General features: G+C 40.8%; 1 protein-coding gene across 1 annotated transcript; it reads left to right on the forward strand.

Moving 5' to 3' along the window:
• The first annotated feature begins 18,535 nt into the window (after positions 1-18,535).
• LOC134225012 (uncharacterized) lies at positions 18,536-19,385 on the forward strand. The gene is made up of 2 exons (XM_062704746.1): positions 18,536-19,026; positions 19,096-19,385. The coding sequence occupies exons 1-2, from the start codon at positions 18,545-18,547 to the stop codon at positions 19,256-19,258; spliced, it is 645 nt and encodes a 214-aa protein (XP_062560730.1). The 5' UTR covers positions 18,536-18,544; the 3' UTR covers positions 19,259-19,385.
• Positions 19,386-72,089: the final 52,704 nt, after the last annotated feature.

Consider the following 72,089-nt stretch of genomic DNA (forward strand, 5'->3'; position numbering starts at 1 on the left):
TATTCGGCCATATGTCGTATTCGACAAAATGACCCTTTCGACCTAATGACCCTTTCGGCCAAATGACCATTTCGGCTATATGACTCTTTCGGCCAAACAACCCTTTCGGCCAAATGACCCGTTCGGCCAAATGACTTTTTCGGCTAAATGACCCATTTGGCCTAATGGTTTGTTCGGTTAAATGGTATATTCGACCAAACAACTTTCGGCCTAGTGGCATTCGGCCAAATGGCTTGCGGCCGAATGGGTTTCGGCCAAACGACCCTTCCCCTTCTGAACCACATGACAGATTTCAACCAAATTGAGTACACATTTTCTCTATTCCCAGGAGAAGATAACAAAGGGGGTGGGAGGGTCATAGGAAAAAAGAGGAGGGGCAAGGGAGGGGTTTTGTTCAGAGAACAAACAATTCAGTGTAGCTTTCAACCCCCTGGATCGATTTTAACCAAATTTTTCACACATCAAATATGATGAGATGATTATATTGAAGGAAAATTTTGGACAGGGGGAGGGTGTGGAGGCAGGGGTATTGTTTAGAAAATTAAAAATTCAGTATAACTGCTGAATCTCTGGGCCGGTTCCAGCCAACTTTGGTTCACACATTCTCTATTCTGATGGGAAGATTAGAGGGGGTTCGAAAGCCATCAAGAAAAAGGGAGGGGTTCTGTTCTGAAAATGAACAATTAGGTGTAGCTTCCGACCTTGTGGAACGATTTCAATCAAACTTGGTGCACATATTCTTTATCCTGGAAAAGAGGAAGTAAGAGGGAAGTGGGAGAATGAAGATGAAAAAACGAAGAGGAAGAAGGAAGAAAAGAACAAGAATAAACAAGATCAATGAAGGAGAAGGATGTAGGTAAGAGGATATAAGAATATGCTTAGAGGAAGATGGGAGAAGGAAGAAATCTAAAAAAAGAAGTTAAAAAGGAGGTAGAAGATAGATATAAAGAAGAAATGACAGAGGGATGAAGAGGAAGCCTATGTAATATTCAACCCGAGAATTGCGTTTTCAACCTATTGTAGTATTGAGTCAAACGACATTCGGCCAAATGGCCAAACACTAAATAGGACACAAAGACAAACCGGTACAACCTGTTGAAAAACAGCTTACACATCGATTTGCATCTATGTATCGATTCATCTTTCTGTCAGGGCTGCAATTCATCTGCTTACAGTGCTGCAATTAGACATTTGAATTGCATAATTTACTTTTCCATCCCGAGCAAAGCCGGGTACTAACATTAGTGCAACATAATAATTTTGTTCATACTTAACTGTATTTCGTTTCCTTAAAATCCTTAAACTTTTACTCATTGCTTTCGCCAAGTTATCCCGCTTTACACACCTCAGATGTTTTAGCACAGATAGGAAAGAACAAGAGGCGTTTCTGGAGGCAATCGTTCTATTAGACTTGACCGTACATGTACCCGTCATGATTAATTATTAAATTAATTTACTCATCTATTTATTTATTGACTTTGATTGTATCTTACAGACTCAAATTATGCTACATTGTTAATCCTAGTTTTAAAACAATGCTTACAAATATTGGAATCAAACATATCTCACACAGCGGTAAAATCTCTCAAGCAAGAACTTAAAGCGCAGTTACATCCATAATTTGTCGAATGCATGGGGACAGCGATGAGAGAAGCATGCCGCAGCATGCAACTAGGAGCGATGCGTTGGGTTTCCGGGAAAAGATCCGAGCAATCGATGCATCCTTTAAGGACAACAATTCAAGATTTTCGGTAGGTTCCGAAGCGCAAAACGGGGGAATGATTATTTTTTTACACGGGGGATGCATTGGCATTAGCATTAGCATTTAGCAGTTCGCACAAATTCGTAGGTGGTACAAGCCAGGACTATTGTATTTATGAGAGTAGCATCACTTTCATCCGTTACCAAAGATATTGATTTGGGACTAACCACTAACTCTTAGATGGATAGGGATTGTGTGGAATGTTATAACAGTAGGAATCGTTTTGGTATAACGTGAAACACAGAAAAACTAAGGTAGAAATACAAAATAGAAAAGGGACGAGCCTGGAATTGAACCCACGACCTCTTGTTTATAACACGGGGGATGCGTTCCGTGTAAAAAAAGTTTTCAGTTCAAAATCTGAAAATCCGTGTAAAAAAAGTTTTATGATTTCTCGTTACAGTGCTGTAGTTGCGGGGGGTCGGGGTTAGTCGGCGACTAACAAGCTTTATATTTTGCTTCGAGTTAATTTTTATTTTCAAAATTATAATTTAAATTTTCTTAAAATGCTAGAGCAGTGTAACATGTATATTGTAACATTAGCTTACTTAATTTATGCAAGACGATGTGAAGCACTTTTCGTTGCCGGATATGATGTGATCCACAAAGAGGAATATTAAAATTATAGATGATTCCAAATGAACGAATTGTTTACATTCAGAATTTGATGAAAAAATCATATTTGAATACCAATCTGCGCATCAAAAAAGCGTTCATAGTGCACATTTGAGCTCGAACATAACCTGTCGAGGCGTTTATACAAGTATTTATCAATCAGCACGAAGGCGCCTGCAGTGAAAATATGAGCACAAACGTGACCTGTTGAGGCGTTCATAGTGGATCAAGTAATTATCAAACAGCATAGAGGCGCCTGCAGTGAACATTTGAGTCCAAACTTGACCTGTCGAGGCATACATATTGGATCAAGTACTTATCAAACATGCGTCTGATGCGTCTGAAGTGCAAATTGGAGTCCAAACGTGACCAGCATGGAGGCGCCTGCAGTAAAAAATTGAGTTCAAACATGACCTGACGCGATGAGAAAAAATCTTTGAATCTCCGACGCAGCGTCTGATAAGGCAAGTTGAAGTTGAAGATTGTTGATACCCTAATAAATAACCGCTGTAATCCTTCAATACGACCGTTCATACTGTAGTTAGTCCGACGAAATGGCCTTCTTAGCATAGTGTTATTTGGAAGTGCCCTCGGCTGTACATTGATATATTTTGCTCCAAAATATCGCTACAACTATTCGGCCTTGCGAAACAACTGTAACCAGTACGGCCCAAGCAATGTTACGGCGATTCCTTAGCAGCTCCAGATCGATAAGCCGATAGCAGATATTATAACTTGACTGGCGTAATGGACCTCTCCACGGTAGTCTACGCAGAGCAAATCGTAGGAAACATCGTTGCACGGACTCAATTTGTTCTGTACCGTTCATTGGGATTCCGAACGGGGCGCAGCAATAGTCCAGTATAGTCCGCACCAGTGAGCAAAACAGATGCTTCAGACAGTAAAAGTCAGAAAATTCTTTGGCCAAAGAAAGATAAAGCCCATGGTTTTGGAAGCCTTGCCCACAACGTACGAGATGGGCAACTTGTACGTTAGTTGGAAATCCAAAGTTACGCCCAAGTCTTTGACATGAGTTAGTCGTTCTATTCTAGTATTCGGGTGCATGTAGGCCAAAATGGTGGCTCCAGGGCCTTATGGAGATCACCCGTCTCAAGGCAGGAATCATTGCGAACATCTATGCAGAGATGTCTCCATGACTGTAGTAGTTTTCCCGATAAATGGAAAAGGCAGAAGTTGGTTCTGTTACCGAAAGCCGGGAAACCGTCTATTTAACATGACGGGCAAGTTGCTGGAGAGGATCACCCTCAAAAGGCTGACCCCGTACTCAGAGGGTACGGGCGGCCTCGCAAGCAATCAGTTCGGGTTTCGTAAGGATAAGTCCACGTTTGACGTTGACAGCGTGGTAAAGGCCGCTGAGATAGCGATCCAATGTAAAAGGCGAGGTATTCTATATATTCTAAGCTATTTCCAGAACCGTATACTATTATACGACTCCGATGCTAGTCAGTGAAGTGTTCCAATTAATGCAGTAGTACCGCAAGGCTCATTATTGGACCCGGTATTATTGAATATTATGTACGGCGGACTTCTGAAACTAAAGTTCCCTTCTGATGTCAAGATCGTCGGCTTCGCCTATGACCTTAGAAGTCTACGGGGATTCAATTCTTGTGGCAGCATACGCGATCATCACACTGGCGGATTGGAAACTTTTCTAGTATTTTGTTCCCATCCAAAAGCTCAGATTGGTCCTTGGCCACCGGAGATGTTCCGGGTTTTCCGAGGGTATGTTAATGCATTTTTTCTTCTGCTTGTCATTTTAAGTGACGTTTACTTCCATCATGTTTCATCCTTTCCCCAGAAACTAGAACTAGTATGATGACCAATGCTGGCTGATCGAAAATCCGTAAGGTATACGCAGAAATATGGCCATTTCCAAACGGTCTGGGATTGGCCCTGAACAGATGTAACTTTCGCAGATCACCCAGAAACTATTACAAATGAGGCCAATGAGTCTTAGGGCCGATTTCTTCCCCTCCGCTTAGTGCTTAAACCAGGTTTAAGCGTATGGGTAAGCACCGTTGATCTAGGCAATCACGACACCCTCAGCGGAAGAGAGTACCACCTCTTGGACTAGATACCGTCCCGTTGTGCAAATAGCCGCTATCCTAGACCTGTTCGTCACCTAATAGACTACAGGAGCGTTGTACGGGTCGAACAGGAGGACGACTGCCACAGCAGCTGCTAAACAGATGTACAGTGGTTAAAATTCAATTGTGGTACTAGCACGGCTTCTTCTTGTTTGTCTCTCTGATAAGACATGAAGGTCCACACAAAACGTGGTTACAGGCTTGCTTTTTGTTGGCGCAGATGAGGAACTTTGGTGCCTTATCCCATTCCTGCGCCTTGTGCTCTTCCTCACCACAACGCACGATGACACAGGTTACTACGGTCTGGGTCCATACAGTCGTAGGACTTGTGCCCCGACTCTAAGCACGAATAGCACTTGTTCACTGATGGCGGCTGGAGTTTGCTTACTGGGCATACTGACTAGCTGATCTTCAACTTCCATTCTCTATGATTTTTTTTGGCTTCCGTGACTGATCTAAGGTCGGCTACATGCGTGCCGAAGGTGCCGCCTCTTAGGCGTACAGAGGTCTTCTCAACATCTGTGCCGCACTGCTCTCAGATGGCAGAGACGACATCATCCGCGTTCGTAACCTCGTCCAGTTGCTTGAACTGGAGGGTCACTCAACGACCACATTGACGTCGTCACCCAAGATCTCTTGGGCCAACTTCCTATAGTCCGTCCCATTAGCTTGGGCTCCGCGTTTCAGAATCAAGATCATTTCACCGGTCTTGGTGCGTCTGACGCTTCGCACGTCCTGACCTAGCACCGAAAGCTTTTCTGCCGCCCGCATCGATTTAAGGACTTCGGTGTAATTTTCCTTATCTGTTTTCACCAACAAGGCCTCGTCTTTATTCTTCGCTTTCTTGCAGGTCGAGATACGCTCGACTTTCGCTTTGCCCTACTGACCAGCTGCCATGGATTTTCGGTCTCTTGTGCCGATGGCACCGGCCGGCTGGTACCCTCTTCTGGCCCGATGACTTGCGTCTGGTAGGCGCTTTTCGCCTTTTTGGGCCGAGAAGTCGCCTTCTTGGGTCGATGCCCTATGTATCCCAATCTGTTCCGTCCAGACAACGTTTTGCCTTTATGGTCGCACGTCGTTTGGCTTTGCTCTGAGCGCCTTCGCCGGATTGCTGCCCTTGCTGTTTCGGGCTGGCCAATGAGGCCGTCATGGCGAAATCAATCGCCTTTTGGGCCATAATCGCTCTTCCTAGGAAGCAGAAAGCATCAGTTTGGTCACCTTTGTCGGCCTTCTCTCTTCCCACCACCCTGATAAACGCGTCCTGTTCTTGTCTTGCAACTCGGGCGAAGCATCCGAAGGTTCTGTTGCAGTTCCTTACTGATGTTCTGCCTTGCACTCGCGAACTCGATGATATTATCGAGATGCTCGGCGACCACCCGCATCCCGTAGGAGTATGGCAACTACAAAACATCCCCAACCCACCCTCTGATGTATTGCTCAATCTTTCAGTACCTGGGTCTTTATTTATGATTTGTGGTTGTAGATTTCATTTTGGTCATGGAAGGCGCTTTATGACGTTCTCACTTTCTGCGGAGTCCGAAAACCATTTTCAATTTTTCCTGTATTGGAGTTATTTTTTAGTGTGCGCCCCCTTTATTGCCTATGTGTGGTAACGCCCCTAATTTTTGCCGACTAACTAGCTTTTAGTTCACAACTGTCTCGACAAATCATGTCAAAGTCAAAATCTATGGCCTCTGGATAGCGTACAGTTTGAGCAGGTACGAAACAGCTAACATGTATTTGTATTAGCGCTGGCGGTGATGATCGTCTTTTGATAGCAGAGGCAAGGCTGGCCGAGAAACTTCCACGATATCCGACGACTTCGTGAATACAAGATTAAGCACTCTACTATTTCGATTAGATATGGAATTGATTTGCACCATACCACCGGCGGAGATTGATTCGGTTAGAGAAATTTCTTGCTTGCTGGGCGCATTTACAGGATGATGTAGTTGGCTCTAGCCTGTGAACCCAAGAAATTTTCCATACACTTTTTCCTTACCTCCTCAGGAACGACCTACCTTAATGCGGCTGCGTGAGGCCCTTGTGTCTACAACTGCTTAATGTTCGCCATAAAGTTGGGTCTTGTCGTCCATCACGATGTGCCTCGTTTTTTTTCAGTCACTCTCCGTATAACATACTGGCGTGGACTTAGCCACCACCGTGTTCTGTTTGTCTCGTTTGTACTCTCTTGTTTAGTAAGTACAATCAGGGTTGGTTTGCTCAAATGAGTATTCAAGAGATTGTGTTAAGCTGTGCAGGAAAACACTTTCTCTTTGTATGAAAGAATATAGTGATGATGATGATGATGAGGATGATACTAACACACTACCATCTATTGTAGCATGGCACCTGCCTTAGCATTGGCCATATTTGACAAATGACTTGATCCTGTTTTTAAATTATCGGTTGTATTTCATCTAACTCCTGTATGAAGGGCCAAAAATGGATGCGGTGGTTCCATACCCAAGCAGCACGCGCAACATCTTTCAAATAGGTGTTTGTTCCTAATAAATTGCATTGAAGACACTGGCAATACTTCGAGTCACATTAAAACCACTTCCCAGTTTCACAAAATCACAATGTATCATTTCCGTTTAAGTGGCGTTGCAATATTCTACCCATCTGACTTCTTGGGTGGTTTAAAAATTCGATGTTTTTCATATCAGAAACAAAACAGATAAGTTGCAGAATTAATAACACTTCGGTTCATTGCTGTTACAACAATGTTTCTGATATGTTGCAAAACACTTTGAGTTCAGCTGAGCAGTATTTTATTTTTGACAGTCCCCTGCATGTTCCGTATAAGGTACAATGAAGTTACAAATGACTTTGTTGTTTATGTAGTACACTTGTAGCAGAATCTCCAAATAGAATTGTTGGTGTGATGGTAATAGTAGAAGGTTGCAGATCTCAAGGTCCATGGTTCGATTCCCGGTTGGTTTTTGTGTTTTTATTTTCATTGTAGCCGCAAGATGTTGCAAATGGGCTCCACCTCTTGCGCTTTTTGTGTCACAAAGGAGTTCCAAATACGCCGCGTTGTGCATAAGTCAGACCTTTAGTAAGTCACACCACAGTTGTTGTTACTCACTGAGAAACAAGAGGTGTTGCTTGGGTAATTAAAAACGCTTATGCGAAGTCAACGGGACGAAAAGAAAATCTTCTTTCAGAAGAAAGTTTATTCAAACAATAATATAATCAAGCCTTTATTTTCCAGATTGACATAAGAGATGGGGAGAAGAGCTCGCCCTTTATCTACGAAATGTTAATAATAGGAAGTTGGCAATCCCAGTCTTCCTATGCAAATCGCTTCATTCCTTCACAATTCCCTTTTTAGACAGTATTTTAGTGTATGAAAGAATATAGTAGTAGTAAACTTAAATTTTAATCAAATATTTTTTAAATTTCTACAATAATTCTACCAATCAAGTGTTGGGTCGACTTGGCGCTTCAACTTGAGTTTTGTGTAATAAACAAATTTTTAGGTTATTTATTTATTTTAATTATTTTAAATTTTAGTTTTATTAAGCAATATGTCCTTGAATATCCGTAGGCTTTTATTTAAATTTACTAACTAACTACTATTTTATTTACACTACAGTATTTACAATTAACAAAAAAAAAAAGATGATAAAAGTATACAGCTGAGAAACAAATCGCGGATTGCCTGCTTTTTTTTTTTCAACCCTCCGGAGCTTGAGGTGATGAGTTTTTGTGCCGCAATCCCAGAACGGCATGTCGTGTTCGTGCAAGCTTATTTTCAGGCGGAGGTTGAGCAACCCGAGGGTACTGTCCTGAGGGACGCCTGTAATAATGTCGTGCGCATCAGAACTCACTCTGCTGATTGAGACCCGGAATGTCCTGACCGACAAATAGTTGCTGATGATTTTCACCAGATAGCTGGAAAGATTGTAGCGTTGTAGTTTGTACATCATGTCAAATATTGTTGAACGCTTTAGCGGCATCGAGTAAGGCCATGGCAGGTTTTTGAAACAAGCTTGTTCTGTCTGAGAACGTTGGTAACTGGAGTAAGTTGGTGCACGGTTGATCGACCGCGCCTGAAATCAAACTGTTCCTCGAGGAAGATGTTGTAGGTTTCGGCAGACTCAAGTAGCCGTCGGTGAATTGCCTTCCATACAGCTTAGATAATCCTGAGAGAAGGCTGATGAGACGAAAACTTTTGGGAGAGGAGGATCCTTCCTAGGCTTCTGGATGGGGATGGCTTTGACTGACTTCTAGGATGATGGGAAGTAGCTTAGACGTACAGGGGATGGACAAAATAATTAGGATAGGCAAATTTTGGGTAAAATTAGATGTGTTGTAACTACCTTAGTTATCATCCGATTTTGACAATTCAGGCATGCCTGAACTAGAAAATTAATGCAGTTTGACAGTATGTCCATGGAACCGACTATGGCCACCGGATTCCGGAGATATTCCGGGGTTTTCGGAGGTAGGTTCAAAGCCTTAAATTTGAGGTGGATATTAGGAAAAGTTGTGGTTAAAAATTGAATAATATTAGTAACCACAAATAAAGTAGGGCTCTTGCTGATTGGAACCATATATTGATATTTGGAATCGGACCAGAATCAAGTGAGATATGGCCATTTCTTTATAATCGGTTCCGATCGATACTTATCAAAGGGGTCAGGCCACAACTTCATTTGAATCTCGCTTTTTGATAGATCGTCCACTATGGTTTTATTCTAGAAGGCCTCTAATGTGTCAAGAATGAAAAACCAATTGAATAAACGGAATCTGGAGTCGCTGGGATGTCCCCGGGGAACCTGTGAATGGGGACATTTAAGTTTTAGCACCAAAACCAGTCGTTCGACGGCTCTTTTTTCATGGTTTTCGATCAGGAAGCGAAGTATGAATATAAAATGGTCCATTGACGGCTCTGACCGCTTCCAGGATCTACGGATTGGCCCCGGGGAACCTGTGGAAGGGGACATTTAAGTTTTAGCACCAAAACCAGTCATTCGACGGCTCTTTTTTCATGGTTTCCGATCAGGAAGCGAAGTATGAATATAAAATGGTCCATTGACGGCTCTGACCGCTTCCAGGATCTACGGATTGGCCCCGGGGAACCTGTGGAAGGGGACATTTAAGTTTTAGCACCAAAACCAGTCATTCGACGGCTCTTTTTTCATGGTTTCCGATCAGGAAGCGAAGTATGAATATAAAATGGTCCATTGACGGCTCTGACCGCTTCCAGGATCTACAGATTGGCCCCGGGGAACCTGTGGAAGGGGACATTTTAGTTTTACCAAAAAAATCAGTCATTCGACGGCTCTTTTTTCATGGTTTTCGATCAGGAAGCGAAGTATGAATATAAAATGGTCAATTGACGGTTCTGACCGCTTCCAGGATCTACGGATTGGCCCGGGGGAACCTGTGGAAGGGGACATTTAAGTTTTAGCACCAAAACCAGTCGTTCGACGGCTCTTTTTTCATGGTATCCGATCAGGAAGCGAAGTATGAATATAAAATGGTCCATTGACGGCTCTGACCGCTTCCAGGATCTACGGATTGGCCCCGGGGAACCTGTGGAAGGGGACATTTTAGTTTTACCAAAAAAATCAGTAGTTCGACGGCTCTTTTTTCATGGTTTTCGATCAGGAAGCGAAGTATGAATATAAAATGGTCAATTGACGATTCTGACCGCTTCCATGACCTACGGATTGGTCCGAGGGAACCTGTGGAAGGGGACATTTAAGTTTTAACACCAAAACCAGTAATTTGAAGGCTCTTTTTTCATGGTTTCCGATCATGAAGCGAAGTATGAATATAAAATGATCCATTGACGGCTCTGACCGATTCCAGAATCTACGGATTGGCCCCGGGGAACCTGTGGAAGGGGACATTTTAGTTATACCACCAAAACCAGTCGTTCGACGGCTCTTTTTTCATGGTTTTCGATCAGGAAGCAAAGTATGAATATAAAATGGTCAATTGACGGTTCTGACCGCTTCCATGACCTACGGATTGGCCCGGGGGAACCTGTGGAAGGGGACATTTAAGTTTTAGCACCAAAACCAGTCATTCGAAGGCTCTTTTTTCATGGTTTCCGATCAGGAAGCGAAGTATGAATATAAAATGGTCCATTGGCGGCTCTGACCGCTTCCAGGATCTACGGATTGTTCCCGGGGGAACCTGTGGAAGGTGACATTTTAGGTTTAGCACCAAAACCAGTCATTCGAAGGCTTTTTTTTAAAGGTTTTTGATCAGGAAGCGAAGCATGAATATAAAATAATCCATTGACGGCTCTGACCGCTTTCAAGACCTACGGATTGGCCCCGGGGAACCTGTGGAAAGGGACATTTTAGTTTTACCACCAAAGCCAGTGATTCGACGGCTCTTTTTTGATGATTTTCGATCAGGAAGCGAAGTATGAATATAATATGGTCCATTGGCGGCTCTGATTGCTTCCAGAATCTATTGGTTGCCTCCGAGGAACCTGTGGAAGAGAACATTTTATTTTTAGCACCAAAACCAGTCATCTGACGGGTCTTTTTTCATGGTTTTCGATCAGGAAGCAAAGTATGAATATAGAATGGTCCATTGTCGGCTCTGACCTTTTCCAGGGTCTATGGATTGGTCCCGGGGAACCTGTGGAAGGGGTCAATTTAGTTTTAGCACCAAACCCAGTCGTTCGAAGGCTCTGTTTTCATGGATTTCAACCAGGAAGCGAAATATGAATTGAAAATGACCATTGACGGCTCTGACCGCTTCCAGGACCTACCCCCGTGGAACCTGTGAATGAGGACATTTTAGTTTTAGCACTAAAACCAGTCATTCGATTTTCGATCAGGAAGCGAAGTATGAATATAAAATGGTCAATTGACAACTCTGACCGCTTCCAAGACCCACGGATTGCTCCTGGAGAATTCGTGTAAGGGGACATTTTATTGTATGCATCATAACCAGTCATTCGACGGCTCTTTTCTAGTGGTTTCGATTAGGAATCGAGAAATGAATATAAAAGGGACCATTGAGGGCTCTGACCGCTTTCTGGACCTACAGATTGGCCCAGGAAACCTGTGCAAGGGGACATTTTAGTTTTAGCACCAAATCTAGTCATACAACGGCTCTTTTATCATGGCTTTGGGACAGGAAGCGAAGTATGAAGTAGGCAGCTTCCCCGTGAGAAATCCGTAGGTCCACAAAACGGTCAAAGCCGTCAATGGTCCATTTCTTGTTCATACTTCACATTCTGATTGAAATCCATGAAAAAAGAGCCGTCCAATGATTGGTTTTTGTGCTAAAACTAAAATGTCACCTTCCACAATTCCACGGGGGCAATCCGTAAGTCCTGGAAGCGGTCAGATCCATTAATGGTCCAATTTATACTAATACTTCGCTTTCTGATAAAAAATCACGAAAAAAAGCCGTCGAGTTATTGGTTTTGGTGCTGCAACTTAAATGTTTCTTTCCACTGGTTTTCCGGGGGGAATCTGTAGGTCCTGAGAGCGGTCAGAGTCATCAATGGTTAATTTTATATTCATACGTTGCTTATATTAAAGAAGAGCTGTCGAATGATTGATTTTGGTGTAAAAACTAAAATGTCCCCTTCCAGAGGTTCCTCGGGGGTAACCAAAAGGTCCTGGAAGCGGTCAAAGCTGTCAATGGTCCTTTTATATTTATACTTTGCTTCCTGATCGAAAACCTATAAAAAAGAGCCTTCGAATAACTGATTTTAGTGATAAAACTTATATGTTCCTTTCCACAGATTCCTCGGGGCCAATCCGTAGATCCTGGAATCGGTCAGAGCCGTCAATGGACCATTTTATATTCATACTTCGCTTCCTGATCGCAAACCATGAAAGAAGAGCCTTCGAATGACTGGTTTTGGTGCTAAAACTTAAATGTCCCCTTCCACAGGTTCCCCCGGGCCAATCCGTAGGTCCTGGAAGCGGTCAGAACCGTCAATTGACCATTTTATATTCATACTTCGCTTCCTGATCGAAAACCATGAAAAAAGAGCCGTCGAACGACTGGTTTTGGTGCTAAAACTTAAATGTCCCCTTCCACAGGTTCCCTGGGGCCAATCCGTAGATCCTGGAAGCGGTCAGAGCCGTCAATGGACCATTTTATATTCATACTTTGCTTCCTGATCGAAAACCATGAAAAAAGAGCCGTCGAACGACTGGTTTTGGTGGTAAAACTAAAATGTCCCCTTCCACAGGTTCCCCCGGGGCTAATCCGTAGGTCTTGGAAGCGATCAGAACCGTAAATTGACCATTTTTTATTCATACTTCGCTTCCTGATCGAAAACCATGAAAAAAGAGCCGTCGAATGACTGATTTTGGTGCTAAAACCTAAATGTCCCCATTCACAGGTTCCCCGGGGACATCCCAGCGACTCCAGGATCCGTTTATTCAATTGGTTTTTCATTCTTGACACATTAGAGGCCTTCTAGAATAAAATCATAGTGGACGATCTATCAAAAAGCGAGATTCAAATGAAGTTGTGGCCTGACACCTTTGATAAGTATAGATCGGAACCGATTATAAAGAAATGGCCATATCTCACTTGATTCTGGTCCGATTCCAAATCTCAATATATGGTTCCAATCAGCAAGAGCCCTACTTTATTTGTGGTTACTAATATTATTCAATTTTTAACCACAACTTCTCCTAATATCCACCTCAAATTTACGGTTTGAACCTACCTCCGAAAACCCCGGAATATCTCCGGAATCCGGTGGCCATAGTCGGTTCCATGGACATACCGTCAAACTGCATTAATTTTCTAGTTCAGGCATGCCTGAATTGTCAAAATCGGATGATAACTAAGGTAGTTACAACACATCTAATTTTACCCAAAATTTGCCTATCCTAATTATTTTGTCCATCCCCTGTAGATATTCAATAAAGAACCGCGAGAAATGCTCGAACAATGGAGAGCTTATGTGTTTGTTTTAAGTTCAGGATACCGTCGAAGCCTGGGGCCTTCATGCTTTTCGATGATTTGATATAGGCCGTCAATTCGTCATCTGAAATTATCCGAGAAGTCGTTATGATGTTCTGTCTAAGATGGTGTGAGCTGCCGAAGTGACGACCTATTTCGGTGACCTTCTCTGCAGGAGATATCAAGCGATCTTTAGAGCCATTGTTGTCTACTGGGATCAACGATGGAATGGGCAAGGGGTTGGATTTTAGAACTTTGGTGAATTCCCAGAACGGCATAACATAGTTTGAAAGAGCTTGACGAATCAAATCTTTGGTGATTGCACAGCAAATAGTTTTGAAAATTCAACGACGTGTAAAATTGCAGCTATCTCATCAAACGAAGTAGCATTCGATATTTAGTTTAATTTAGCTGAATTTTACAAGCAAGCACAGTTTAAATTTATTTCGATTTGAGAGAACAGTGAGATCGATTGAATGTTACGTTTATTTGCATGCTTCAAATAGGTGCATGAAAAGACATTTGAAATCACAAACATGTTTTGCCTGTTCCTTGTTGATATTGCAATTGACAATCAGTTTGTTCGGTGGCTGAACGTGAGTCACTTGCGTCTCAAATGTAGGCATATGAGTTGTTCTAAGATCTCCAAATTGCCCTTGAGTTTGAATCAAATGTTCCACCGAAACAACCAAGTCTTCCACGATGTTTCCAGCCACGGTAACCACCCAATTATGTCCTCCAAGTATTTTTTTTTCACTTGCGTCTCAAATCCAGACATATGAGATGTAGTAAGATCTCCAAATCTCCAATTCGGAGATCTTAGAGCATCTCATATACCTGTATTTGAGACGTTAGTAAAAGACCAATGCTCAGAAGACAAAATTGGGTTGACACCGCGGCTGGGGACATCGTAAAAGCCTTGTTTGATTCGGCAGAACATTTGATTCAAACTCCAGAACAATTTGGAGATCTTAAAACATATCATATGCCTGTATTTGAGACGTAAGTGAAAGACAAATAATCGGAGGACATAATTGGGTTGATACCGCGGCTTTGGGCACCATGGAAGCCTTGGTTGATTCATTATACCATTTGATTCAAACTCCAGGACAATTTGGAGATATTACAACACCTTATATGTCTTGTTTTGGGACGCAAGTGAAAGACAAATACTCAGAGAACATTATTTAGTTGATACCACGGCCTAGGACATCATGAAGGCTTTGGTTGATTCGATAGACCATTTGATTTAAACTCCAGGACATTTTGGAGATCTTACAATATCGAATATGCCTGTATTTGAGACGTTAGAAAAAGACCAATACTCAGAAGACAAAATTGGGTTGACACCGAGGCTGAGGACATCGTGGAGGCTTTGGTTGATTCTGTAGACCATTTGATTCAAACTCCAGGACAATTTGGAGATCTTATAACATCTCCTGGATTTGGAGAGATCTAACAATACCTCATGTAAGACGTAAGTGAATGTATTTGAAAGTATCCTCACATTCAATAAATTAAGTGAATTTAGAAATTTTAGCAAAAATTCTTGTTACGGTTACATTCGGTTTACATCCCCCCAATAAGTGACGTCTTTTTACGGGTTGAGTGTATTCTTGTCTCATAGAATGTACATCGAATCTATTTTTAGATTACACATCTACATCATCGCCCGTTCGTTCGTCCATATCATGAGTCCATGATGATGAATTATTCTGTTTTGACGATTGACGAGAGTTTAATGGGGGAGCTGGGAATAGAGCCCATGATTGGAGGAACTTCTTTAGGAATTTCTAGATGAACTTCTGAAGAAGGCCTAAAGGAATTTCTAAAAGAAAGCTCCAATTAGTTTCCAGAGGAAAACCCGGTGGAACTACCGGAGGAACTCCCTGAGGAATTCTCGAAGGAACACCCGGAGGAATTTCTGGACGAACTTTACGAGAATCTAAGGGAAGAACTCCCGGATGAATTCCTGGCGGGACTCGCGGAAGATTTTCCGAACGAATTTCCGCAGGAATTCTCGAAGGAATTTTCTGAACAACTCCTGGAGAAGTTTTAGGAGGAACTTTCAAAAGAAATTCCTGAAAGAATTCTCGCGGGAACTCAAGGAACAAATCTCGCTGGAAGTCCTGGAGGATTTCTCTGATTAATTCTTGAAGGAATTCCTATAGGATATCCCTGATGTATTCCTAAAGGAATTTCCGGATGCATTCTTGAAGGAATGGCCTGGAAGATATCATGGAGGTGTTTACAAACGAATTCCCGAATGAAATACTGAACGAATTCTTGAATGACGTCATGGAGAAACTCCAGGAGGATTTCCCGGAATATATCTGGAGGAGTTTTCATCTGAAGGATTTTCCCAAGGAAATCCTGAAGGATTTCCTGACCAAATTCCTAGACAAATACATGGAAAAATTCCAGGAAAACTACCTGGAGAAATTCCTTGAAATATCCATAAGCAATTTTCGGAGGAAATCTGGGTTTGGAGGAAGTGCCAAAATATTTCCAGAACGAAACCCTGAAGGAATTCCCTAACGAATTTCTAGAGGAATTTTTCGAAATCCCAGAAGAAATTTCTGGAAAAATACCTGGATGAATTCCCCGAGAAATTCCTGTCAGATATCCCTCAGGAGCTCCCGGACGAGTTCCTGGAGGAATTATTGGAAAAACTCCTGAAGGAGTTATCGGAGAAACTCCCAGAAAAATTTCCTGAGGAATTCCCATAAGGAAGTTCTGAAGAAATTCTTGGAGAAGTACGTGAAGGATTTCCCGCAAAAATACCTGGAAGAAGGCGAATTCCTGGAGGAATTGCTAAAGAAATTCCTGAAGGAATTTTTGAAGATTATTCTTTAGGAATTGCAAAAATAATTCTACCATGAAATCCAGGAAGAATTCGCTTTTGAAAGAATTTCGGAGGAATTCCAGGAACAGTTGCTGGCGGAATTCCTGGAGAATTTTCTGGAATAGTTTCCTAAAGAATTACTTATTGATTTCCAAGTGAAATCCCAATAAAAATGTGATTTTTAAATTTCTTGGCGATCACCAATAAAGTCTTAAGACAACCACTTGACATTGGATTATAAATTATGAATGGATCAGACTTAAAACTAAATAAAATTTTCAAAATAACACGTCAACGCGCAACGCGCTATTGTGATCCAGCCTTAAGGCGACCGAGAAAAATCTCTCTCTTCATCGATCATGTTCCTCCCGAGTCCCGGCTTGATTTACACGCGTATTACCCGTTGCTGAATGTAATGGATGTCATTTGTAATTAAATGTCTGTGTATTAAGGAAAGAAGGACCATTTATGAAGCACCTTTCGCCGTCTGAAACGTTTATAATTTTTCCGCATTCCAACCAAATGACTCGATTGTTTACATACCAATTTGAAGCTATGGTATATCTAAACCATGTGCTAAAAAACAAAAAACTCGATTGAAATGCGTCAAAATAATAAACGCTGCGGATGGGAATAGAGGTTTCTGCTCAAATGGTCCTGTTCTTACTAACCACTTTGATATTTCGTTCTTTTCAAAATCTCAGTATTAACTGACCATTTGTTTAAGTTTTCGATGGACGGTTTCTGTTCAGGTTTTATTAGCAAGACGGCGGCCAATTTCTTCCCGGCCTTTTCAGGCAACTGGACTGCTTGTATGTTGAGCAGGACAACACGCTGGACGATGTTAACGCCAGCAAGCAGCTTGCTCAACTTCTTATACAGGTGGTGGCTTCTCCAACGATCTCGAGCCTTTCCTCTAACAGGTACTCCATCACGGCTGCCAGATAGATCGTGGAACGAGCGTCCACGTGTTCAGCGTAATAATCCCTCAAGAGCAGACGGTAGAGGCTCACTCACTCTAAGTTCGGCTAACGATTGTAAAATCACTCTCAACGGCACAACAGAGTAGGATGGGTCGACGAGGCCGAAAATCTTGACAAACAGTTGACATAACAGTGACAGATTCAATTGGCAAATGACAAATGGTATATTTAGGCATATTTGTTGCTCTTAGCCGTTTGGTAATCACAATGTGTACCTGCAAAGAATCAAAGCTATAAGCTAATTTTTGCCTAACGTACCTAATGGATGTTTCCTTATCAGACTTGAACATAAACGTTTTGATTTGAATTTTGCAGAGCGACTAATTATCCATTTGCCTTCGCTTATTCCTTACAGCATTTACAAATCGGGACCACTTCATGATTTGGGCGCACATGATTTTGCAAACAAAACATTGGAAAGCAAAATCCGGCTAAAGCAAGTATTTTCTGTAGAAACGAAGGAATATATCCAACAAATCAAGCTTTCTTCCATCAAATACGGGATCTAGTTTTGGAAAACAATGCTTGCATTCGACGGAATCGATCAAACAAAATTTGCTTACAATAAAATGTACGCCCATATCCCGAAATGCAATCGTCTAAGGTATTTTTGCACTGTCATCTGCTAAAGAACCGATATAAATGGTAAAACAAAGAGGCGTCTATTCCGGGAGATATCAATTAGCACAAGGTAGAGAAAGAGAACGATTATACCTTTGAAGTTCATAATAGGCTCATGCCTAATACGAACTTCAAATGTATAAACTTTCTGATTACCAAGATGACAGTTCAAATTTATCAGTTAATTGAGTTCGCGAAATGAGACCAACAAACACAGACGAAATAAATATAGTCAATTCCATCATAAAGCGTACACCATTGATAAGGCGTCTTTGAATGCTTTTCTGGTTTTCTCCTGTATTCGTTTTGTCAAAATTATTTTATGAATGAAAATTACAACTAATTTCACAAAATTTTACAGGAACCACTTTTGACGAGTTTCAACTAAAGTAAGTTTTGTACGAGATTCAGTGTTTTGATAATGTGAACCAAGAAAAACGTGGGATGAAGTTTGTATCAACATTCGATTGATGTTATTTTCACCCTATTATTCATTCAGTTCATCTATTGGATAGATGGTTTCGTTCAATAATGGAATTGACTGTATCTCATGTCAAATACATGCACTATTTGCAAGAGCGCGTGAAAAATCTGAAGGAACTGAAGTGTGACATGACGTTAACTGAATACATATATCAGCTGGCCTCCCTTCGAAATCACTCTGCTTCTGAACGTTGACAAATAAAATACCCACGGAATGTGCTTCTCATCGCAAATCATCCCCGTACTCTTGGTCGTGGCGTTTCTTGTCTCGACATGTAGTGCGGACTGTAACGAACCGGATTCACCACTGATGCAATGTGATTCCATTTCGCGCCAAAAGCGATTTCTGTCCTTCCCCGTCAGTGGAGGTCTATTGAAAACGATTGTCGGTGTGGCCATTCCGGTCGCGTTCAATCACAAACTGAAGAGGGGTTTGAACGGAGGCGTGAATCTTCAGGCCAACTATCGACTGCTGCAAGATATCATTTGGCCGGTCCCGGAGGACTATTTTAAGGTTCGCTTGAACAACGACTTCGAGGACAATAGCCGACCGCAGTTGTATCGCGTATTGGAAAATCTCTTGGACTCGCAAGGAAAAAACGGGCGAAAATGTATAATGAGGACAATTTGTGATCTGGCTGATGCACCGTTGGCGCATAATGGATTGCTTGGGGAACTGATAGATTTGGTTTTCACGTAAGTAGTAAAGCAACTGTGAATCGAATTGAATAATTGAGTGCCTAAAATGTGTTTGTTAAATTGTAGACCAAGCGAAGAAGATAAACTTGACGAGGAGTACCATATGGCTCGGAAGTATGGAGCGAATGGAGTAAGTTGCTCTGCAATGTACAAAGAATGTCCACATGGCCATGGTCTGCTTGATACACTTAGTTCTATTGTAACTCCTTTAACAGAAATTGATTTTTGATTGGACTGGTTGAATAGAATGATTCTTCGAGTAAACAATTGTATGCCAGAGCTTTTTCTATACGCATAACCAAATGTATGAAACATTGACCCGAATAAACCAAACCGTCGAACATTATGAAATTTAATAAAGCGTTATTTCCTATTGAAAAGATTTAAGGTATAAACTTGATTTATTGACTGTTGATGTTTTCAACGACTGTTCAGTTTCAGGTCATCCAAGAATTCCCTGAAGTATGGGTCTTACGGTCTACACGCGTAGCAAAAAAAAGGTTTTCTTGTTTTACAAATAGTTTATGCCCTTTTTGATTCAAAGAGTCATCCAAGAATTCCCTGGAGAACATGACTTAAGTTCTACACACATAGCCAGAAGTCTCTAATATCTTAAAAAAAATGACTGATACCCTTATGATCCATACAAAAAATGGATACACCAACAACTATTGTTGCATCCCAGTTCAACCAAAGATTACCTGAAGTATAGGCTTTCAGCTCCTTGGGAGCTTTTAGCCTTTTTCGATTGCGATCCATAGAATTCAATCGGATGAGCGTTCAACAATTGTTCTTTTACAGTTTATTCAAAAATCCCCTGGGGTTAAGGCCTTGATGTTGTCACGCATACCCAAACGGCTATTATCTTTTTTGTTTATGATCCATGCCTTTTGTAATCCATTGAACCAAATTGAATAAACATTAAACAAGAACAATTAATCGCATGTTATTCGGCAACTCGGCCGTAAGAAAATATGTTTTTGTTAAATATCTTGGCTGTGCATATGCACAGCACATGTTTCGAAATGGACAAATTTATATGAAATTTGCGAAAAAGAATCCACGCAAAGGTGACGTAGGACTACGTAGCTATTCAAAATTGATTATATTTGCCATAATAATTTGTGTCGTTTTATTAACATTGAGCAAACTGCTCGGAGGTCAACTGAATCAAGAAGTTGAATAGTTGTTAAAACTGTCCGACCGCCACTTGATGATTTTTCGCTAAGCCTCCAAAATTTTGAATAAATTTTCCGCATTGCCACTGCCACCCACGCCACGCTACTGTGTCCGCTTCGCTGCATCGAATGTCGAACCGCTCTTTGTGGAATCTCGATCAAAATGGCTAGTGCACGCCGAACAGCAGCTTTATTGTATTTAATAAATTAAGCCCGTTAGCCCCGCCCCTTTGTGATCTGTATGGATGTAAATGCAACAAAAATAAATAAAAGATTTTAAAAAATTGGGTCACCCATCTCATTCCAGTTCGAGACAGCAACACGTACGGACATGTTTTTTGCTCGCGCATTTTTTCGAAGTGTTTTTTCTCGTTCTTTCGCTGTTGACGTTTTCGCTTGTCGCGTTGGCGTTATTTTCTCCCGGACCCGTCATGGGAGACTCGGTGGCCGATTCGGTCGCTGGAAAAGTGCCTAAGCGCACTGCTCTTGGAGGCGCGGGTAACCCCTCCAAGCAGCTTTTGCAGAGCAACGTGTTCTCGCCGTTGCCGCTTGATGACGCCGGCAATCCGCCGAAAAAGAGGAAGAAGTAGCAATCGCAGCTGCCGCAGGTGCAACCGGAGCGGAAGGAGAAGTGCCCGCCCGTGTTTGTGAAGGGCGATCCGCCGGATTTACGCCCAAAAATTCGCCAGCTGATCGCTAAGAGGCTGAAATGTACTTTTCGGCTCTGCAGCGAGGGCGTGAAAGTGATGCCGGCCAACAGGGACCATCATCAATCCGTCGTGGAGTTCCTCGAGGTCCACAAGTATGAGTACTACACTCATGACCACCCCGGCACGAAGCCGCTCAAGGCTTTGCTGCGAGGACTTCACGACATGAAGGAGGAAGAGCTCCAAGCAGAGCTTGAAAGTTGCGGACTGAAGCCAGTAGCCGTCCACAAGATCGCTCGTCACGACAAGGCGAGGAAATATCGCGACCAGCTTTACCTGATCCATCTGGAGCACGGCTCCACTACCTGGAAGGACCTGAAGCTGGTTGGCGTTATAAATTACACCGTCGTTGACTGGGAGCGATATCGGCCAGTGCACCGCGATGTCACGCAATGCACCAACTGCTTCAATTTCGGGCACGGCACCAGGAACTGCCGCATGAAGCCGCGCTGCAACAAGTGTGGCGAACCCCATCCGACTGACGAGTGCGACAAAATGGAGGTGGCCGATCCCAAGTGCGCCAACTGTGGCGACAAACATCGGGCCACCACAAAGGGCTGCCCAAAGCGAGCCGAGTTCCTGGAAATCCGGAAGAAGGCTTCCACCAGGACCATTCCGAAGAAGAACCGTGTTCCTGTAATCAACGAGGTGAACTTTCCAGCTATCCCGGCTCCCCGTCGTGTGATTCCAATACTCCCACCGCTACAGCCGCACAAGCGACTGGCAGCGGCAGCTGCATCGGTCCAAGCTCCAGCATCGTCGGCACCATCCACCAGCGAATGGCCCCCGCTTCCTCCTCCTGGGTTCCGTCGGCAGTCGGAGAACGAAGCCGTCCCACCGGAAGAATCTGCCCCGCTGTACACTCCGGAGCAACTGATGCCGATCTTCGCGCAGCTCGCTACTCGACTGCGCGGCTGCAAAACCCGATTCGACCAGGTCTTCACACTTGGCATGTTCATCATTGAAAATGGCTGCTAGGGTGGGCCTGGTCAACTGGAACGCTTGCTCGCTAAAGAGCAAAACAATCGAGCTGAAGGATTTCCTTGAGGAGAAGGAAATAGACGTGGCGTTCATCACCGAAACGCACCTTAAACCGGAGGTGAACATCAACATCCCGGACTTCCGCATCGTGCGACTCGACCGGCCGACCAGGGGAGGTGGTGTGGCCATCGCTCTTCGCTACAACATCAACTGTCGTCTGCTTCCAAGCTTCCAGCTCAGTGTCATCGAGGCCATCGGTGTCGAAATCACCACTTCGGTCGGCACAATCGCGCTCATCGCGGCGTACTGTCCAACGCAAGCCAAAGCCGGCGATGGATCATCGGCTGCCCTTCGGAGGACATCGTCAAGCTGACGCGGAGGCAAGGCCAGTATATCATTGCCGGCGACTTGAATGCCAAACATCAAGCCTGGGGCAACAGTCGCGGCAATCGAAACGGCACCATCTGGAGCAACGACATGGAGGAAGGCCACTACACGATCCTGAGCCCGGATTCCCCACTCGGCTGAGTCGGTCCGGTGCCCACGCAACGCTCGACCTCTACGTAACAAACCTGAGTGACCACGTCTCGCAGCCGGTTGTATACCAGGAGCTCAGTTCGGATCACTATCCGGTGGTGGCGGAACTGGGCTCCTCGGTCAATCGGCACCAGCAGTTACGGCGAAACTACCACCGAGTGAACTGGCAGCGTTTCCAGCAGTGCGTCGATAACACCGTCGACTACGAGGTGCGTCCGGAGACGCCGGAAAGTATCGACCGCCAGCTGTGCGCTATCGAGGAGGCGATCACGGCGGCCCGAGAGCAACACGTACCGACGGCTCGGCAGGTAAGCAACTCCTTAAACATCGATACACTCACCAAAGATTTGATTCGATTGCGGAATGTCACTCGCAGGCAGTTTCAGCGTACTGGACTGCCTGAGCTTAAGGCACGCTGCAATCGAATCACAAAAATTATCTAGGCCAGAATGGTGGACCTCAAAAATAACGACTTCTCGAATAAGATCCGCACTCTCCCAGATTATGCTAAGCCGTTCTGGAAAATGACCAAAATTCTAAAATCCAAGCCTCGGCCCATTCCACCTTTGATCCCACTAGACAATAATGGCTCTAAGGATCGCTTGATAACTCCTGCAGAGAAGGTCGCTGAAATAGGTCGTCACTTCGTCAGCTCACACAATCTTGGGCAGAACATCGTCAGTCCACACGAAGCAGCTGTCAACGAGCATGCTAACAACATCCATTTGATTCCCAACGACTTCTCGGAGGAGTTGGAGATCTCAGCTGACGAATTGACGGCCTATATCAAATCGTCGAAGAACATGAAGGCCCCAGGCTTCGACAGCATCCTGAATCTCGAGCTCAAACACATGAGTGCTCCGTTCTTTGAGCACCTCTCGCTGATCTTTAATCAGTGTCTCCGGCTTAGCTACTTCCCATCGTCCTGGAAGTCAGCGAAAGTCATCCCCATCCGGAAGCCTGGGAAGGATCCTTCCTCCCCGAAAAGTTATCGACCCATCAGCCTTCTCTCAGGGTTATCCAAGCTATTCGAAAAAGCTATTCATCATCGGTTACTTGAGTCTGCCGAAAATCTCAACATCTTGCTCGAGGAACAGTTTGGTTTCCGACGCGGTCGGTCAACTGTACACCAACTGACCTGAGTTACCAACGTCCTCAGACGGAACAAGTTTGTCTCGAAAACATCCGCCATGGCCTTACTCGATGTCGAGAAGGCATTTGACAATGTATGGCATGATGGCCTGGTGTACAAACTACAACGCTACAATCTTCCCAGCTACCTGGTGAAAATCATCAACAATTACCTGTCGGCAAGGACATTCCGGGTCTCAATCAGCGGAGCGAGTTCCAATGCGCACAACATCGTCGCAGGCGTTCCCCAGGGCAGTATCCTCAGGCCCCTGCTTTTCAATCTGTTCACCTCCGACATGCCAGAACCTCCAGAAGGCGGCATTCTGTCTCTGTTCGCAGATGACACATCCATCGTCTACAACGGTAGAGTGATCAGAGCGCTAGTGGCAAAACTCCAACGAGGCCTGGATGCCCTGACAGAGTACCTCACCAGCTGGAAGATCTGTATCAACGCGGCGAAGACCCAGGTCATCATTTTCCCCACTCCAAATCCCTAAACTTGTTCCGCCTGGGGACTGTAAAATCATCCTCAATGGCACGACTGTAGAATGGGCCAATGAGGCCGGCTACCTTGGCTTGACCCTCGACAGCAAGCTTATTTTCAGGCAACAGGTTGACAAAACGGTGATAAAGTGTAACGTCTTGTTGAAACTACTGTACCCTTTGATCAACCGCCGATCGTCATTGTCCCTGAAAAATAAGCTTGCTGTCTACAAGCAAATCATCCTCCCTGTGATCGAATATGGCATGCCGGTCTGGGAGAGCTGCGCTAAAACCCACCACCTTAAACTTCAACGGGTCCAAAACAAATTCCTGAGGATGATCCTCAACACCCCCCCCCCCAGGACAAGAACATCCGAGGTCCACCGTCTGGCCGGAATAAAAACCTTACATGAACGCTTTGGTGAGTGTAAAGAAAAGTTTAGGGTCCGTTGCTTGCATTCGGATCAGGCTCCAATTAGGGCGCTAGTTCCAATCTAGGTTATCAAATTTTGTATTGTAAATATTAGTATACATAGTAGTTAGGTTATCAAATTTTAAAAAACACACCAGCGCCTCCTAAAGGCCGTCATGATATATTATATTAACACTTAAATAACAATATAAACATGAAAATTTAAAATTGAAGTTGGAGGGCCAAGCCGGCCGAGCACTGTACATGTAGAAAAATAATAATTGTAGAACAGAAAATGATTAAATAAAGAAGAATTTTACTACTACTACTAAAAAATTGGGTTTTACGTAAAACAAATCAAAACAAGGCACGTTACATTTTTTAGCGAAGAGTCCTAGTTGGAAAAAAAATGTTAAACCGCTCTTTGCAGAATCCCGATCAAAATGGGTCGCGCGCCGGAAAGCAGCTTTCTTGTATTCAATAAATTAAGCCAGCAAATTTGAATGGATGGAATCACTAACAGAAACCAAGCCAAACGCCGATGCCACCGAAACAGTCCATTTCCGCAATTAAACGTTTCTGATTAGAAAAAGCTAGTCCTGAGAAGAACCAATTTGCTTTCCCCAATATGCTTTCCCAATATGTAGTGTAATAAAAGCATCGCCACTGGTGGCACGGGATCGCAACAGTGCTATTTTTATAGTCAACCCTTTCTTCATATAAAATGCTGGTTCGATGAGGTTGAATAATCTGCAGCAACACACCGAGGACCACCACCAATGCGATAGATTTCCGTTGAAAATGTTACCAGCGCGTTGAAAATGTTACCAGCGTGATGATGTGTCCGCTCCGCTGTGATCGCTTTGGTGCGTCCGCTTTGCGTGAAATCTTGTTCAAACTGAGGATTAGATCCAAACCCGCAAGTGATTGATTTTTGATGTCTGTGCTAGTGAAGCATATACGTGATTGGTTGACTTACCTATTTCTAAATTGTTTATCAATATTCGATAATAAATAATCAAAAATCAGTATTTTCATGTAAATACAAATAAGTGTTGACTCATCCTTGATCAAATGGTCCAAAGAAATTGAAAATCCATCGAGAAACGGCTGACATGTTAAAGATTAAAGTCTATCATATTTTCGTGACGGTCACTGATTTTTGCAATCGTAAAGTGTACCCCAATATAGAAAAGACAAACGTAGTCCTATGTCAAAAAGTTTTGGATAATTGTGTCACTAAACTAATGAAAATAGTGAATTTAATATGAATGCCAAAATAATGTGATTGTTACACGTTCATCTTCTTCTTCTTCTTCTTATTGGCATTACATCCCCACACTGGGACAGAGCCGCCTCGCAGCTTAGTGTTCATTAAGCACTTCCACAGTTATTAACTGCGCGGTTTCTTAGCCAGGCTACCATTTTTGCATTCGTATATCATGAGGCTACACGATGATACTTTTATGCCCAGGGAAGTCGAGACAATTTCCAATCCGAAAATTGCCTAGACCGGCACCGGGAATCGAACCCAGCCACCCTCAGCATGGTCTTGCTTTGTAGCCGCGCGTCTTCACGTTCATCTAATATGCGAAAATAAGTAAGTCCATTTCAAATACTACTTTATTGTGCAAATGAAACATCTCTTGCACTGCCTGCCTACTTGAGTGATTGTTAACAATCCGAGTCAAAGCAATTTTTCACACAGGTTGCGTTTATCAGTTGATATTGCGTTTATCAGTTGAAGCATAGCATAAATCTTGCGTTGAATAAATAAAGTCGGCTTGATACACTTTTTCAAAGAAGCATTGACAAATATCTCTTTGCAAACGATGTATTTTTGTTGAATTATTGATTAATTTGCATGATGAGCCAACGTTGCATCCAGGCCTAACATTACATCCCGTTACCCTATTTAATTCATGTGCGAATATTAAAAGCACTCCAAACTGCAAAGCGTCAATGTTTCAATATTAGAAACGCGAGCCAAATGATTCGAATAAAATCGATTTGAGTTTTGACGTAGGACTACGTCTGTCTTTTCTATATTGGGGACACTTTACGATTGCGAAAATCGGGGACCGTACCGTCAACGCTTCTTAGTATTCATATGAAAATACTGATTTTTTAATTATTTTTTTATCGATAATTGATAAAAAGTAGAAGGTTGTATCCGAGACACGACCGCCAATTGGACCTAGGATTATTTTTTATTTTAAAATTCTGAAAATGTTCCTTGGTGCTGATTCACGAAGATGAGGCTGTAAATTTAATCTGGGTTGGAATATCCTCGGCATGTCGCATATCCTGGAAATAAATGGGCGAAAACCCGATTGGAACTATAAACTCATTTCGGTTTATAACTATAAGCAGAGTATTAAAGAAATAGAAGATCGGTAAACAACAGCCTTAACAACAACTTTCTCCATGAATATTTGGTGGCCTTGAAAAGGGCCGTTTGTTTATGTTGGATTGAAGCCTTTTGAAGTGATGTACGCCGTGGTCCCGTTGGGCTGATTCTGTAGAAAACGAAGAAAAAAACAAAACGGAAAGAATGTTTCATATTAAATACATTATGATCTAAATGTAAATTACTCAAGCTACATTTTCAGGAGCAATTATCTATTTTTGCTACGGACTGTACGGCTGATGTCAAAGATTGGTCATTCAACGTTTCGGCAGATGAACTAGCGGAACAACGACGATCAGTGACTTTAATTCACTTCACTGGGATGGCATCGGTTCTAGAATAAAATAACATAACTGATGAAGAGAACTATGTTTAATTCTAAATCATTAGTTTTACCTCGAGACACCGCAAGAATCGACAAAGTAGGCCGGTGGTAGGAGAAGTACGTGCAGTATCTCCTGCATTCCACACTTACGTTCCGGGTTAACGTTAGATCGAGACATGTGCCACCCAGAGTAGTCGCTATAGTTGGATCCGAAGCACAATCCAGATAGAGAAACTGCTTCATGAACCAGATGAAATCTCTGTTCTCCTCTTTCGTCACATCAATGTTAAAGTCTACCACGGGCATGGCAACATGGGTGTACTTTATGAGGTTGCGTACTAAGAAATATTTCTTTTGCTTCAGGGTGGCACCTGTCGTGTCCTTAGGAGACAGCTGCATTCGAATCAGCCGTCTCCAGCTGCTGCTCGATCCGCAGCAGCTCCGAAGCACTACTGCTTCCACATCACAAAACTGAATACACACTTCGTTCAACTGTCACCTCTCGCATCTAGTGCTCATGACTATATGCCCTCTTATTCAGTCAATATATTTACTCATACCCCTCTCAATCCCTACAGTACCTAGTAAATATTCAAAATTTAATGCAACATACTTAAATACAAACACAACAACTATTTGATTATACCTGGTGAAATATATACCGCAAACAGTAACGTGCGGGTTTCCATGATCGAAACCTCTGCAGCACAGCAGTCCCCATATTCGTCTGCTACACTCAATGCTGGGTCATAGCTTTCATTGAGCTTCGCAATGGCGTTAGAAACGGCCTGAGTTGACGAACCAGCGCGTTGAAATATTGCCACTCCTCCCGCTCTTGCGTGCATGCGATGCCACCATGCCTAGGAAAGTCCACCCTAGGTATGGCCACCGGCTTACTGGTGGACTCAAGCAATTGCGAACCTGCGCCGCGCCTGCCTATGGGCAAGGAGGCGGATGCAGCGAGCACGCAGAGAAGAGGTGCATGTTGAACGACGGGTGGCGTTCGTGGCTGCTAGAAACGCTCTGAAGACTGAGATTAGATCAAGCAAAAAAGCCTGCTTCGAGGGCCTGTGTCAAAGTGCCAACGCGAATCCATGGGGTGACGCCTATAGGGTCGTTGTGGCCACGACACGCGGGCCCCTACAGAGCGGTCTCCAGAGATGCTGGAGAGGATCATCGCGGAGCTTTTCCCACGTTACGAACCAAGTCCCTGGCCTCCCTTTGTGGAGCTGCCAGGGAACAGGGTGGCCGACGAGGGAAGAGTAACTGTGGCGGAACTTGCGGGGATTGCACAGTTCCTTAGTGTAGGTAAGGCGCCAGGACCGGACGGTATTCCGAACCTGGCCATCAAAGCGGCAATTGCTGAGGCTTCCGAGATGTTCAGATCTGTCATGCAGAGATGCCTGGACGAGGGAGTCTTCCCTGAAGCATGGAAAAGACAGAGCTTGATCCTATTGCCAAAGGCGGGAAAACCACCGGGGGATCCATCGGCATGTAGACCAATATGCCTGCTTGATACGGTGGGGAAGGTGCTCGAGAAGATCATCCTCAACAGGTTGTTGATACGCACTGAGGGTGCGGATGGTCTATCGAGTAACCAGTGTGGTTTCCGAAAGGGTAAGTCGACCGTATCTTGTCGGTTATCAAATCTGCGGAGATAGCTATCCAGCGTAAGAGGAGGGGAGTTCGCTATTGTGCAGTAGTGACTCTCGACGTGAGGAATGCTTTCAATAATACCAGTTGGGCAGCTATTGCAGATGCGCTCCTGCGTCTTGGAATTCCCGAGTACCTGTATAAGATTCTCGGAAGCTACCTCCAGAATCGAGTACTGGTATACGACACGGAGGCGGGTAGGGAGTGCGTTGATATAGCCTCAGGGGTTCCGTCAGGTTCTATACTGGGTCCGGTGTTATGGAACGTCATGTACGACGGTGTCTTGAGGTTGAAGTTCCCGGTGGGCGTGGTAATCGTCGGCTTCGGTGACGATATTACGCTGGAGGTCTACGGCGAATCGATCGAAGAGGTGGAGTTGACTGCAGCCCACTCGATCGCAATTGTGGAGGAGTGGATGAGTTCCAGGAAGTTAGAACTGGCTCACCACAAGACTGGGGTGGTTGTTGTTAACAACCGAAAGTCGGAGCAACAAGCGGTGATAAGGGCAGGCAACTGCGCGGTCACCTCAGAACGCTCCATCAACCTTTGGTAGCCACGTCAATAACGCCTGCAAGCGTTCCTGCACAGCTATAGTGGCATTGTCCCGGATGATGTCCAATAGCTCTGCGGTTTATGCCAGCAAGCTCAAGCTTCTGGCTAGCGTCGCTCTGTCCATACTGAGGTATGGGGAGCCAGCTTAGGGCACGGCCCTGCGTATTAACTGCTACAAAACGAAGTTAGAAAGTACGTATAGGCCCATGTGCCTAAGAGTTGCGAGCGCGTACCGTACCGTGTCGCACGATGCACTTTGCGTCATCACCGGTATGATGCCTATTGACATCGTTATCGGTGAAGACATAGAGTGCTTCGAAATGCGCGGCACGAGAGGCATCCGTAGGACTGTCAGGTTGGCCTCAATGGTCAAATGGCAGCATGCGTGGGACAGTTCCACTAAGGGTAGATGGACACATAGGATGATACCGGAGATAGGTACGTGGGTCAAAAGGTGCCATGGGGAAATGCTTCAGACAGTACCTACACCGGTTCGGATACTCGGCCTCGCCCGAGTGTCCGGTGTGCGCAGGTTCAGAGGAAACGGTCAACCGGGCGGGTTCCAAGCCCGAGGACGGAAAGGGGTCCTCGTCAAGGCTGGGGCAGGCGTAGGCACCGCGTCGGCAAGTCCCTCTGTTGGTGAATAGGCCCTATCACAGAGAGGTCAATTTGGGGTGTACGCGGCATCATCATTCGTGATACCAGTCATGCAGAGGGAAGCAGGCGCGAAGTCGACCCTTCCTACCTTCCGAGGACATAGGGCGTGGTAAGGCCACCTGGAAAGCTGGCAATGCGCTGCACAGTGGTTCGCTCTAGAACAAAGGGTGGTCAAAACCTCAAAATGTCCCTAAAAGTAGATTTTATGTTTGTATCATGGTATTTTGAGGCTTTTTGTCACATACAGACTTCATCGTGGGCATTGGCGTAAATAAGGGGGGACCAGAGGGGGCCTGGCCCCCTCCAGACCCACTTGTGGCCCTTTCCAGAAAATATGAAAATCGAATCAATTTCAATAGTCAATTTTCATATACTACAAAAATATTTCCTCATTCCTATTTGCATCGTAGGTATGTCATCTTTGATCAATTTTTCTGCAAAGTATCGAAATCGTCGTCGCAATATGTCCAAGTCCAAGTAATTTGAATTTTTAAATTTTTTTTTAGAATTACTTTCATTGCCATTAAATAATTAAATGTTTGCTAAGCGTGATAACATTCTGGTTTATTGGTTTATTAATTAAACCGAGTTGAAAACACAAGATTGTTCAAAATAAATATATAGGGGAGATCCCCCAGCGCCGGACACCTCCCAATACAGCACACTTCTGAAAACAGCACTTGCAGAAATCCCTCCATCAACATATGTAATACAAAGAAAGCTATTGAAAAGTCTATTATCTGTATGGAATATCAGATCCTCATGTTGTAAACTTTGTACAAAATTTGAAACTGAGCAAAAATGTCAAAAATTCTTATTTTAGAAGGTTTGAATCAACAATATTAAAATCGATGAAATGCATTCTGATTATGTCGAGATGGTCAATATTAGTAATATTTCAAATAACGATCGTTTGTGTGGTTCATGCGGTCGTTCGCGCTCAGATTAAATTTTCTTGTCTGAAGTACTAATGATTGGCTACAATCAGAGAAAGTAGCTCTTAAGTCTCAACTTGAGGCGAGATGAATTTTGTTCAAAGTAAGACCTGATTGCTTGGTGATGGCAGATTGTTTTCCATCGGTAGCAGAATCACAAGCGCGCGTTATAAAAAGACGCTGCCGATAATTATTCGCGTGGATAGCAGTAACAGTCAAGTGAAATTTCCCATCAAGATTATAATTCTAGTAGGTAGCCTGCTACTTGCTTAAGGTTTTATTTCCATCCATGCGAATACATATTTGCAGCTTCTCCTTCTGACGCGCGCTCGGACCGGCAGTAATGCTATGATTCCGCTACCGATACCAAACAATTATGCTTTGTTCTATGAAAAAAGTTCGTATTATATCAACTTTCTCAATCACTTATCAATCACTGAATCATTGTTCAAAATTAAATCCACAGCAAGAAGAGTAGTTAAGTGCTAGACAAACATCATATAATTGAGCTCAGAATCACGCTAGAATATTTCAATGAAAAATTTTCTAGTTCCTAGCGGTTGCACTATAGACAAACTATTTCAACTTAACCTTTCTCCCAAACATAATGGTGGTTCTGAAAAGATCCGATTCATTCCCAATTATGTGCATCACCAACAACAACTACTGGACTGCGCGACATCCATCTGATGATTCGGCTCTACGCACGCCGTTAATTGCCAGATCCAAAAATGCTGCTTGTAACACGGATGTAAAGATGTACTGCTGTTGTCACGACCGCCACCACTATCGAACGAAAAATTTTCATCCGCGCCACCACAGCCGTTGTCGCTAGGACCGCTTCTGGACGCCTTGGTCCGCTTTCCATGAAATCCAGAATGAAAATGACGCGCGCACGCGAAACACGGGGCTTTTTATACACAGGAAAAACGAAGCAGTGGATCAAAAGGCCCGTACCTTACTGCAATCTGATGTTAGTGTTGGGGATTTATGAACGGGATTGATTATTTTTGAATTTTTCACCCGGTTTGGAAAGAAATAACATTTTCAATAGTTTGCCGTTGATAATGAATAGTTTTAATACAATTAGCAAATTGGTGGAAAGTTTCCGAATCTATTAATAACAAAATCTCGAAAATCCGTCGAAAGATAAAGTCGCCATTACCTTTTTGAAATCTTACATGATTTCGTGACGGTCCCCAATTTGGAAATTTTCATTTTTTTTTCATGCGCGAACAAAAAACACGTCGGTACGCGCTGCTGTCTCGAACTGGAATAAGCCACGCGCGCGCGGGAAAGCAGTTTTCTTATAATCAATAAAGATGGCTCATTAGTCCCGCCTCTTTGTTGTCCGGTATGACTGCAAATATTGTGTAACCGTCAAACACTCACCAAAGGGGCGTGGCTACAGGTTCAACTTTATTGATTACAAGAAAGCAGCTCTTCCGCGCGCGTGAGGCATTTCGTTCGAGATGTCGCGGAGAGCAGACTGTGGTATCACCTTCGGCATCGGCGGAGCTCCTACCGGAAATTTTATTCCCGGCGATGGTGTGGGTCGCGCGGTCATTAACATTAGCAGCGCTCAGTTTAAATTTTCTTGTATGATGTAGGAGGAATGACGGCTTTGGCAGGTTTTGTTCTATTATTGTCGGGGGGGTTTTTGTTGACCAAATTTTATGAAATTTGGCCACAATATTCTTTGATATGCTATGATATGATATGATATTTGATATGAAGTACTAACGATCGGCTACCATCAATGAAAGTGGCTCTTGGGAGCGTCCACAAATTACGTAACGCTTAGAGGGGGAGGGGGGGTTGGCGAAGTGTGACGACCCATACATATTTTTTAGATGCTTCACACAAAAAGTGTGACATAGGGGGGAGGGAGGGTTGAAAATGCCAAATTTTTGCGTTACGTAATTAAAGGATCTTGCCTTAAGGTGACTCGGGGAGGCACTACACACCGTGTTATTTTTCCAATCTTTTGTCTCTTTCTAACATTGTCACCTCGTAACTTTGGAGTGGCGTATTTCGGTTTTCAGTTGTTTGATGTAACTGTAAATGTATCAGCATGTAGATTGCGAGTAAGCACGCGCCGGTGATACTTTTTCAAAATCATATTTGTTGTAGAAAAAAAAGCATTCAATGATAATCAATAATATCAAAAGAATTGGCAAATTGCTGAAGGGTTTCCGAATCGATTGATAAGCAAATGTCGAAAATAAGATAAAGACGCTATTAGCGTTTGAAATCTATCCTATTTTTTGTGACAGTCTCGAATTTGGAAATTTCCGTTTTAAACCCTGTATCTGAGTCTTCCCCTTAGACGAAGTTTACGTCAAAAAATCTGTAGCAAACATCAATACTGACGCCATACATTTTTTTTCAGTCATAATGCGAATCAATTGTTTGCATGGTCTCCTTCCGATACTTGCTTGGGATTCAACTACCGACGTTAGCGTTGCGCTTTGAATAAAGTTCATCTCGGAACCGATTTCTTTTTCAATTAACAGGAAAAATACAAAATTAGTCTCGCGGGAAAATTTCATGTTGCGCCGACAACATCCAAATCGTTGCAAACGCCACATTAGTGAATAAATTGCTGTAGCAATCTTGCGATGACAGCCTATGCTCGGACCGGCACTAATGCTATGATTCTGCTACCGATGCCAAACAATTATGCTTTGTTCTATGAAGAAAGTTCGTCTAATATCAACATTCTCAATCACTAAAATCATACAACTCCGAATTACGCTAGAAAATTTCACCGAAGAATTTTCCAGTTCCTAACGGTTGCACTTTAGGAAAATTATTTCAACTTAACCTTCCTCCCAAATATAATGATGGTCCTGAAAAGAACCGATTAGTTGCCACTTATGTGCCTTATCAGCAGCCACTGGGCTGCGCGACCGCCATCCGATGATTCGGCTCAACGAACACCGTCGATTGCCAGATCCGCCGAAGATGGGTCACGGATGAAAATGATGTGCTGCTGCTCAGTGGTGCAATTTATCAACAATGCCTGCTGAGTGTGATTCTTTTGTTTTGTATTTTTCTCTGCTCCTCTTTGCCTATGACGGTGCCTTTCAGTCAGAACGACAAAGCAGGAGTAGCTTAGCAAACTCGGATTGCCAACAGCGGGCTGAAGCTGATGATCATTCGGCTCAAATTTCCTGTCATTGTCTTTCAAGTGATAGTATTCACCCATGCATTTATATAGGGCCGTCGCATTCACACAGCAGTGAGTGAACTGAATAGACTATCAGTGTGGGCTGCGTGTGCAATGAGAAGAGAGGTCTTTTGTTTACTTTATATTTGATTGTTGCTGCTAACCATTTTCAGTTTTCACTGCTAGGAAGTGAATGTGAAGAGGGAATGGTATCAATATTCAACAAATTTCAGTCACTGATATTGAGAACTCGCACCACTGACTGCTGGGACTGCTTCTGGACGCCCTGGTCCACTCGTCGTGACATCCAGAATGAAAATGACGCGCGCACGCGAAACACGGGGCTTTTTATACACAGGGAAAATGAAGCAGTGGATCAAAAGGCCCGTACCTTACTGCAATCTGATGTCCGTGTTGGGGATTTATTAATGGGATTGATTATTTTTGAATTTTTCACCCGGTTTGGAAAGAAACAACATTTTCAATAGTTTAACGTTGATAATCTATATTATCAATAGAATTGGCAAATTGCTGGAGAGTTTCTGAATCGATTGATAAGCAAATCGAAAATCCATCGAAAGATAAAGACGCTATTACCGTTTGAAATCTATCCTAATTTCGTGACGGTCTCGAATTTGGAAATTTCAGTTTTACACCCTGTATCTGAGTCTTCCCCTAGACGTAGTTTACGTCAAAAAAGCAATATTTGACATTTGACTTTGGCATACTATTGAGGACCCTGATAATGCAGTCTTGAAATAATATTGGGGTTAGCGATGTAATTGAAGCCGTACGATGCTGATCTGAACGCTTTGTCAAAAAGCGTTTTGACGTAGGACTTACGTCTCTCTTTACTATACCGGGTGTCATTTCAAAATATTCAAATCGACCGCGTTACGCTGTGTTGAAAGATTTTAAACGTTAATAGCGTTCGTCTCAGTGGACGAATTTCTGCGGTAAGCCCCTCAATCGTCAGATTTCAAGTATGCTTTCCATGTCCATGCTTGATAAGATCCGAAAAACTTGTTTCAATAGGCATGAAACTGTTTTCAATGAAAAACATTGAGATCAAGGGAACCTATAAATCTGGGTACCGTATAATTCTTGCATCATTCCATTACCACGTTCTGATTGGTGCAGACACCAGCGAATGAGCAGCCGCTGGGTCTGCCGAGAAGCCATAAAATAGCGCAACGCGATTTTTTCCTTTCATTTTGACCGGGACAAGCGAAGCAACCGCATCATCGATTGAACAGTACTCACACCTTTTCGCAGGGAATGAAGTCATCGAATCCACCATCATCAGCCGAAACCTAGCCAGTACAGCAGCAGTCCACCTTACAGACCCGACAAAGCAGCAATGCTGAGCAGATACCGACAGCAGCAGCAGAGTCGAGCCGAGACCGGCCGGCATCGGTGATGAGCCGAGACAGGCTGAAGAAAAGCCACATGATGCAGCTTGTATGTGCAAAAAACAAACGGTTCTTCAGAGAGCCAATATCAAAGCTTTCAATTCCCTTCGGGATAGAAATTGCAGGGTTGTTACGGAGATCCTGAAATATTTTCCGCGCCAAATCCTCGTCGACTAAAATCAAATCCACGCCATTTCCGCGCGACATGAAAATCCATTCTGCGCCAAATCCGCGCGATCCAAAACTAAATTCTTAGCAAATACACCTTAAATATCAATGTTAAATATTACGCTGAACATTACAACAATTTAGTGAACGTCTTTTTTCGAGTTCGTTTTTATAATATTACTGATTTTAAGTTTATGTTTTAACTTCAACGTTACACATGTTTGTACAAAATTGAAAATAGGATTAAGGAAAAAGCAGTTGATATAACAACTCATCTAGATGGTCCTTCTTGGAATTTCTGAAGAAGTCGCTCCAAAATTGTCTGCGGGTGTTTCTCCGAGAACATCTGTGGAAATTTCTCCATTCTCGCAAAAGGTTCCCCGGAAATTTATGCGGAATTTCATTTTTTCATATTTTTTTGTGAATTCCTCAAAAACAGCATGCAGGAAATTTTCGGAAGCTGTATGTGGACACCCCTAATTAATTCCTACAAAAATCGCTTGGGAAATTCTAACAGAAATTGGTTGGTGACTTCCTGCTGAAAAACTTCCAAAAAATCTGCTGTTTTTATTTTCGTTTCATAGAAATTCTTGTGATCATAGCTAAATAAACTTCGAAGGAAATCGCAACGTGAATTCTTGCGGGAATTTTTCGGGAATCTCTGCAAAAACTCTTCCGGGAAAACATTTTCAAAAATTTTCAACAAATTTTTTTTTCAAAATCAGCATCAAAAACAATTTCTGCGGAATCACTTAAAAGACGGGTGTTCATGTCCTTCAACAGACATGTTTTGAATGCGCCATGCTTCAGAATGGTTAAAAAATGACAACAAGTGGCGCCCCTCTCCTCATAACAATTGTTTAATCAATGCTCAAGGGTGTAACCATGGAATTCAAATAGGGTTTGTTAATATCCGAAAAATGATGTTAGTAAATAACTACAAACGTTAATTTTGTTCTCGAAAACATTTGCTAACGAGAATAAAGCCCATCTAGATAGACATAAAACTAATTTTCAAATAAACGTCCTTAGATATAGAATTTCATTTGTTTAAATACTCCTAAACCTAAATCCGCACAAAGTCCTGAAATCGTTATGTAAATCCGCGCCGAATCCGCGAAAACCGCAAAATCCGCGAAAATCGCGAAATCCGCTTAGTCGTAACAACCCTGTACTTGGGTGCCAAATCAAATATTCTAGAGATAAAATTTTATGCGTGATTTTCATAAATAGCGTTAAAGCTAACAGTGGATAATTTTTCTGACTTAACCGCGAAGTGGACGAAGGACTTCACTTGACCATGCCTATAAAAAATCATAAGATGTTCAAATCTTTCACATAATTAGATATAATAATAGAATATCGAAAACAAAAGTGTGCAAAATTGCCTCGCCATATCAAAAAGGTGGTAGAGAATTAACACTGTTGTTTACAGTTTAGAACCAAATCCAGATGTCGCACATGTTGGGGTAGGGATTCAGTGCACCGCCTTCTCCCCCTGAGAAATTCACAATGTTTGCCCTCTTTCCAGGGAGTATCTCTGTACGCTTCCAGTTCAGCAAAATAAACATCCGTTCCAAGACCTGCGCGGAATACAAATTGCATAGGATGTAAAAGTCCCCTCTCTTCTAAGTCGTATACTAACCGCCTGTTAACCAGTCTTTCGAGTACCTTAGCAATACAGTTTATTAATGAGGCTGGTCGGGGGCCCTCCTTAGCCGTGCGGTAAGACGCGCGGCAAAAAAGCAAGACCATGCTGAGGGCGGCTGGGTTCGATTCCCGGTGCCGGTCTAGACAATTTTCGGATTGGAAATTGTCTCGACTTCCCTGGGCATAAAAGTATCATCGTGTTAGCCTCATGATATACGAATGCAAAAATGGTAGCCTGGCTTAGAAACCTCGCAGTTAATAACTGTGGAAGTGCTCAATGAACACTAAGCTACGAGGCGGCTCTGTCCCAGTGTGGGGATGTAATGCCAATAAGAAGAAGAAGAAGATGAGATTGGTCGGTAATCTTCTGGATTCCTTGCTCTCCGATTAGCCTTAAGAATCGGAATTATAATTGAATTTTTCCAACTATATGTGGAATTTCACCAGATTTCCATACCTGGTTTAGCGTTGCCAGCAAGGAGCATTTTCCTTTCAAAGGCAAATTTGTTAGAAGGGGATATCCTATCTCATCTATTCCAGTTCCTTTCCTTTTACATTTACCCAAGGCCCAACTCAATTCATCTAGCGTGAAATCACGATTAATTTCAGATATATCATCGGATTCGGTTACAATAACCGCCTGATCAACACTATTATATGGAGACTCACATGAAGGGAGGCTGTGTTGGGGTGTATTAGGATTAGAGACAGACATGTAATGGTCGGCTAGAATCTCGGCTATTTCGCTTGGGTTGTCGGTGGCGGTGCCATCGGCATTAATGTGAAATTTATGCACTCTGTATCGGCTCTGTAAAGCACCAACTTTTCTCCAAATATCAGATGCTGAAGCATCACTATTTATACTTTCGACAAAATTTGTCCAGCTGATGGAGTTCGAGGGTCATCCACGCCCATTAGAGTGATTCAAATTTTGACTTTTTTGCCCCCCGATGCTTAAACGATTGCATTTGCCATTTTAATAATCCTCTTAAATTTTTAGCAATTTTGGATGTAATTTGATTGTGCACACGTCATTTGAAGTTTGTATGGAAATTACTGTGAAAACTGACCCTTATGTGGAAGACCGTTCCGTGAGGTGGCCCATGAACTATTTAAATATAATCAACACATTGCCTACAAAGAATACTTAACAAGCTGAAAGACAGTTGTTGATGCGAAGCGATTTCTCGTTTGGAAGCAAAGTTATGAAGAAAACAAAAATGCTCATTATTGATATTGATGTTATTCTTTTACGTGTTAAATTAAATTTCCCACGATTCAGTATTTCCCTAATAACTTTTCTTGTGACCATCAAATCGTTTCGCAACAAAGACGACCTGTTTCCTTGTAAAATTTCTCATGTGTCCGATGTACTCATATATTTTTAGAGCTTGAAGGGAAGCGTTGGGGAACGATTTTCCATGAAAGTTACTGTTTTCATAGCAATTTTCATACAAACTTCAAACCGCGCGTGCTCACTCAATTTACTTCCAAATTAGCTAAAAATTTAGGTGGGTTAATAAAAAGGCAAATGCAATCGTTTAAGCATGGGGGAGCAAAAAAGTCAAAATTTGAATCACTCTAACGCCCATCCTACGTAAAGAACGTAAGGCCTTTCTACGTTTTTATCGCAGTAGCCATTTCATTGTTCCACCATGGAACCCTCTTCCCTGTTAATCTACCGGATGTTTGTGGAATGCAAGATAAAGCAACATTGTAAATCAGGTCTGTAATTTCCTCTCCCGAATAAGTTATATCAGGGTTCAAAACCAATGAGATTCTGTTTTGATATTCTTTCCAATCAGCATCACGATATTTCCATTTACGAATTGTTCTCTGAGATATACTGGTAGAAGGTGTTTTCAATACAATAGGAAAATGATCACTTCCATGCTGATCATCCATAGCTTGCCACAGAATGCTAGAGCAAGGTTCCGAGGAGATTGTCAAATCTACCGATGACTGTGCAGCATTAGCTAAGCTAAGAGAAGTGACCCATTATTCAAAAGGTCTAGGTCATAATGACCCAACATGGAGAAAACTATACGCCTCCTCATATCTGTATTCGAACCTTCCCAAATTTTAGAATGCGCATTGAAATCACCCATAATTATAAACGATTTGGGAAGTTACTCAACCAATTTAAATAATTCTTCTTTCAAACAATCATGTTTGTGAAGGGGGTATATATAATGAAACAAAAGTCTTCGTAGTTGGAACTTATACCGTTACAGCGATCGTTAGTTTGTAGCGGTACTACCATGAATTGTAGGTCTTTCAGAAATCCAATACCTACTCCACCGCACCCAGTTTGCTGGGTGGGTGGTTTGCATATAAAGGTATAGTCAGGAGAGAAGCTTGGACAGATGGTAGTGCATATTGTCTCTTGTAGACACACAACGTATGGTTGGTGTATGCTAATTAGATGAGCTAGTTCGGCTTTTCTTGCACGGTACACCCTTAGGTTCCATTGTAATGCGAGAGTTTTGGATGTTACTTGTGGTAGTTGAGAACATATTTGTAGTCTACCTGTTTCAAAACTGGAGTTAGATTGTTGATGTGAGGTGTTATTACTTTTTTTTAAAGTGGAGAGATCGAATGTGTGTTTTGTGAGGTAGGAAGGTAGACTTACGATTAGTTAGTGAAATTTAGCTTTAGTTAATATCACGAATATGTCTGTCCGTTCGAATTCCATCATCTTAGCCTGAGGCGGTGCGCCAGAGTCAATTTTGGTCGAGTTTATGCCGTGCTCAAGTAGTTTCTTTGTTGGCGGTGCCATACGGTTTGCATTTGGAGAGGTTGGGTTCGAATTAGATCGCCTTTTTGTGCTTTTTATATCCTGTTTGTCATATTTACTGCTTTCTACTTCTTCAGGTCGGCGACTTCGTTAATCAGCTTCTCAAGTAGCTGCCTCAATTTTCCGATTTCTTCATCCTTCTGTTTTAGCATTTTCAGTAAATGGTCCACTTTAGGGTTTCAAGTCTCTCTTGGACACATGAATTTTTCAGTCGCGAATCATAAAGTCTTCGAGCTCCTGGATATGATACATCTTCGTCAATCTTTATGCGTACTATACACATTTCCGCTTTTTTCACCGAACATTCACTTGCTCGAGAGCTATGCGGTCTTTTACAGTTTATGCAATGGGCAACAGCCAGGCAAGGTGTTTTAGGCTCATGCTCTAGTGAGCATTCCGCGCAGATTTGCTTTTCTTTGCAGTTGCGCTTCATGTGAGAGAATCGATGACAATTCGCACATTGTAGAGGGCTTGGATAAAACGGTCGAGTCCTGACCCTAATATAACCGAAGTGGAAGAACTCTGGAATCGTAGTTTCTTGAACCGTAATGAGGCAAGTTGACGTAGGTATCAGGTTATCTTTATTTTTCAGATCCTTCCTTAGGAACCGTTTGAATTCAACATTTCGTTGTCCGACATCGACGATCGACAGTCCATACGGCAGGCCTGCCCAACCTTTTCAAGCCACGGGCCAATTTTCAGAATGACCACTTGCCCTAGCAGCACAATTCACGTTGATTTGGTTGAAATAACTCATATGTGACCAAATTTAGTCGTATATGAGTATAATAGACTGATTTACAACATGTGTGTTGCTCGGGTGTTGGCGGGCCAGGAAATACTTATACACAGCAAATAATTTTAGAAATTCAACGACGTGTAAAATTGCAGCTTATCCCATCAAACGAATTAACATTCGATATTCTATTAAACTTGATTGAATTTTATTAGCAAGCACCGTTTACATTTATTTCGATTTAAAAGAATAGTGAGTTGGATTGAATGGTTACGTTTATTTGCATGCTCCAATATGTGCATGAAAATACATTTAAAATCACAACATATTTTTAGTACACAGATAAAAAAAAATCAAAATAATCAAAGAAAAATATTTTTTTTTAAAATGGCATTTAGTTTTACAGAATGGCTAAAACATTTTAAAAGAAAAACTAAACATGCAATTATTGCGTTTGAACGATCTTTTTTGTGTGCTAATTTTCTTGTTCATTTTACGTAATAGGACATGGAATTGTTGGCTTCTTTCCAAAACTCGAAGCATATTAATTTTACAATCGGTGATCGAATGTCGCAAGAGTCTAGTACGAGACACTGAAGACGGTCTTACTGTTGAAGTCGAAATACGTATCTGTCAAGATACAATTAAGTGGTGGAATTCAATGGGATTGTACAAACTCATCTTATTACAAGGGAAATTGGTTCAATTTTCAAGGGTCCCAACGTCCGTCTTTTTTCCCGTCATTAGCGGAGCTCCATCAGTTGTTAGGCCTTAAGTTTTCAAAGAAGAGTTCAAGCTGCTTCATACGAGTCTTAACACATTTCCTCATGTCTAATACCGATAATCGTTTAATTCACTGGTATCGAAGCTGCTAATTCTTCTGTGATTTAAAGATGATCATAAATTCCCCATATGATGACAGCTACAAGTGCCTTGTTTTTACATTAAAAATTTTCATTGATTGCAAGCAGGCAGAATCAGAAGCAGGAGGCTTGTCACGTAACCTATTTTTCCAATCTTCTGTGAGAACTTTAACTTTTCATCGTGCTTTACAAGAAACTAGTACTACTTAAGAAAGCTTTTTCTTTTAAGCACACGATATCACCAACAGCCGATATGCATTCCCTAACAAGTTCTCCGTCATGGAAAGGTTTTATCCGTATGGCCAAAGTCTCATTAACAGCAAAACTGGCTCATGCTGCATTATTCGAATCCGCGCTTGCCCAGATTTTTTTTAATCAGTATTTATCAATAAATAATAAGAAGGAGCTTTTCGTGCCAGATTGAAAAGCTTTCGGGCCGGTTATGAAGTATTTTTTTCTTAAATACACGCCGCGGGCCACAAAAAATGGAGCCACGGGCCGCATCCGGTCCGCGGGCCGTACGTTGGGCACCCCTGCCATACGGGTATGATACCGTGCATTTCCTTACGTTCAAGGTTTGGTGAAACCCAACTGACACTTTCGTCCCGTCAACTAATTCGCTGAGGTTGAGTAACTTATGTACTTGCTTGGCTTGCCTAACCTTTAGGATGTATATTGAACCTTTGGCTTCAGGCCGGGCGTCTTCGATGGGACCAACCGCTTTCTCAATGCTTCTGCTGATCAGCCATGGATTATCTGGTAACGTATTTCCTTCAACCGGGGCCATAACCAATATGGATAGATGCTGGGTCATTAGGCCGAAGGCCGATAGGCCGAAGGTCATAAGGCCGAAGGCCATTAGGCCGAATGGTCATTAGGCCGAATGAGAACTGGGGAGTGAGAAACGAGTTGTGCGAAGTGAGGAAGAAGGAAGAAGGAAGATGGAAGAAGAAAGAAAGAATCAGAAAGAAGGAAGACGGGAGAAAGAAGGAAGAAAACGGAAGAAAAAAGAAAGAAAACGAAAAACAGAAGAAAAAAGAAGGAAGAAGAGAGAAGAAGGAAGAAGAGAGGTGGAAAGAAGAGGTAAGAAGGAAAAAGGAAGAAAGAAGAAGGAAGAAGGAAGAAGGAAGAACGCAGAAGGAAGAACGAAGAACGCAGAAGGAATAAGGAAGAAGGAAGAAGGAAGAAAAAAGAAGGAAGATGAAAGAAGGAAGAAGGAAGAAGGTAGAAGGAAGAAGGAAGAAGAAAGAAGGAAGAAGGAAGAAGGAAGAAGGAAGAAAGAAGAAGGAAGAACGAAGAACGAAGAAGGAAGAAGGAAGAAGGAAGAAGGAAAAAGGAAGAAGGAAGAAGGAAGAAGGAAGAAAGAAGAAGGAAGAAGGAAGAAAGAGGAAGGAAGAAAGAAGAAGGAAGAAAGAGGAAGGAAGAAGGAAGAAAGTAAAAAGAAGAAGGAAGAAGGAAGAAGGAAGAAAGAAGAAGGAAGAAGGAAGGAGGAAGAAGGAAGATGCAAGAAAGAAGAAGGTAGAAGAAAGAAGAAAGAAGGAAGAAGGAAGAAGGAAGAAGGAAAAAAGGAAGAAGGAAGAAGTAAAAAGGAAGAAGTAAGAAGGAAGAAGGAAGAAGAAAGAAGGAAGAAAGAAGAAGGAAGAAGGAAGAAGAAATAAGGAAGAAGGAAAAAAGGAAGAAGGAAGAAGGAGGAAGGAAGGAAGAAGGAAGAAGGAAGAAGGAAGAAAGAAGAAGGAAGAAAGATGAATGAATGAAGAAGGAGGAAGGAAGAAAGATGAATGAAGGAAGAAGGAAGAAAAAAGAAGCAAGAAGTGGAAGGAAGAAGGAAGAAAGAAGAATGAAGGAATAAGGAATGAGAATAAGGAAGAAGGAAGAAGTTAAAAGGGAGAAAAAAAGCGAAGAAGGAAAAATTAAGAAGTAAGAAGGAATAATTGTGAAGAAGAAGAGAAAAGGAAGAAGGAAAAAGAGAAAAAAAAGCAAAAAGAAAAAAAAGAAAGAAGAATAAAAAAAGAAGGAAAGAAGAAGGAAGAAAGAAGAAAGGAGAAAGAATAAGGAAACAAGAAGAAGAAAATAGAAAGAAGAAGGGTGGGGAAGAGAAGAAAAAAGAAGAAAGAAGAAGGAAGAACCAAGAAAGAAGAAGAATGAAGGAAGAAATAAGGAAGAGGAATGCAGAAAGAAGAAGAAAGAAGGGAGAAGAAATAAATAGCATAGAAGAAGGAGCAAGAAGGAAGAGCGAAAAATAAAGAAGGGAAAAGAAAACAGATGGAAGAAGGAAGAAGCAAGAAGGGAGAAGGAAGAAGGGGTAAGGTGAAGAAAGCATTTCTCATTTTTCAATTTTCCTTCTTTTTGCTAATACGGCCTAATGACCGTTCGGCCAAATGGCCTAAAACCATATGGATAACTCTCCATTCACCGGATCCATCCATTCTGGTAGACGCCTGCCCGCAAAACTGCCATCCACCGATCGATTTACGGCCATGCCTGCATTTGCCCATCCCGTGTTCCCATACAAATTCGGGGGAATATATCCAGCTTCTGCCCCAGGAGACGATCCCGAGGCCATCACGCTGAATATGGCACCTAGATGCCTTCTATTATCTTTTTAGAACCACAAAAAAAACAAGATCAACCACTTGTACTATTGTTCGTTCTTTGTTCCACAACAATACAGTCCACTCTCTGGGCAGCTGGTTGAAATCGAAACAAAAGTTGCACTCACAACACCCGATAAAAGCAACAACGCGCGCGTCCTACCGGTAAGGTAGTCAGGAGTGAACTGTAACTTTGATTAGTTTTAGTTAGTTTTATTAAATACGAGTAAATTAATTAACATAATGTTCAATCTTCGATTAAATAATGTATTGAAATTACTCCCAAATCATAGGGTGTAAAATCAGTACTGTTAGAATAGTAGATCAATTGTACTATCCCTTTTAAATAGGGTAAGTTTATTCAGAATAATTATTTTCATCGTATTTTATCGCAAGTCTTCCTGTCTGTCTTCTTAAAAAACTTCTAACAATTGGCTAATCCTACCATTTCTATTCAGTATTTTAGAAGAAATCTCATTTGTGTACTAATAATATACACGTAAATGTAATATTTAAAACATGCGACAGTACCACATTGATGTATGAAGTCACCAGCCTGGTATGATCATGGTCTTGGTATTGGTAGTAGTCTGGCGATCGAGATCCATCACAGACCTTTTTTGTTGGTTCCGAAATAGGCAATCTGGGATATTTATTACTAGCCATGGGTCTTGAAGTGCGGTTTATTTTTAAAATTAGAAACAGGATAATTATATTTTTAAACAACAAAGATATATCTAATATTTATGTATCGGTTATCCAGTGTTTGTATCATAACTGTATCAGCCAAACAGAGAGACCCTCTTGGAAATATCATGGTTGTCGTAATCTGCCTTTCAGTGGAGTGGATTGATTGCAAAAATGATCATCAGCATGCCAACTTTGTTGATAATTGTCAGTGTTACTCTATTAGAGAATCAAAATACTTGCCTTACTCAATACCAACAATATTTGTAATTTTTGCACGACTGCTTTTACGTTGGACTATGAAGAATTGTTGGGATTTGTAAATAAAACAATTTTGCCTTTTATCACACTTGAAAGAACCTAAATATGTTCACCTCATAAAGGGGTCAATTCCCCCCGATATGGGGATCAAGTCTCCCTCAAGTTTTGAAAATGGCAAATTTTCTATCTTTTAGAAAAATCGATTTTTGATAACTTTCATGGAAAAATATTTTTTTCCAATGATGTTTTTGAATACTTAATTAACTTGTTTATCAAGTCCATCTTAAATCATATAAATTAAAGCATTTTAAATCGAGAAGGATCCGAAACTAAAAGTGGGGATCATGTGTGTCCAGTTTCCCCTATGTATCCAACTCGGCAAGCCTCGTTGGATAAACGTACAACTGGACTGTGCTGAAAATCTTTTTGCAACTAGTTGCACAAACTGCTATTCATAGATAGGGACACGGCAGGTATTTCCGTCCATCGTCATAGGGGCTAAAACCAACGAAAGCAACGTACATTTGCTAGAACTCCACTATAGCAGAACGTTTCTCCTTAGCTTACGATTTGGTACGTATGAGTTTTACAAAAAAGCGTCTCTTTTATTGGTTTTCGAGACTATGACGAACAGACGAAAATACCTGCCGTGTCTCTATATGCAAAGAACAATGACTAGTCAATATATTAATAATTTTCCTTTGATCTACCGATTTGAAAGTGGAATAAACACAATGATAAAGCCGACATTGCACTGTCGAGCCTTGGGGATGATTCAAATATGACGTCCACTACTTTTTGGGATTTCTAGACCCCCCCTCTGTCACGCATTTTTGTATACCTATTACATGTACTGTCACAAAATCTTAGACCCCCTCCCCCCCTAAAGCCTGTGACATCATTTTTGAACGACCCCTTGTCACGGAATAAAGATTGGTGAGATTTTTGTGGCACCTCATTGAAATTAACATCGCGTGAGAAATTTTAGTTTAGTCCTCTCTTCTACATATACTTACCAAATGAATAACGAAATAGCCATGCTCCTCACCATTTGTGAGGAAGGTTCATCACTTCTACACTATTCTGCGCATTTTCAATAAAGTCCACTTTATGATCCGCCATTCATTAGGCAACCGTTAGCACAAGCACACCATCTTGCGTTACAAAAACATACGAACACCTGAAAACGATAGCCAAGGGGTACCATAATAAGGAATATTACAAGAATTAAATAATGATTAAGATTTTTAATTACACTTTCCCAAATTTTACTTTCAAACTTAGATATCAAAATGATCAAAATGATTTCATCACACTAAAAAGCATAATTTCTGACGAATATCAAAGATTTTTCAAAAAACTTGAATAAGATTGGCAATCACAGAAAATCTGTAAATTATTTACCGAACAAAGAAAATTTGGTGATATTCACAAAATTCTGTGAAATGAGTTAATTGTGTAGGATGATTTGTAGTGTATCAATTCGACATGTTATAATGCATTTTACTCCATACATTTTGCTCCATAATCACTTTAGGTGTCTCTCAGAATCGGGAAGAGTGATATGTATTTGCTAAAACTCACTTCCTACGACCGATCACTTCAACCTCTAAGATGAAACTGAGATGATGGAATCTTTTGTCATGTGTTTTAATCACGACGACGCTCAAGCTCTATACGGTTGAAGGTCCTAATTAGTACGTCATCTCTGGCTTGCGTTTATCGGGTTCACAGCTTTGCATGACAGTGTAAAAACCCCTATCCCGTTGAGATTTTTTTAAATGTTTGAATTAACAGATTTTTCTTTTGCTGTATTGAAAATTATGTCAACTATTGTGAGTTAATATCTAGCAATCGACTATATTTTTGTAACATGTATAAATATTTTTCGTTTGACTTTATTTTACATATAGACTTAAATATCGTAGAATCGTCGGGTGGGGCACCCCTCTAGCAATTTTTAACAAATAAAAAATCATGGGATTTAACGCGGAAAGTTACCATTCAGTTATCAACCCGATACCGAAACGGCGATATTCAAAATTGCACAGAAATCTACGTTGCTTTGTTAAATATTCAACCGATGACGGTAGTATTAGTTGTAGATCGAATATAGATCGAATATGGAAAATATAAGCGCAAATATTTTCATTTCCAAAATTTATTATATCTGATTCTTTGTCCACATAGGGGAACTGCTCCTTGAATTCATATCATGTACCCAAATCAATACCATTCGAAAACAAAGAATCGGTGCGAAAATTGTTTTATTTCTCATTTTTGTGATTTTTTTTCAGCAGTAAGCACGCCGGATAACAACAAAACACGACACAAATTGAGCCTGAATTTCCTGTTTTGCGAATGTTATTGATATAGGAACATGTTACTAATAATGGAACAGATACCCTATATAGTTATATATGTAGACGAGGAATCAGAAGAAATAAATTTTGCCTGTTGCGCCTTTTTTAAATGTTGGTCTGACTTGTTTCTGGAGAAGGAAGCCAAGCACTTATGTCGACGGAACAAGCGAGCGTAGGTGGACTCTCTCACCGATGAAGGAAACGAAGCCGTGGTAACCCGGGACATTCACCTCTTATACGATATCTCATGGCACCCAAGCCAAAAAGCCAAGGATGGAGATCTTTCAAGTAGTCCTTTGCGCCACACGGAGTGCGCAGATCCCTTAACACTGCATGACACAGTTATACCACCAACTGAACATATATCAGTTTTCAGTTAGCGAACGTCTACTGTAGCTGTTTTTTGTTGTTTATTTTTCAAAAGAATTTAAATAATTTCGATCAACACAGTATGTTCTCTTTTGTACATGCATATTCAATCAGTCGGTAGCTGCAAAGAAATAATTAGCGTATAACCGCTAGTCGTATCTGTTGAAATGGGACAACATCTGGTGAAATTATTATGAGCAGTCAATTCATTCAACTTTTAACATCTATTTCATAAAATAAGATTTTTTTCTTTGATCTAAAACAATCGTCATGAAGCTGTTTCAACCCAATGCATTGCAATGAATGTGAATCCATTGAGTGGATATCCCGGAAGACGCGTTTTTATGTGAAGATTTGAATTTTGATTTGATTGAACTGCCGGGAATTTCGCAAATGGAATCTTTATGGTTAAAAAGATCATTTTGACTCCAGTCCAACTTTTGAAAAGGGTTCAAGCAAAAATGCAATGAAATTTTCCAAAACGGTTCGTTCGATCGTTTTGATACTTTCGGAAATATTTTAAGGACCGTTCGATTTATAAAGAGGACACTTTGTATTGTCGATACTATTTTGACTATTTATATCTTCCTATATTAGACACTCTCGTGTTTAAGTTTTACAAAATTGTAATAATGCAAGTCCCATTACTTGGTATTCATTGACTACGAAAGAGCTTTCGACCGTCTCAATCACGAGAATATGTGGGGCGCCATGAGAGGCAAAGGGGTTCCTGAGAAAATCATCGACCTCATCGAGGCACAGTACGAGGCCTTTTCGTGTAGAGTGCTGCACAATGAGGTCTTGTCCGACCCTATCCGGGTCGTAGCTGCTGTGAGGCAAGGATGTATTCTATCACCGTTACTGTTTCTCATCGTAATCGACGTGATTCTGGTAGGTGCGATTGACCGTGAACGAAACCGCGGGCTGTTAAGGCAGCCTATAACCATGGAGCACCTAAACGACTTCGAATTGGCGGATGACGTTGCACTCCTCGCGCAACGGCGCTCTGATATGCAGAGTAAGCTCAACGACCATTCCGAGCGCTCCTCCTCGGCTGGTTTAGTCATCAACGTCAACAAAACCAAATCGTTGAACGTAAGCACGGTGACTCCTTCCAGTTTCACAGTAGCTGGGCAACCAGTGCACAATGGTTCGAGAGCAGCCAAAACCTCAAAAATCGTTTCCGTCAGAATAATATTTAACTCATTTTATAGAATACTTACGTGATTCAAATTCAAAATTTGATGTAGTTCTGTTGAGTTTTGACTTTGTTACATAATTTTCAAATGACCATAAATGTAGATTTTCGAACTAAAACGCTGTTTGACAAGGCGTTTAGATCAGCATCGTACGGCTTCAATGACATCTCTAACCCCAATATTATTTCAAGAATGCATTGTCGGGATCTTAAATAGTATGTCTATGTCAAATATTGGTGACAGAACTCAATTTTAGTTAACTTTGAATACAAAATTAGTTTAAATACTCACAATGTTTAGATTGATCAGCTCCAAAAGTATAGGCGCCGTTGAGTGCCCGTAATAATTCTATGCTCATTACAAAGCTTAAAGCAATAGCTTTCTATTCATCACTATTTTGTTTTGCGAAAAGTTGCGATAAGCTGTTTTTTTACGGTTTAATTTGAAATGTGCATAGTATTTTTTGGTCTGTTTCTATCTAAAACCTTACAAATGCGTATTTTTTGATCACAAGAACCTTAAAAATGCCCTTTTTTTAAATGATTAGATTGAAGCTGAAACGTTCGATGAAAAGAAGAAAAATGAAAAGATCTCGTAGCATAATTATTCAATGACGGAATCATTCATGTACTTTTATTTGAATATTTTTATTGGTGTTTTAAGTGAAATAATTGAGTAGGTTTCTTCCCAAACGACTAGAAGATATCACACACAAGGTTTCTTATTTTCCAAACTTTCTCCTGTCATCCGAGAATCTACCAATTTTAGATTTTTTTTTGCCTTTCTCGTATACTAAGTATACGTAAAGGCTATATAATCGCTTCAAAAACAAACTTTTTATAGAAGGCCCGGAGACCCATAGTGTTATATACCGATCGACTCAGCTCGACGAATTGAGGTGATGTCTGTGTGTATGTGTGTGTGTGTGTGTGTGTGTGTGTGTGTGTGTGTGTGTGTGTGTGTGTGTGTCTGTGCGCACCAACCCAAAAAAAATGTCACTCATTTTTCAGGTACTTATCCTTAACCGATTTACTCGCAACAAGTTGCGTTCGACGCAGGATACTCTACCATTGTTTCCTATTGAAAATTGGTCAGATCGGATTATGGGCTCGGAAGTTATGGCCAAAATACCACTATTTTATAGAAAAATTGAGAAAAAAACCCAGATTAATCCACCTATCGGTGATGGTGCCTTTCCCGTTCGTTCAAAAGGTTTGGGAAAATCTGAAATAACACTAATATGTGGATTGGTCTCATTTTTCATATTTGTTTATATGCATAAAAAAAATTCTCGCCAAACGCAATTTGTTGCAAACAAATCGGATGAGCATAAGAGCAAAAAATGGCATTTTATTTTGTAGTTTTAAAATTAGTATTTTCGCTATAACTTTTGACCCAATTGTACGATCCGGCCAAGTTTCTATAGGAAACAATGGGACAAGATTCTGCGTAGAATGCAATCTGTTGCGATCGATATGAGAAGCACACATATTGCACATCTATCACAGTAACTTATATATGACCGGATTCAGTCACAATATGGTTACTGCAACCAGATTTGTTGAACTTGTGTTACTTGGGGAATAGAGTCTAAGTGCTAAAAAAGTGAGCTAGACTTTTTTGAACTGTTTTTCACAATAAATAGTAATTTTACCATAACTTCTAAGCCCACAGTCCGATCTGGCCAATTTTCAATAAGAAACAATGAGACATTCTGCGTCGAATGCAATTTAATGCGAGCAAATCGGTTGAGGAAAAGTGCCTGAAAAATGAGTGACATTTTTTAGCGATTTTCCCATAAAAAATGGTATAATTTTCGATCCCATAGTCCGATATGGCCAATTTTCAATAGGAAACAACGGGACAGGATTCTGCGTCGAATGCAGCTTGTTGCGAGCAAATCGGTTGAGGATAAGTGCCCGAAAAATGAGTGACATTTTTTACGCGATTTTTTCATATGAATTTGTATTTTGACCATAACTTTCGATCCCATAGTTCGATCTGGCCAATTTCAAATAGGAAACAATGGGACAGGATTCTACGTTGGATGCAACTTGTTGCGAGCAAATCGGTTGAGGATAAGTGCCCGAAAAATGAGTGACATTTTCACGCGATTTTTTCGTATGAATTTGTATTTTGCCATAACTTTCGATCCCATAGTCCGATCTGGCCAATTTCAAATAGGAAACAATGGGACAGGATTTTGCGTTGAATGCAACTTGTTGCGAGCAAATCGGTTAAAGATAAAAGCCCGAAAAATGAGTGACATTTTTACGCGATTTTTTCGTATGAATTTGTATTTTGACCATAACTTTCGATCCCATAGTTCGATCTGGCCAATTTCAAATAGGAAACAATGGGACAGGATTCTACGTCGAATGCAACTTGTTGCGAGCAAATCGGTTGAGGATAAATGCCCGAAAACTGAGTGACATTTTTCACGCGATTTTTTTGTATGAATTTGTATTTTTGCCATAACTTTCGATCCCATAGTCCGATCTGGCCAATTTCAAATAGGAAACAATGGGACAGGATTTTGCGTTGAATGCAACTTGTTGCTAGCAAATCGGTTGAAGATAAGTGCCCGAAAAATGAGTGACATTTTTTACGCGATTTTTTCGTATGAATTTGTATTTTGGCCATAGCTTTCGATCCCATAGTCCGATCTGGCCAACTTCAAATAGGAAACAATGGGACAGGATTCAACGTCGAAAGCAACTTGTTGAGTGACATTTTTAAGCGATTTTTTCGTATGAATTTGTATTTTGACCATAACTTTCGATCCCATAGTTCGATCTGGCCAATTTCAAATAGGAAACAATGGGACAGGATTCTGCGTCGAATGCAACTTGTTGCGAGCAAATCGGTTGAAGATAAGTGCCCGAAAAATGAGTGACATTTTTTACGCGATTTTTTCGTATGAATTTGTATTTTGGCCATAACTTTCGATCCCATAGTCCGATCTGGCCAATTTCAAATAGGAAACAATGGGACAGGGTTCTACGTCGAATGCAACTTGTTGCGAGCAAATCGGTTAAGGATAAGTGCCCGAAAAATGAGTGACATTTTTTACGCGATTTTTTCGTATGAATTTGTATTTTGACCATAACTTTTGATCCCATAGTCCGATCTGACTAATTTCAAATAGGAAACAATGGGACAGGATTTTACGTCGAATACAACTTGTTGCGAGCAAATCGGTTGAGGATAAGTGCCCGAAAAATGAGTGACATTTTTCACGCGATTTTTTCGTACGAATTTGTATTTTGGCCATAACTTTCGATCCCATAGTCCGATCTGGCCAATTTCAAATAGGAAACAATGGGACAGGATTTTGCATTGAATGCAATTTGTTGCGAGCAAATCAGTTGAAGATAAGTGCCCGAAAAATTAGTGACATTTTTTACGCGATTTTTTCGTATGAATTTGTATTTTGACCATAACTTTCGATCCCATAGTCTGATCTGCCCAATTTCAAATAGGAAACAATGAGACAGGATTCCACGTCGAATGCAACTTGTTGCAAGCAAATCGGTTGAAGATAAGTGCCCGAAAAATGAGTGACATTTTTTACGCGATTTTTTCGTATGAATTTGTATTTTGGCCATAACTTTTGATCCCATAGTCTGTTCTGGCCAATTTAAAATAGGAAACAATGGGACAGGATTCTGCGTCGAATGCAACTTGTTGCGAGCAAATCGGTTACGGATAAGTGCCCGAAAAATGAGTGACATTTTTTGAGTAGTTTTGCGCACACACACACACACACACACACACACATACACACACACACACACACACACACACACACACACACACACACACACACACACACACACACACACACACACACACACACACACACAGACATCACCTCAATTCGTCGAACTGAGTCGATTGGTATATAACACTATGGGTCTCCGGTCCTTCTATAAAAAGTTTGTTTTTGGAGCGATCATATAGCCTTTACCGTATACTTAGTATACGAGAAAGGCAAAAATGTCACTCATTTTTCAGGCACTTATCCTCAACCGATTTACTCGCAACAAGTTGCATTCGACGCAGGATACTCTACCATTGTTTCCTATTGGAAGTTGGCTAGATCGGACGATGGGCTCAAGAGTAATGGCCAAAATACTATTTTTATAATGCACGAGAAAGGCAACATCACCGCTAGGTGGATTAATCTGGGTTTTTTCACATGAATTTTATTGTTGGGATTTTGTTTGTCTAATAATCCGAAATACGTAATCATGCTGAAAACTTTTCTAAAGCTGAAAATGAAATGAAAATTAGTATTGAAAATTGGTATTGTTCAATACTCTGCCATCAACATGATTCTACAATACATATCAAGAGTTTCAAGTTCTAATGTTTGAGCTCGAGCTAAAATGTAACACACTCTTTTTGCCAGCAATAGAGAATGTAGGTACTGAGATTTGAACTGAAAAGCTGAACTGCTTCATATTTGTGGAAATATATTATTCTAACTATTCTCTTATATATAAGACAGATTCCTTTAAATAAGCAAGGAAAAGCCTGTTTCGAGTAAAGGTTATGAAGAATACAATTGTAAGTACACAGTTGTTATAAAAGTTGTTCGTTTGTCATTCAAATTAATTGATTCTTTTCAAATACAACTTTTTTCAAAAATATTCCATAATTGTGGATGTTTCAAATAAAATTATTTGTCTTAGCACATGCACAGCCAGTATTTAGCAAGCAAGTCTTTTGATACGAAAATTATTTAAAGCTTTTTTTCACTTTTCAAAAGACGAGTTTGTACTAACCCATTTAATTCCACCACTTGAGTCAAGTAAGAAAACCAATAACGGCCTTACTGTTGAAGTCGAAATACGTAACTGTGAAGTAACAATCAAGTAATGGAATTAAATGGAATAGTATTAACTAGTTTTATGGCAAGTGAGATCATCTTTGTTGCGAAACAATCTGTTTTCAAAATCCGAATTTAGCAGTAAAATGAAAGTATTTACTATTCACAGAGATGCCTAAAACGGCTGTATATTGCCAAAGTAGTGCTTCCAACACCCACGTTCAAGTCTGTATGTGACAAAAACCATCAAAATACCATAATACAAACATAAGGGATACTTTTAGGGACATTTTGAGGTTTTGGCCAACCTTTGTTCTGGAGCGAACCACTGTGCAGTGGAGAATGTTGAAAGCTTCCAATATCTTGGTAGCCAAATGGCGTCAGACGGCGGTACCAAGATCGACATAGGCGCACGGATCAAGAAAGAAAGGGCTGCCTTTGCGAGTTTAAGAAAAATTTGGAAACACAAGCAGATAAGTGAACGCAGCAAAATACGAATTTTCAACTCTAACGTAAGATCTGTGCTGTTACACACTAGCGAAACATGGTGTGTATCAGTGGAGAACACTCAACGGCTGCAGGTGTTCATCAACAGATGCCTGCGGTATATAATGCGGGTCTGGTCGCCTCACAACTGAATCTCAAACAACGAGCTCCATCGTCGATGTCACCAGAGGCCGATAGCAACAGAAATTCAAGATCGGAAGTGAGGTTGGGTCTGCCACACTCTAGGTAGGGGCGGATACGAATTCTGTAAACAAGCATTAGACTGGTACCCAGCGGGACATCGCAGCAGAGGCAGACCCAGAGGCTCAAGGCGGCGAAGCCTCAATAAATAAATAAAAGAAGTCGACAGTTCTCAAGGAAAACGGTCAAGGAAAATTTCGAGTTATTACCAAAAGAATTTTGACTATTAAAAACAGTAGGCGAAAAACAAAATAGGGTAAGACGGTATAATGCGCCCCACCTGGCCAAAACGCCCCCCTTTGATTTCTAGAAAACTATAACTAATTAATGGTCAAAATCAGTTGGTACCTATAAGTATTTGTAAACCCACCATACTATGTGAATGTGGAAGTATTTTTGTATTACACAATGAAAATAATAGCAAAATACAAAAAGTTGCAGTTTTGATGTAACTTTTTATGTTTGTTTACTCAACATTATGGAGCGACTCTGGCATACTGTCCGCAAAACTTGCATTGGAACACTCAGTTGGGCAACAAAATTACTTTTTTGCAATTCCTGATCATAATATCTGGTTTACAGTTCGTCTTTGAGTGATAAAACGGCCTACTTTTCCATACCAACGAAATGGGTGCTTTAATGAACATTATGCAACTCAAATGGGTTGCATAATATTCATTATAACACTCATTCGGGTGCTATAATGAAAAACTAACATCAGAACAGTAGTTACATGACTACATTTTGCTGAATTAGTTTCGGTAAGTGCTCAAATAGTGTATTCTATGCGCCCCGTAATAAATTAAATAGTTTGGTGGACACGACATCAAAAATTTCCAAGGTCAAGTACATCTATTGCTTCACGGCTTATCGAACTATGCGATGTAGCACGGTAACATGGAATCTGATTGTTCTCCGCAGCAACATAATTTATTGATCATGATCATTTAATGATCATGTGGAGTAAATTAGACTGAACAATTTTGGGACAGATTTATCAAATTAAAGTTCATTTTCCGTCATTGCAAAAAATAGCGTGTGCAACTCGTTGCAAAACTCGATTTTTTCAGCACTCGTAGTATTTATCCAACTCGGCAAGCCTCGTTGGATAAACGTACAACTCGTGCTGAAAAAATCATCTTTTTGCAACTTGTTGCACAAACTACTATTCTCAGTGGTTAATATGATGTAAAATTATTTCCATCTTCAAAAATGTAACGATTTTCGAAAACATGTTTCACTGGCCAAAACGCCCCAGTGTAGGCAGGACGATATGCCCTTACCAACTGGACACAAGCGCAGCGAGCCTGCAGCAGTTGCTTCCAAATTGTATGGAAAATATTGAAATGTAATTCACACCTGCTTGAATGGACTTATGTTGGTTTTTTAATGTCAAGCGCATAAGGATTTGTAGCCTTTTTATTATGGGATTGATAAAATACTAATGAAGGGCTATGAAACGTCTTTGGGGGGCGTATTGCCCAGGCACTTTTTGAAATTCATTTTTTCACGGCTTTTTAAAAAAGCTTTATTACGTGTTATCTGTAATATTTTTATATGACTACTCACGGGCAATGCATTTGCGACTTCCTGGACTACCAAATAACACAAAGTTTACATAAATTGCGTTGAAAAATAAAAAGTTATCAAGGAGTTGCCTTAGGGGGGGCATATTATACCGTCTTACCCTATTTTCTGTGTTCATTCGTTTGTCGATTTAGTGGTGTTGCGAGTCAAGCGGAGCAAATACAGTACCATACCCAAAAGCTTCATGATGCCTGAGAGCTGCTTTATTCGCAACCGACTTTGTGAATCATTTCCGTTTTGCCCATCGGTGAACGGAATAGATTCGATAGATTGATAGATTCAACGGCGTTGTGGAAATCAACGTTTTTTCGTAAAGGCAGTGCCACCGGTCGTCAGCTTCTGGAGCTGCCATAGTTGCGATATTCTGCTGTGTTTCAATCTAAATCTTTTTTCAAATTTTGTATCCAGCTCTATTTGAGGTAAGGCTGTCGCGGCTTCACTTCCGTTCCCTAATCGGGATAGGCTATCGGTAGTTTATCGAGTGACTCCTGGTACTACACTGTTTTACAGCAGCGATGGCAACTTCTGGCAACGATGACTTTTCTTCTGTATTCCAAATGGTTGCTCGTGACATATAGAAAAACTCCTTGCAGCTCGAACAAAATCATGACTTCAAATGACCAAGCGCTGGGGGTTTTCATCAAATTATTTCAAAACAAAAATCTTGTGGATCGATGAAAAACGAATCAATTAGTGCAGTTACTAATTGCTAGTTTTTATCTCATTTCATTATACGAGTAAACATTTTTAAAGCAAGGGTACGATGAAAACCATGTACAATTTTACTGAGCAAGAGCATCTGTATTGAATAATTGAATATTTGTTTAGCTCGAATAACATAATAAACAAATCACCGACCAATTCCCTAAACAGTTGGGTTTTGTTCCTTGACGAGCCTGGATTTAAAGGCGACTAGCCCACTCCAAAGTTGGATTTTACTGACTTCTCTAGTTCGAGCAATGCTTTCTTACCATATTGACAAACTCTCTCCGGTTTCTTTAACAAAACAAACACGACAAACTCTCTCCGGTTTCAATTATGCCTCCAGCTTCTCAGACACAAATCGAAAAATGGAGTCCACGCTACGGCTACCGCAATCATCTACTGATGAACATCTCCTGCGATCGCATATCAGTTCCACATGGATTTTAGCCATTTTCAAATTTAATCCTGTAATTGTCATATTTCTAATTCTTATTGTTTGAATGGTCACATACAAATATTTATTAAATTAGAAAATTAAAAAAAAAAACTTTTAGTTTGTCCCATATGCCAGTGTAGTCGTTGAGCTTCCGGATAAACTTCTGGGAGAAATTTTAAATTAAGTTAATATTAGAGGAAATTCCTAGAGAAATTTCTGGAAATATTCCCAAAGACATTTCGGAAATAATTTCTGGCGACATGATCGCCAAACTTCCTGGTGGCATTCCTGGAGAAATTTCCACAAGAGTTCCTTGAGGAATTTCGGAAAGAATACCTGAATTATTTCCTGATGAGTTCCTGGAGGAACTCCTAGAGAAGTACTGGAGGATTTCTTGAGACAATTAATGGAGAATTTCCTGAAGTAATTTGGTGACCTATTCCTGGAGGAGTTCCTTAAAAAAACCCTGGAGAAATTTCTGGAGGAAAACATGGAGGAAGTCCAGATAGCAGTGCTGGATAAACTTCTGGAGCAATCAAAATTTTTTTTTTGAGGGATTAGTGGATGTCTTTATCAGTCCTTGAATGAAGTCCTAGGTAATGCTGGAGGAATTCTTGAAGCAATTAGTGACGAAATTTCTGAAGAATATCCTGAAGGAATTGTTGGAGAAATTCCCGGATTAATTTTGAAAGGAATTTCCGGAGCAATTAGAGTAGAATGGGGCAAGAGTGCGCGTGGGGTAAGAGTACGTTTTTGATTTTTTGAAGTAATAAAAAAAGATAAACTAGCAGCACTGCATCAGTTTGACAGGTATTCTGGCCAACTATTATCATGTGTAATTGTAAACGATTTGAATAAACAACAAGGGAGATATGAAGTTAGATAACTTTTTGGTCATTTTGCTAAAAATATTTGGATTTCCGCAACTAGTATTTTATTACCATATATACGTTCAATCAGGTGAACATTATACCATTTCGATAACCTCTTGTATAGAGTACTTTATGGTACAGAGCACCAATCCGGTTGGTTTTCCAAGAAGTCAAAACCATTACTTGAATAAATTTTGGGACTGTGGGGTAAAAGTACGCAGGAACCGGTGGGGCAAGAGTACGCATATGAATCTTCAAGTTATGATGTCAATCCCGTATCTCCGGCCGAAATAAGACTTCTTCCAAAGCGTAAAGATCCACAACTAAGAAAAAAGGGACAGAATTTGAAATTATCATAAGTTTTTAGGATAAGTTGAAGTAATTTGGTGTTAGAAAGGACTTAGCGCACAAAGCACTGAAGCGAAATAATGAAATTGTATTAGGACTTGTTGTCCACCTAAACATAGTACAAAAACACAATTTCATCTAAATGATAATTTCATTTAATCAAAAGAAACATTCAGAAATTACGCAACGTTTAGCTGGGAGGGGTTGTGAGATGTGTAACGATCCATATAATTTTTAGAAGATTCATACAAATAGTGTAAGATAGGGGTGGGGGGAGGGGTGATGAAATAGCCAAATTTTACGTTACGTAATTGGTGGACTTTTTTTTAAGGAAAATGCCTTTGTATACGCCACGCGAAACCTGATATATATTTTTACCTCTGTAGTTTTTTGTATATATAAAAACAATGGTTTTTCGTATGAAAGTGCACATTTTTAGGACCCCCTCCCCCTTCAAGAGTTACGTAATCTTTGAACATACCCTAATATATGCTCATTAAACATCAATTAAATGTTATTAACTCTTATTTGTGTTAATATATACTTAAAGCACATGATTGGATAAATGCGTACTCTTACCTGATGCGCACTTTTACCCCACCGGTGGGGTAAGAGTGCGTTTTTCACTTGTCTTGCAATAAGGGTTCTACTAAAACGAATCTCAATAATTTCAATATTTTTTCCACTGGGTAACATAAAGGAAGAGTACACGAATCATCGACACTGATTTGATATGCAGAAGATTGCTTCATAAGGGCCACATGATCGATTGAAAACTAAGTGCGTACTCTTGCCCCACTCTACTCTATTGGAACAAGCCCTAAAGGAGTTTCTGGATAAATTCCTGAAGCAATTGATGAAGAAATTCCTGAAGCCATTAGTAGAAGTATTTCTGGGAGAGCTCCTGGATCAATTAGTGGAAGAATCCCGGGGGCAATTAGTGGAGAAATTCTCTATAAATTCCCCTAAAAATTCCTCCAGGAATACCCCCAGTTAACCGGGAATACTCCCAGGAAGAATTCCCGAAGGAATTCCTGGAGGTATTTGTGGAGAAATTCCTGAAGGAATTCTTGGAGGAATTCCTGGAGGTAATCCCGGAGAAATTCCTCGAGGTATACTCGGAGGAATTCCTCGAGATAATCCCGGAGGAATTCCTTGAGACATACCTGGAGGAATTCTTGGAAGAAATCTTGGGGAAAGTATTGGAAGAATTCCTGGAGAAATTATAGGAGGAATTTCTGGAGGAATACCCAGGGAAATTCACGGAGGAATTCTTGGAAGAATTTCTGTAGAAATTCTTGGAGGAATACTTGAAAGTTTTCCTGGAGAAATTTTAAAAGAATTTCCCTGGAAAATTCCTGGAGGAATTCCAGAAGAAATGCAAGAATTCCCGGAGAAATTTCCGTGAGAAATTCTGAAGAAATTCTTAGAGAAAATTGCTGGAGAAATTCCCGGAGGTATTCCCGGAGAAATTCCTGGAGGAATTCTTGGAAGAATTCTTGGAAGAGTTCGTGGAGGAATTCTCGGACGAGTTCCCGGAAGAATTTCCTGGAGAAATTTTCGTGAGAAATGCTTAAAAACGGAGGCCCATATACAGATGTGCTCGACTTGCGGTTAGCGGCAGTATACTCTTCTGGGAATTCCTTTAGGAATTCTTGGGACATTTCTGGAGGAATTCTCAGAGGACTAATTGGAGGAATTCTTGGAGGAATTCCCTGGGAAAATCTTGGAGGAATTTCTGGAAGGAAGAAATCCTTCGGGAATTCCTCCGGAAAATCCTTCAGGAATTCCTCCGGAAAATCCTTCGGGAATTCCACCGGAAAATCCTTCGGGAATTCCTCCGGAAAATCTTTCGGGAATTCCTCTGGAAAATCCTTCGGGAATTCCACCGGGAATTCCTTCGAGAACTCCTCCGGGAATTCCTTCGAGAACTGCTCCGGGAATTCTTTTGGGAATTCCTCCGGAAATTCCGTTCGGAATTCCTCCGGAAATTCCGTTCGGAATTCCTCCGGAAATTCCTTCGGGAATTCCTCCGGAAATTCCTTTGGGAATTCCTCCAAAAATTCCTTTGGGAATTCCTCCGGAAATTCCTTTGGGAATTCCTCCGGAAATTCCTTTGGGAATTCCTCCGGAAATTCCTTTGGGAATTCCTCCGGAAATTCCCTTGGGAAATCCTCTGGAAATTCCTTTGGGAATTCCTCCGGAAATTCCTTTGGGAATTCCTCCGGAAATTCCTTTGGGAATTCCTCCGGAAATTCCTTTGGGAATTCCTCCGGAAATTCCTTTGGGAATTCCTCCGGAAATTCCTTTGGGAATTCCTCCGGAAATTCCTTTGGGAATTCCTCTGGAAATTCCTTTGGGAATTCCTCCGGAAATTCCTTTGGGAATTCCTCCGAAAATCCCTTTGGGAATTCCTCCGGAAATTCCTTTGGGAATTCTTCCGGAAATTCTTTTGGGAATTCCTCCGGAAATTCCTTTGGGAATTCCTCCGGAAATTCCTTTGTGAATTCCTCCGGAAATTCCTTTGGGAATTCCTCCGGAAATTCCTTTGGGAATTCCTCCGGAAATTCCTTTAGGAATTCCTCCCGAAATTCCTTTGGGAATTCCTCCGGAAATTCCTTTGGGCATTCCTCCGGAAATTCCTTTGGGAATTCCTCCGGAAAATCCTTCGGGAATTCCTCCGGAAATTCCTTCGGAAATTCCTCCGGAAATTCCTTCGGGAATTCCTCCGGAAATTCCTTCGGGAATTCCTCCGGAAATTCCTTCGGGAATTCCTCCGGAAATTCCTTCGAGAATTCCTCCGGAAATTCCTTCAGGAATTCCTCCGGAAATTCCTTCGGGAATGCCTCCGGAAATTCCTTCAGGAATTCCTCCGGAAATTCCTTCGGGAATCCCCCTCTTTTTTCCTCCTTCCTGAAGACATTTTTGAAAGAATTCATGGAGTAACTTCCGGAGGATTTGATTAAGGAAGTCCAGGAGGAATTCCAGGAGCAAATCCCGCGAAAATTCCTGGAGGAATTCCAGAAAGAACTTCTGGAGGAATTTTTGGAAAATTCTCGATGGAATTCTCCAGAAATTCCTCCAAGAATTCCTTTGGGAATTCCTCCAAGAATTTCTACAGGAATTCCTCCAATAAGTCCTGTGAGAATTCCTCCATGAATTTCCCAAGAATTCCTGGTGAAAAGTCCCAGAAGAGAGAGAAGGGAGAAATTCTTGGGGCTAGATCCGGAAGAATTCCTGGAAAAATTCTTGGAGGAATTCTTGAAGGAATTCTTGGAGGAATTCTTGGAGAAATGCAATGCGTAATTCCCGGAGGAACTCCGGGGTAATTCCCGGAGGAACTCCGGGGTAATTCCCGGTGGAATTCCAGGCTAATTCCCGGAGAAATTCCTGTACGAAACCTCAATCCATTCCTTCGATAATTCCTCCGGGAATTCCTTCGATAATTTCTTCGGGAATTCCTGCGGGAATTTCTTCGGTAATTTTTCCGGGAGTTCTTCCAAGAATTCCTTCGGGATTTCCTCCAGGAATTCCTTCGAGAATTTCCTCCGGAAATTGTTCCAGGAATTCATCCAGGAGTTTTTCCGGGATTTTCTCCTGGAATTCCTCCAGCACTTCCACTTCCTCCAAAAATTTGGTATTCCTTCGGGAATTCCTCTGGTAATTCTTTCGGGAATTCCTCTAGAAATTATTCCCGGAGGCATTCCCGAAGGATTTCTTAAGGGAATTCGCAGAGGACTTTCCGAAGGAATCCCCTGAGGATTTCACGAAGGAATTCCCGGAGGAATTTCCAAAGTAATTCCCAGATAAATTCTCAGATGAATTCTCGAGGCAATTCCCGTAGAAATTCGTCAAGGAAATCCCGGAGGAATTCCTGAAGAAAATCCGAAGGAGAGGATTTTAGTTTCCATCGGAAATTCCTCCTGAAATTCCTTAGAGCATTCCTCTAGTTCCCGAAGCTATAACTTCTTCAGGAATTGTTCCGGGAATTCCCTAAATATTCTTCCTCCGGGAATTCCTTTCAGCATATCCTGAAAATTCCTCCGGAAATTTTTCCAAGAATTCTAATATGAATTCTGCTTGGAATTTCTTCAGAAGTTCCTCAAAGAATTTCTCCTGTAATTCCTCCGGGAATTTCTGCAGGAATTCTTCCAGGAATTCCTTAGGGAACTCTTTCATGAATTTATTTGGAAATTATTCAGGAATTTCTCCGGGAATTTCTTTGGTACTGCCTGCAAAAATTCATCTGGGAATTCCTGCAGTAAAATCTCCGGGAATATCTACAAGAATTCCTTCGGGAATTCTTTCAGGAATTTCTCCGTAAACTCCTCCAGTAATTCATTCAGGATTTTTTCAGAGTTCCTCCTGGAATTTTTCTGGAACCTTCATCGGGAATTCTTTAGAAAATTCCTTCAGGATTTTTTTTTTGGAAATGGCTCCTGGAAGTTCTTCGGGAATTTTTGCGGAAGACAATGTTCACTTTTGCCTTGTGATTTTTTTTCCTCAATTTTTTTTTTCGAAGCTATATTTGATCCTTTGAGCCTTGAAGAAATAAATTATTCAACGTATTTTTTGTGTATGTTGCAGATGAATGAATTAATTTGTTTGCTGGCTCAATCTATGTTACTTATGCTTTGGTTTTTACGTTGCACATCGTTTCAATTATTTGTTTTTATAGGGTTAAATAATAATAATAGAAAGAATAAAACTATAGGAAAGCATAATAATGTACGACAATTTAATATGGTAAATAACTACAAAATCTACTTGACTACTATTCTCTTGACGAATAATCTTAATTCTACGAACACTTATTGACACTCGCAAGCATTTATTGCACTCACTTGATCTTATTTTCAATTTATTCATATTTTTTAGTATTTTTGTATTTTTATGTACTGTATATAATATACTGAAACATAGCTATCTCGTTCACTAAGTTTGGGCAATATCACGTACTAAGTTTTCTAACGAATAAAATAAGCTTCTGGTTATCAATTTCCAACGGTTCAATTTCATACTCTTTCTTTGAAGATAAACTCCAGGAATTTTCAAAAAGTTGTTCGATGAGTTTATAGATTTTATTTGATATAACATTCATGTACAACATGTTTTAGGCAAGGGCATACTTTTAAGTGGTCTTTGACCTCATGCCAAGCAACTTTTATCCCTTCATCGCCGGTCGTGATGTGAGCTTTTGTCATTTGCTAACGGGGGAGGGGGTTTATTTCTCTCCGGAGTTGAAAACCTAATCGGACGTCGACGGTTCACCAAGAAGCTGCGATCGAGCCTCGGTTCCCCTTGTTAACCTTCCGGGACTCGCATGGTTCTGCGAGGGATTGTTAGCAAAACTAAAACCAACATTGTAGCGCTGCATGAAGTACCTATGTTGAAAGCGATCAATTTAGCAAACGTTTACCAGTGCTGTGACAACACACACGAGCAGCGATGAACAGAGATGCAGGTACTCTGCGAAAGCACTGGTGACGATAAGACACTGGACTTGCAGCTCAAACGCGAGTAACAGCTGCCCAAACAATGCCATCGAAATCTTCATGGGGTTTATAGGCACGCTCAGGTTGACCAGGAGGAAGGCTTCAGAAGATCTATTGGAAAGTTCAGCGGCTTTTAGTTGACGAACAAGAACAGCCCTTCTGATTACGCCGATTTCAAGTACCTGGCCAATGGCAGCACCTAGTTCCAACATGGCCTTCCGTATCGGTACACCAGAGTCGAAAAAATAGTGCATCTAAAATGAATCACAAAAAAAAACAAAAGCAATGTAAAGAAAACTTCACAAAACGTCACTTTACTTGCGGAATAATGCATCAGTGCATTATTCCGCAAGAAAGAATGCCAGTCTGTGTTTTCTCGATTGGCACGCGCCTGCTATTGCAGAATTATTCGTTTTCCTTGTCAGCTCCGTACTATGCAAGGAATTTAAGCAGCAGAATCATTCCTTAATCGCTACTTGTCCTATCTATTAGCACAGTACTTTACATGTCCTTACCACCCTTTACTATAGTATTATCTGCGTTACATATAGAACACAACAAAATAATAAAAATTCATATTCCATTTTTACATGATCTGTAAATATATTATTAAAATTTGAAAACAAATATAGCATTATTTAGACACCAAGTTTAACTCTCTAAAGATCGTTGACATTTGTTCATTTACTCAACATTTTTTATTCTATCAGGGCAGACTAGATGAGTTCCAATATTTTCCACCTCTTGAATGTCAAGCTAAGAGGAACTCACGCCGACATTATCGAGCGCAAAATACTGGATAGTTAAAGTCACTCCTGATGGAATCCAAGTTTAAAAGTGCTCGCGTTTTCGGGGACACACCACTCGATTCAAAGGCGGGGCACAACTGTCATGTTTGTTGATTTAGCTTTGCTGCGTCGCAGCATGCGTGAAATAATAAAAATGACAGTTGTGCGTTGCTTCCGTATCGAGTGGTGTGCCCCCGAAAACGCGAGCACTTTTAAACTTGGATTCCGTCAGGAGTGACCTTAACTAAGCTAAACTATACATTGTAAAGAACATTTTTGCAAAAAAATCCAGATCGGGTCGAAGGTTCTTAGAATCTAGGTACGAAAAATCCCACAATTTCTATATTTTAATATACTTTCTGATATAAAACCGAACTGATATAAAATTTAGCAGATTTGGGAGTACACACTTCACGACGAATTCGTTTAAAAGCGGCACAAATGCTGGGGTATTGCCTTATCATACCCTTCTTTTTCTGTTAATATAACTCTCTTGGTGGCAAGATAGTTGTTTGACTTCAAAAAAGTGATATCAGAATTGCATACATAATGTAAAACGAATTCAATAAAAATTCCGCGGAAAAATAAAATAAACTTTCGTTTCGTTTCGTAAAATTTCGAATTGAATGCGAATTGAATTGATTTCGTATCGTTTAGAAGTCTCGAAAGTAAATCTATATTTCGTTTCGTTCCGTTTCGAATCAACATAGACATTTTAAATTTCGTTTCGTTTCGTTTCCTTTGAAAAAAGTGTGTTATCGCATATCCTTACGGCCAACTAAAGTAGCATCGTTTCCGGTTTTTTCAGCGCTCGTTGTAGCATCAAGATGTTACGTTCAACGGTCTGCAAGTCAAATTTTAAAATGAATTAACAATTCAGTCAAATATACCGACAACTTCCATTTGATGTCCGGTTCAGTCTTTGGCAGTTCGATCTTTTTCTTGATCTTTTTGATACGGTTATCTATGGCATATTGATTTCGTTGCTAATTTGTTCAACCGTGGTTCTGAAAACACAAAACAAATAATATTCGCCTTAGAGTATCGTCGATATTGTGTCGCTGTACTTAGTTGCATTTTCCAGCGTGGACGTCTGGCCCGGGAAGACGAGAAATTTGGGGTTTTCCTTCATACCGGGTTTGTTTGCCCGAATATCTGTTTGTTTCGGCAGTGAGGACAATTCAAGACAAAATTTTCAAAACGACTTATCTGCTTTTGTAAACAAAGATTCAAACGACGATTTGACGAATCTGATAGCTCTCCCACGCAAACCAACACCATCAACAGGTAGCGGAAACATTTACCTACACGGAACCGCGAAACAACTCAACTTACAGTTCCTTTCACTCAAATCCGCCCTTGCGTGGGAGAAGCCAAAAATAAGTAAAATGCGAAAAAATCCGTTGAGTACTTTGCCTTGACTCCCGTGTTGAATTTTCACCCACTATGAAGTTTCACCAACTCAAATTTATGTTATTTTCACTCACCCGGAACTATGGTGAAAACAACTCAAATTTGGCTTCTTCCACGGAACAGCACACGTTGAGTCGATGCAGCTCTCTTTGTTTATAATAACATTCAAAAGAGAGAGTGAGAAAACTACCTACTATTGAGTTAAAAATTTGAACTTCGAACTCAAAGTTGAGTTCTTTAAACTTTTTTTTTAGGTTCTTTATTTTTTCTGTGTACCTATTGGTGGTGTTGGTTTGCGTGGGAGAGCCATCAGATTCGTCAAATCGTCGTTTGAATCTTTGTTTACAAAAGCAGATAAGTCGTTTTGAAAATTTTGTCTTGAATTTAACGCCAGCAGCATTTCCGGCGTAACCACCGGGACTCAGGAAGTTACCGGCCACTACTATAAATTAAAAGTTTATTCCTATCCCGCTTGAAACACGAACTGTCACTCCAACAATGAACTCCAGGAATGTACATGATGTTTCATAAGAACACCTTATGAAAAATTTACACAAGAACGAGTTATAAATTTCATATCAAAAGTTATTAATTTTGTGAGTTTGTTGTGTTTTCAATAAGGAACTTATGAAAAAGAAATAAAATGAATTTTTGATGTTTCATAAGACAAAGTTTATGAAAATCAATATTTTTTTCCGGCAGTGCAAAAAATTATGACAAAAACTTATATGCAGAATACTTGAGGTATAACAAGCTTAGGTATTTCAATAACTAATAATAATTGGTTATGCATTTGGTATTGAAATTCAATTTAATAACTGAGTATGTTATGGCTTAAGTATAGTGCATATTAGTTTTTGGTATTATTTCTTTGGTATTTTATCTCTTATGCATGGCTAGTTCATAACAAAGTATGGTACAGGCATATATCGATAGTACGTACCCTCGATAGTGCGTACCCTCGATAGTACGTACCCTCGATTGTTCGTACATTTTACCTCGATAGTACGTATAAAAAAAATGTTTTTTTTTCGTTCCATTTTCTTCGTTCGTTCGATTTTAGTAAAAATTTGAATATGCTTTGATCATGGCACATGCGGGGGTCCTTCATATATTACGTAATAATTTCGCAACTGATTTAAACACCATCGCGAGTTTTTATAACGAAGTTAGTAGCAAAACTTTGAAAAAGCAGCGTGTCATAAATGTTTGCCAGTCTTACGTAACACATATTATACTATCAATTTAAACAATTTGTATGAACATATGAAACAGTTGAGCGATGCGGAGCGTGACCAAGCCCTCATAAAGCAGAATATCAGCAAGAGGAATTTTTTTGTCTTGGACGCGTTCGTAACAATTTTATTTCTCGAGAAACAAATTAGCAGCGTTACTAAAATGAAGAAAATGTTTGGTCGAAAATTTCCTCTGAGACGTCTTACTGGGATTTCCGAAAAAGTTTATCCTGGAACAGTAGTTTCTCCCAAGGGTTCTTCCTGGGATACCTTGGTAGTTTGGTCGAAAATTCCATACATGATTTAACTTGATATTCTATCTAGACATGTGCGCCGATTCAAATTTTATCGACGGTGAGGCGTGATAGATCATTTTCTGCTAGTAGCATTGGCGTGGTGGTGATTGGCGGCAGCGTGAGTCAGCGTGAATCAATTTCGTGTATTACAAGTTTTACGGAATTTATCTGGATGTTCCTCTAGGAATTCCTCCGAGAGTTTCTCCAGGAATTCCTATGGAAGTTTTTTCCAGATATTTCTCTGAAAGTTCCTCCAGGAATTCCTCTGGAAGTTCCTCCAGGAATTCCTCCGGAAGTTCCTCTAGGAATTTCTCCGCGAATTTTTACGAAATTCCTCCGAACATCCATCTTAAATTATAGCCAAATATTTTTTCGTTAATTCTTCCAAATGTACCCTCTAAATTCCATTATTTTCTCGGTAATTTCTTCAGCAATTCACTTAGAAATTCTCTTAGAAATTTACACATCCCCTTTCCCAGAACTTCCACCAGAAAATCATTCAAAAATTCCCATATAAACTCCTCTGGGCATTCTCTCTGGAGTTACTCCAGAAATTCCATCAATTATTTCGAGGTCTTCTCGGAAATTCTCATTGAATTTCTTCAGAAACTCACGTGGAAGCCCTTGATACTCACGCCCTGGGAATTCTTCTGGAAATTCCTCCAAGAACTCTCCTGGAAAATTGTTCCTGTTTTTCTTCTTCTGGAATTCTGTTGGAAATTCCTTGAAAAATTTGTCTGCAAATTCATCTGGCTACAAAAATTGAATTTCGGCAAAACCAGTGCTGGAAATACTCGCTTCACGAGTAAGAAAATGGTGTAATTGGGCCTACCAGAAATGCCATAGTCGCGCAAACCTACTGCCTGCATTTTTTCTAGCGCTTGCTTTGTTCACGAGTGCGGGCAGAGCAAAGACAAAAAGCAGGGCAGTATTTTTTTCACGAGTGAAAATCACGATCGTGAGTATTTGTGGTTATTTCGAATAAAATGGATAAATTTTACTTAACATAAACACAATAACAATGAACAAATGTGTTCTTGCTCGAACATCCATGAGAATCATTTTCTGAGGTTGGTTTAAGACATTTTGCAAATTAACCCGAATGACTCGCGAAGCTCCACGAACATTTTTCGGGGTTCGCTTTTCTGTTTTCTCTGCGAGTAGTAGGTAGAAAAGAAAAGACAATACAAGTGTTCGCGAGTATTTTGCATGGCCTACTTCTTGTTTTGTGAACAAGGTTCACAGATTTCCACCACTGGTCAAAACTCTTTCGGAATTACTTATTAAAATTCCCCTTGAAATTCCTCTGGAAATTTTCGAGGGATTCTCCCGGAAGATCCTGCAGCCATTCTCAAAATTTCTACGGTACTTCGCTTAAAATTTCTATAAACAATCATCCAAAATGTCCTTCAGTATTTTCCGAGAATTTCTTCAAACAATAACCTCGAAAATTCTTCGAAAATCTCTCCCACTTTTATTCCACAAATTCCTCATGTATTCTCCCAAAAAATCCGCCAATAATTTCCCTGGAAACTACTTCAAGAACTTCTTCAGAAATCTCTTTTAAAGTTCCCCCGAAAAGTTTTTCAAGAATTTTCCGGGAATTCGTTTCGGAGTTCCCACAGAATTTTCTCAAATTATTCTGCAGAAAATCCCTTCAAGAACTGCTCCGGGGAGTTCCTTTTTCAGGAAGAATAGGAGTACCCGAAAGGATTTCCTGAAGAATGTCCTAAAGTAATTTTTGAAAAAAAAATATCGCGTTGGATTTCTTTGTTCAAGTTTGAGTCTCGAAAAATCTTGATGGATTTACCTATGGATTTCCTGGAGATATTATCGGAAAAAAAAATCCTTGAAGAATATCTGAAACAGATCTAGGAGAAATTTGAAAATATGAAGTTTTTTGGAATGAATTTCCTAAGGAATTTTCAGAGGAAAATATTTATGAATGTCAAAACAAATTTCAAATTAAGTTTTGAAATAATTTCAAACTAAAATACAAAAAAAATTCTAGTAGAATTTCAGAGGGTGTTCTTGGAGTAATTCCTTAGTTTCCTGAAGAACGAACCCACATTTTCAGAAAAAAAGTATCTTTATGTTTGGCCGAGAATGTGTTGAATTAACCCCACGTCGCAGTTTTTGACCAGAGATTCACGCTAGTTGCAGTTTGTGAGTAGATTAACATCCAATGATTTAGATTTAAATACTGTATCGACAGACACTACCTCAATTCTTCAAACTGATACCGATCAAGTATATAAAAGTCGGCACTCTAATCCTCCTATCAAAAAATCGTTTTTGGAGTTTATAGCCTTTTCGTTACACATTGTTGTACGAGAAAGGCTTAAACGATTCTACAGACGGGAAAATTAAAATAACTTAGAAAGTTAGAAATCATTTTTTTTGTTATCTTTATACTCATCTTATGTAATGTACTTATGTATATAATTGCGAATCATAATGAAGGTTCCTCCAAATCAACGCGATGCGTTTGTTGCTTTGGTAAGGAAGCGTAAATGGAGCCAATAGAATCGCAACGACAGTGACAGTTCAGAACAACCTTGAAGCATTTCATTTACATAAAATCTATAGGTGGAATACATAAAACACGTCACGTAAAAATGTTGTGATCCACCCCCAATCGTCACTTTTTGTAGTAACATGCATAATTATGCATGATGTGTAATATCTTTAAAACGTCACGAATATCACGTAATTTATGGATGCTCCGAAGCATTAACATACAATATTTCATAAAAATAATAGCCTCACATTTACAAGGACGATAATATTGCGCAATGCTACATATGGCGATGTAGCACCACTTTAAGAAAAATCTGAGTCATGCTGGTCCCTTGTGAACTATATCAAATATAAAATTGCTTAGAATACAGAGCCTTCTATCGAAATTTTGGCTTCCGAGCGGTTTTGTAAACATTACACCACTCCCAAATAAACAAAAATTTTTTTTGTTCGGTATTTTTTTTGCTTCGATAGTACGTACGCTTCGATAGTACGTACACTAAAATTACGGAGGTGTACGTACTATCGAGGTATGCCTGTATCAATAACATAATTCGGTATTATTAAGCCAATTCCTCCTGCTCGGTAACGCGCTATTATGATCCAGCCCTTAAGGCGACCGAAAAGAACTCCCTCTTCATGGATCATGTTTCTCCCGTGTCCCGGCTTGATTTACACGCTTATTACTCGTAGCTGAATGTCATGGATGCCATTTGTAATTAAGTGTATGTGTATTCAGGAAATAAGGACCATTTTGGAAGCACCTATCGCCGTCCGAAACAATTATAACTCTTTCGCATTCCAACCAAATGGCTCGATTGTTTACACATTAATTCAATGCTATAGATACAAACCATGGGCTAAACAATCAAATAACTCGATTAGAATGCGCCAAAGTAATAAACGCTGCGAACGGGAATAGGGGTTTCTGTCCAAACGGTCCTGTTCTTACTAACCACGTTGATATTTCACTGTTTTCAAAATCTCAGTATTAACTGGTCATTTGTTCAACTTTTCGATGGACCGCGGTTTCTGTTCAGGTTGTATTAGTAAGGCGGCAACCAATTTCTTCCTGATTTTTTCAGGCAACAGGGCTGCTTGTATGTTGAGCAGGACAACACGCTGGGCGATGTTAACGCCAACAAGCGGCTTGCTCAACTCCTTATACAGGTGGTGGCTTCTCCAACGATCTCGATCCCTTCCTCTAACAGGTACTCCATCACGGCTGCCAGCGGAAATTGCAACCCAGCTCGTATGAAACGGGTCTTCGTCTTCCCCCGGACTATCGATGTACAATTTGTCGAGGGCTGAGGATTGTAAGGCCGGCCTACTTTCTTGACAAAAAGCTGACATAAGAGTGAAATCAGGAGTGATTCAGTTTCATTCCAAATTTTCGAGCACTATTCTAGTTTGAATCTGGAGCCAAATAGAACAAACTCGCTGGTTTCCCCAGCAGTGTTCTATTCATGTTTTTCAAATTTTCAATTAAATGAAATCATCATGTTGGCGCCAAGAAAGGCGCCGTAATTGCAAAGTGGGTTGATCCGTATATAAAATGACGCATTCATACACCAAAACAATTGGAAAATATTTGAATCTCGTGATTCAATCGTGG

The sequence above is a fragment of the Armigeres subalbatus genome, chromosome 3 (assembly GCF_024139115.2).
Source record: "Armigeres subalbatus isolate Guangzhou_Male chromosome 3, GZ_Asu_2, whole genome shotgun sequence".
Taxonomy (NCBI): Eukaryota; Metazoa; Arthropoda; class Insecta; order Diptera; family Culicidae; genus Armigeres; species Armigeres subalbatus.

What these genes read in the sequence shown, in the direction of transcription:
- LOC134225012 (XM_062704746.1), top strand. Translation starts at nt 18,545, where the DNA reads ATGTGCTTCTCATCGCAAATCATCCCCGTACTCTTGGTCGTGGCGTTT. An exon ending in CTGATAGATTTGGTTTTCAC is followed by an intron (nt 19,027 to 19,095) that starts GTAAGTAGTAAA and finishes GTTAAATTGTAG; the next exon opens with ACCAAGCGAAGAAGATAAAC.